Source organism: Amphiprion ocellaris, chromosome 5 (genome assembly GCF_022539595.1).
Source record: "Amphiprion ocellaris isolate individual 3 ecotype Okinawa chromosome 5, ASM2253959v1, whole genome shotgun sequence".
NCBI classification, from domain to species: domain Eukaryota; kingdom Metazoa; phylum Chordata; class Actinopteri; family Pomacentridae; genus Amphiprion; species Amphiprion ocellaris.
In genome coordinates, this window is record NC_072770.1 from 10,038,876 (window position 1) to 10,110,964 (window position 72,089).

A 72,089-nucleotide genomic window follows, 5' to 3' on the forward strand; every position below is an offset into this window, starting at 1 on the left:
CTTATCCACGATTTACAGGAATGTGAGGAGGAGGCAACAGCTGATTAACACTGACAGACACTGGAGAAGATTTAATCTGTGACCTTTTCATTTTATGAGCCTCAAAATAACTGATTAGGCCAACCCTGTCAATTATCAGCTGTCACTCTGACTTCAAGGCGAGGACAGAAAGACCGATTTCCTTTACAGTCATGAAGAAATTCAGCTTGACCTTTTGTGTGCTAGAATAAAAATACTGTTTTGAAAAATTGCACACAGCAGGATGTGCGGAGGAGGGCACCTCGCAAAACAACCTGGAGACAGAAAAACATCCTAAAAAATATATATATTACATCGTGTAAGATAAACATCTGCTGAACCACATGTTGGAAACAGTGAGGTTAAGGTTTCAGGCTCCTACAGAACAGCTTAAGAAAGTGTGTGTATACTGAATAACAAGTAAAGAGCATCCAAAAGGCCAGAGATCAGCAGCGGGGACATCGCCACAGGCACAAAAACCAAGTCAACTGTGGCAGAGAATCTATTTTCCAGCTCAGGTGGTCCAGTATATTGGATCATGGACCTGGGGACACAACTGACCTCCAAGTAATCACCAGTAGAGCCTTTTTTTATCCAGTCACGCTTACAGAGGAAGGCTCCGCTCAGAGGAAGAAATGCAGTCAAACAGGAGACAGGCTGCACACAGGAGTTAAAGGAGTGTAGCCAACCCAGTAAAACAGACAAGTTGTGGGCTCGCCAGTTTTATTTTGCTTTTTCTATGGGATCCTCTGTGGCTGATGAATGCCACATCGACATTTCAGCTTCCTTTTTTTTTTTTTTTTTTTTCTTTTTTACAGTTTTTCTCAATTGATAAGACACTAAATTCCATTCACCAACTGACTGCACACATTTCTCAAAAACAGGACTCTGCTGTCCAAATTTTGGACACTATTCATGGTTTGCACACAGTTTCCAAAACACTTGCACTCTTTTTGCAAAAGACTGAACACGTTTTTTGCTCATTTGAACACACTTTTTCACTCATAGCACACATTTTTCAAAAAGTGAACACTAGGAAGCAGAATTGGGACACTGTTCCAACACAGCTGTCACAATTAAGACACAACAGGTCAAAACTGAAAACACTTTTGCCAATGAACTGCACACTATAAAACCTGCTGGGAAACAGCATTAGCTGTTCAGAATGCAATCTGTTGTTGAGGTCAGCAGATGGTAAGGATGGTGCATAAAGTAAATAGTTTCAGGTTTATTGTGGTTTACTTTACATGGTATGTAAATGTTGTTTGTCACTTCAGTGACATGTCTGTACTGGAACAATACAAGCAGTCAGAAATGTTCTGAGAATACTGTAAAAAATCTAATGTATAATTCTGCTTCACAAGTGCTAGTAAAATTACAGAAAGTGTACATGACTGACTTTTTCTGTTTTGTGTGTGTTTGTTCCAGAGAGTTTTTCAGTTGGATTCTGATGATACACATGAATACATCTGGGACAATGTTAGTTTTCATAGAGGACTATTGATTCAGGAATAGTTCAATATGAATCCTCAAATTATTGTGGTTTTTCTGCCACCATATCCTCCCTTTCTGAATCCTATAGAAGAATTCTTCTCTACATGGAGGTGGAAGGTATATGAGCAGCAGCCACACTTTGGGAAAATCTCTTGCAATCACTGGTCTTGTCATGTGATGATGTTTCTGTTGATGCATGTCAGGGATGGATCAGACACATTAGGTCTTTCTTTCCAGAGAAAACATAGCTTGTGATGTTGATGAGGTCCTGTGGTCTGACCAGGCTGAAAGAATTGATGCAGACGTGGTGTAAATATTTGCATACTGTACTGTGTACAATACAGTGCTGTATTTTTTGTCTAACATTACTTTATTTTGTATTGTACAGTCAGGCACTGCAATGACCCCTCTGAGTCATTTATAGGATGCATTTGTGTTTAAGTTGTCATTTTTGAGGATTGTATCATTTTTTTACACTTCATGTGAAAACACAGTGAGAGAAGAGTGTTTTGTATTTAGCAGTGCAGTGTCCTAGTTTTGCTTCGTGTGTCTTAATTTTGAAAACAAAGTTCAGATTTTGACAGTAAAGTGCACTTTTGACACAAGTGTGCAGTGCTTTGTGAATTGTGTTCAAATAAAAAAAACAGTGTGCAGCGTGTTGGGAAATGTGTGCTATTTTTCAGGAACAGTGTCTTATCAATTGAGAAAAATTTTATTACAAAATCACAGAATCCCTCTGCTTTATTTATTGAGATGTTAATTGTGCAAACATCCGACTACAACATCGCCACAGTGCTGTTCAAGTACAGGATACTGGTATCCTTTTGTGCACAATATTCAGAACATATTGAGAATTACGATGTGGCGCTTGATTTAGATGTTTCTTTTAAATTATTACATGTGTTTTTGTCGCGTTGTATTACCTACTATGTAGCATTCATGTCCGCTTTGCTTTACTTTTAGAAATATTTAAATAGGTTCCACACTAGATTAGACTGAATTAGATTAGACTATATTAGACTAGATCGTTTTACATTAATTTAGAATTCTATCTTTCCTGAGTGAAAAAGTAAAAGTTAATCATGATCTCATGTTGTTTTTTTCCCATTTTCATCAGCTATTTGCAAGATTGTTGTTGCTTTCGTATACTAAAATTGGGCTATAACACTTAACGATTAGAAAAGATTAGACTAGACTAGACTATATTATATTGTATTAGCTTAGACTACATTAGATTAGATTTACTTAGAGTTCTGTCTTCCCTGAATGAAAAAGCAAAAGTATATCATGATCTCATGTTGTGTTTTCCCATTTTTTCCTAGAATTTTGAATATTTTTGTTGTTTTCATCAACTAAAGTTAGACTACAGCACTTCAGGATTCAATCTGATTCGATTCAACATGATTAGATTCGATTTGACTAGATTAGATTAAATTAGACTAGATAACATAACATTAATTTATAGTTCTATCCTTTCTAAGTGAAAAAGTATATCATGATCTCATGTTATGTTTTCCCATTTTTTCCTAGAATTTGGAATACTTTTGTTGTTTTCAGCTACTGAAAATAGGCTACAACACGTTAGGATTAGATTTGATTAGAATAAATTAGTCTAGATCACACTACATTGAGTGAAAAAGTAAAAGCAAATCATGATCTCATGTTGTTTCATCCCATTTTTATCTGTTATTAGCAAGATTGTTGTTGCTTTCGTCTACTAAAGTTTGGCTACAACACTTAATGATTAGATTAAATTAGATTAGACTAAGTTAGAGTTCTATCTTTCCTGAGTGAAAAAACAAAAGCAAATCATGATCTCATGTTGTGTTTTTCCCTTTTTTTTCTGGAATTTGGAATACTTTTGTTTTTTTCGTCTTGACTGCAACACTTTAGGATTCAATTTGATTTTATTTGACTAGATTGGATTAGACTAAATTAGCCTAGATCACATTACATTAATTTAGAGTTCTGTCTTTCCTGAGTGAAAAGGTGAAAGTAAATCAGGATCTCATGTTGTCTTTTCTCATGTTTGTCTGCTATTTGCAAGATTGTTGTTGCTTTTGTCTACTAAAATTGGGCTACAACACTTAAGGATTAGAAAAGATTAGATTAGATTACATTAATTAAGAATTCTATCTTTCCTGAGTGAAAAAGTGAAAGTAAATCATGAGCTCATGTTGTGTTTTCCCAATTTTTCCAAGAATTTGGAATACGTTTGTTGTTTTCGTATACTAAAATTTGGCTAAGATTAGATAAAGGTAAGAGAAACTTTATTGATTCTGTAATCTAATGTGTGTGAATTTCACACACATTAGATTACATTAACTTGAAGGTATACCTTTCCTGACTGAAACAGTAAAAGCAAATCATGATTTCATGTTGTGTTTTCCCATTTTTTCCCCTACCATTTGGAAGATTTATGTTTTGTTTTTGTTTTTTTGTCTACTAAAAATAGTTTCCACAGCCGAGGTGATGTCTCGCAGAGTTTAGCATTGAAAACAGAAATGATGTAACGTTTGCACTTGGCTGTTCGCTCCCTGTTGCTGCTGCAATCAACAATCAACAAGGATCCCCACCTCAGGCTGTGTTTGCACCGTGATCTAGGATTTGTTGTATTCCTGGTCGCCAGCAGGGAACACTGTGGGGATGGCGGTTCAAAAGCAATCCGTCTCATCTGAGCGAGGATAAAATACAACACAGTAGGATGTGTGAACAGATGTGTCGGGTAAAGGGGGTTCTTTCGAGGTCTTTGCATTAATGCTCGACATGTCCTGCTGTTCAGAGGAAAAGACACAACTCCTGATCTCTGCGAGGAGTGAGAACAGCCACAGTTTAAGTTGCGTGATGAAAGAATTCTACGTAGGAATCCACCGTCTGATTCGGCTCAACTTCGGCAGTGTAGCAGAAGATTGAACTTTTCTGCCGTAATCACTGGTGGGAAATCTCCACCTACGCACAGCGATGAATCACTTAAGAACTCAACACACCTCTTTATCCGAAAAAGAAGCAGGAGAGTGATATGTTTAGAAAAAAAACAAAACAAAACATCGTCATCTTCACTCAACCCACTACTGGCTGCAAATCAGAAATTTACAAGAGGGAGAGTCACAAATCCTATTTTCTGTATACTTTTCCTCATAATTTTGGTGTAATGATGCTTTTGAAAGCTATAAAGACTCGTCTGGTGCAAATTGAGGTTTTTAGTTTGTTAATGTGCCCGTATGGTTTTGTTTCTATGCTGAAAGACATCCAATGAGCAAAAATTTCTAAAGTAAAAAAAGCGACAGAACCAATCCTTTTTCTATGTCACTATTCTTAGTCTGAATTGCTTTCCGGCTCAAACATGTATGTCTGAATCATTTCAACATGACAGCCTGCCATTGTGTAGCTCAGACTACTTTAACAATGTTTTAGCTGAGTCTCAGGTGATTGATTGACTGTAATAGAAGGGTTATTCCATCTAAAATCACCAGATTTTTATAAAAGTTTCTCCTGTCATCTCTTACTTGCTTGATTTTTACAGCAAAAATATCAATATTTATTAAGATATTTGTGAAAAAACATAGCTTGAAATATCACACCCTTAACGGATTTTTCATCTTTTTTTTTTTTTAAATTGTGATGGGACTCTTTAAGATGGCTTAAATTGTTTTGTGTATATTTCAACTCACCCATAACCAGAGATTATTTGATCTCCTTAATCAATGACATGGTGAGAAATAACAGTGAAAAATCCAGGCTTTTATCTTTAACAGTTCCTGAGAGATTTTCATCCACAACATAGACTCAGATTTTAAACGAATGTGCTAAAAGTGGATCAACAGGCAATTAAAAAAAATCTCACAAAGTGCTTTAAATATCAGTCTAAAATTTCAAAGATACCATTATACAAATTCATAATTTATGATATTGCACCATTGTGCTATTGTTAACCTACCGCATGTGTATAAAGTGTCAATAATTTTGTATTTATTGCTCATCAACTGCATTTGCACCAAACTTTGGTTCACTGTACTTTCACAGTAAAACTTTGCTTAACTTCAGTTTCCTTCCATAACCGTTTGCCCTGGTTCAAATGAACATGTATTTTATTTTGTGTAAGTACACAAAAGTTTTAGAACACCCAAATTTCTCCAGTTTTTGAAATGAAATTCAAACAGTTCAAGTCCAATGATTAGCTTGAAATGGTGCAAGGTTTGACAGATCAAGTTGCAGAAAGCCATCGCTAAGATGTCAGAATAAGAAAAAGAGGCTTGACTGAACCATAAAACACCACCGATGGACTGCTGAAGACTGGAAGAAGGTATTATGGACTGATGGATCAAAATTTGAAATCTTTGCTTCATCATGCAGGATCTTTGTACGCTGTCGAGTAGGAGAAAGGATGATTCCTCAGTGTGTGACATCAACTGTCAAACATGTAGGAAGAAGACTGATGGTCTGGGTCTGTTTTCCTGGATCCAGGGTCAGTAACTTGTACAGAGTGAGAGGAACCCTGAACCAAAACTGCTACCACAGCATTCTGCAGCACCATGCAGTACCCTCTGGTATGTTCCTAGTTGGTCAGGGGTTCATCCTACAGCAAGAAAATGACCCAAAACATAAGTCCAAGCTATGCCAGAACTACCTTAGGAAAAAACAACACCATGGTAAGCTTGAAAACATGGAGTGGCAGCACAGTCTCCAGACTTAAACCCCATGGAACTGATTTGGGATGAAATGGACAGAAGAGTGAAAGCAAAGCAGCCTACATTTATGGGAACTTCTGCAACAGAGTTGGGAAGAACTTTCTGAAGAATATTTTATTTCCATTGTGGAAAGAATGCCATGAGTGTGTTCAGCTGTTATATCTGACAAGGGTGGCTACTTTGAGTCAAAAGTTTAGAATACAGTTTGGTTTCCAAACTGATTTTTTTTTTAATTTCATTTGTTTATTTATTCTCTGGTTTCATTTCAGAGTACAATGAGACATTAACATGCATAAGTTCCAATAAAATACTGTTGAAATTGGTTTGTTCTAAAACTTTTGACTGGTAGTGTACCTGGAGAGCAAACAAAACACTTCAAATTTTTTGTGTGTGTTAACATATTTGGCCAGTAAAATTGCTTCTGATTCTTCTAAAAAAATAAAAAAAAGTCTCAAGTCAAATTAGAGTTGGTTGAGCAGAAAGCCCTTGATGATATGACATGGAATAACCAGGAAAGAACTTTGGAATGAGCAACTTTGATACTCAGATATGGATTTTTAGGGGTCAGATCAGCTAAAAGCAACACTATGCAACTTTTACTAAGCAGTGACAGATTCTAATTGTAATTACAAGAAAGTGGCACATAAATTTTGGGGTGGATTTAACACTGAGTGGTAAAGAAACAGCCTAAAAACTGCTCACGCAACAACTTAAACTCACCATCTCAACAAAAAACAACAATTTTACTGTCCACAGCAGGAGGTACATAAAGTTAGTTCACTTTATACCATTTCAAAGTCGAGAATTTTGCATCCAAATATCAAACAAGTGCAACAAGGACAGCAAGCCTGCTAAAATCATTTATTAATCCAGCAGCCACCTTTTATTGTGCAAAGCTCCAGCTAACAGCTAAAGCCAGTGTGAGATTTATTCTCGTTTGACCTTCAGCTCAATCACACTCTCCGTTTCTCTTCTTAACTTCATCCCTTTTGGTCTCTTGGTGTTTGCCATGATTTCCATACTGAGAATCATTAGGCTAATGTGCGTACTGAGAATACTGAGCAAGTTTCTTCTCACAGCTCCCTGGAAAACCACAGTTGTGGTGCTGAGAAGTGTTACAGACTTCTTGCAGGAGATTGTGACTGATACTCAACTTACAAAGTGCCAAAACAGGTATTTGGTTCAATTAGTGGAAACGGAAGAGGAGCCATTCTCTCTATTACATCCCAGCGCACCATTAAAATAATACTAATCTCTTATTTGAAGGTAAAATGTTGCATCATGTTACTTTAACACCAGAATGAGGGCATATTCAAAGCCCATTGTTGCGAACGGTTCCTCAACTGAACATAAATATGAAGCCAGCTCTTGGCACCGTGCAGCTGCAGATACATCAAACATTCATGTGGCAGTGATATGATCATACATGACTGAGGAGTGTGATGAATAACAAGAGGCTGAGCAGGATGCTCATTTAGATAAATTGCAGAGCTTCGGCTGTCTGAATCGCGTGAGCCTCTTATCTAATGCACCCAGGGACGCGTCTGCTCTATTGATTTCTGCACCTCCTGCTAAGTGAGGAATCCTCCTCGTGGGAGTTTTCCACATGAGCCGTCTCAGCTTTATTTATTTTACCCAGGAAAAGTTTGCTGAGCACACCTTTCTCATTTCCAACAACGGAATCCTTCAGATTAATACGTTTTATCACTGTTAGAGCAGAGCAGCTCAGTTTAGAGCTCAGAAGCGACACTTCTTCAAGTTCACGGAAGCTACGCTAAATGCTAACTCCTGTTAAGTTGGCTTAAAACAATCTTCTGGTCTCTTTAACTTCAGAAAATAAGTCTGAAAAAAGTGAACATATTATAACAAAATGGAAACCTGCATCATGATTAAAATATAAATGTATTTTTTGTTATTTCTAAGGTGTTGAATAAACCTATATGGACTGAGAATATGAATGTGTTTGAGAGTCTAATATTAGAATAATACTTTATTTATATAGCAACCTTAAGAACAGCATTCACAAGGTGCTTTGAGGGTCAAAACATGCAACACAGAGAAAATCAAGCAAGACATAAGGAGACAAGGCAGAGTGATCAAATAAAATAAATAGTAAAATGATAGAAAGTTAAATGAATAATTAGCTTGATTAGGACACAAATCAGACAAAAGAATTAGGCAGTTTAAAAACTGAAGAATAAGACTGAAGATTAAAAGTTAGGACTTTAATTTTTTTTAAATGAGAGAATTAAATAATTATAGGCAAATATAAGATGACTGTGGGAGAATTACGCTACCTATATTGAAATGTCAAAGTTATAAAAAAGCTAGTACCAGCAAATAGCTAAAATTTCCTGAAAATAAATAATATAAATGCATGTAAATAAATGACATGTAAATAACATGTTTTAATTGTTAATATATTTTGTTAAAATTGGGTTTTTATTCCAACAGTCATTAAAGCACTTTTCTCAAAGAAAATGATTGCAGTTATTGGGTTTCTCTCTATAATGTTTACTGTGGCATCAGCACTATTTACTCTGGAGTTGCTGTTCATATTGATCATACTGTCTAAATTGTTTATACGGTTTACATTTTTTATGCTATTCATACTGTTCATACCACTATTTAGACCTGTACATTTAGCTGATCTCTATTTAAATAATCCAATATTTTAAGATTTTAAAATGACTGTAAAGTGCTCTGAGATGACGTTGTGCCTATTTAGTGCTATATAATGACAACTGAACTGAATCAATCTAATTGAATTTGGATTGTTTGCACTGTAGTTATTTTGGTTTTTTTTTTTAATAGAGAGCTGGTTCGTTGTCTCCAGTCTTTTTGTGAAGCTACGCTAGCTGTCTACTGGAGGCAGCTTTATATTTATTCATCAAATACACAATCAGTCAAAAGTTTGGACACACTTTCTCATTTAATGGTTTCTCTTCATTTTCATAACTATTTACATTGTAGATTCTCACTGAAGGCATCAACACTATGAATGAACACGTGGAATTATGCAGTAAACAAAAAAGTGTGAAATAAGTCACAACATGTTTTATATTTTAGATTCTTCAAAACAGCCACCCTTTGCTTTGATTACTGCTTTGCACACCCTTGGCATTCTCTCCATGAGCTTCATGAGGTAGTCACCTGAAATGGTTTTCCAACAGTCTTGAAGGAGTTCCCAGAGATGCCGAGCACTTCTTGGCCCTTTTGCCTTCACTCTGTGGTCCATCTCATCCCAAACCATCTCCACTGATTTAAGATCAGATGACTGTGGAGGTCAGGTCATCTGACGCTGCACTCCATCACTCTCCTTCTTGGTCAAGTAGCCCTTACACAGCCTGGAGGTGTGTTTGGGGTCACTGATCATGAAGTAATGATGGACTGTCGTTTCTCTGTATTTATCTGATTGGTTCTTGCCATAATATGGATTCTAACAGTTGTCAAATAGGGCTGTCAACTGTGTACCAACCTGACTTCTGTACAACACAACTGATGGTCCCAACCCCATTAAGAAGGCAAGAAATTCCACAAATTAACCTGGACAAGGCACACCTGTGAAGTGAAAACCATTTCAGGTGACTACCTCATGAAGCTCATGGAGAGAAGACCAAGGGTTTGCAAAGCAGTAATCAAAACAAAGGGTGGCTACTTTGAGGAATCCAAAATATAAAACATATTTAGAGTTATTTCACAATTGTTTGTTTGCAACATAATTCCATATATCTTGCTTCATAGTTTTGATGTCTTCAGTGAGAATGTACTATGTAGAAAGTAGTAAAAATGAAGGAAAAGGCGTGTGAAAACTTTTGACTAGTATTATATGACAGTTGGCCTTCTTACTAACCCTTAGCATGAATGCAAATTCAAGCAGAGAGGAAATTCAGATTAAACGGGAGCCATTGTTGGAGCAGTCATTTGGAAATTTATATAACTGTAATGTATCAATCAGGTCTTGGGGAAAAAAAGGAAAAATTGGATTTGAGGAAATGCTAAGCAGTGACTGGTAGATGTCAGAGAAATGCTGAACAGTGGAAACTGAGATGAGTGATGATTTGTGTTCGGCTGCAGCTTCCAGCCACATCCTCTGTTGCACAGTTTTCTCTCCACTGAGAATAAACATCCATCCAAGCACACACATGCACATTCAGTGTTTAATGACACATTTCTCACTTACGTGCACACGCACATGTCCAACACCTTTCACAGAGGCGACCGTACGGATCCACCGCTCACCTCACCTGCTCTTTCCACCTCATAAACACACTCTCCAAACACACACACAAACATACCACATACTGAGAGCAGTGGCCTCATTTATAATGAAAGTCAGTCAGCACACACAGTGAGGGAGAATTTAGTGGTCCCAACACCCTGCCCAGATTTGAAGATCAATCTTCGACACACATAACAACAACATACACACAACAAACTGGCCCAGAGCTCCACTGGCAACTAACCATGTATCTCATTCCCTCTCCATCTCACACACACCAACACATAAACATAAAAAGGAACTCATCCCCAAACTGTGTCCTACATGAAACATCACACACAGCAGACCTCTACTGCAGAGATGGCACTCAGGTACACTCCAGCATGTGGTGCACTAGAAACATAAAAATGACACACTGGAAGTGAAGAAATCAAGATGATTGAAGCCTTTTTGTCGCATTTAAAGGTAAGTAAAGGCATGTATGAAAGGACGAAACACACAGAGAGAGTCAAAGAACATTTTTTGTGATGTTTTTTTGCATTGAAAAGGCACATACCTCAGCAGGAAAACATTACATTGTAATGAGAAAGTGGTGCAGAGATGAGGCTCAGGTACTGTGGTGCAATAGAAATGCAGAACAACACACTGGAAGTATAAAAATCTAGATGACTGAAGCCTTTGTGAAGCCTTTAAAGGTAAATAGAGGCATGTATTGAATGACTGAAAGCATAAAATAGCATCGTGTATGCCTTTTTTGCATTGAAAAGTGATAGACATGAGCAGGAAAACTCTACATTGTAATGAGAAGATGATGCAGAGATGAGGCTCAGATACTGTGGTGCACTAGAAACACAGATGATACACTAAAAGTTTAGGAATCAAGATGATTGAAGCCTTTTTGGCGCATTAAAGGGTAAACAGAGGCAGGAATGAATGCATAGAATAGCATCATTTAAGCCTTTTTTGTATTGAAAAGGCCAAGACATGAGCAGGAAAACACTACATTGTAATGAGAAAGTGGTGCAGAGATGAAGCTCAAGTACTGTGGTGCACTAGAAACACAGAGATGACACTAGAGGTTTAGGAATCAAGACAACTAAAGCCTTTTTGAACCCTTCAAACGTAAATAGAGGCATGTATTAAATGACTGAGTGCACAGCATAGCATCATTTCTTCCTTTTTTGCATTGAAAAAGACATGAGCAGGAAAACACTACATTGTGAAAGTGGTGCAGAGATGTGGGCAACAACGCAGAAAGAGCTGGAGGAGAAGAAACTGCAGCAGAGTGTGGTGAACTTGACAAGAATGATTATTTTCTCGACTGACTAAGAAGCAACAGAACCTGGTTTATCTTGACCTAATAAGTTGTGCTGCTTGAATCTGAACAATAAGTGCCCTCAGAAATAGAACATGCGCTCTCTTTATTGGCTGCAGTGTGACTGGAAAGGTGCCGGTTCAAATCCTAAAAATGAGAAAACCTGAGCAGGAAATTCCGTTCTTTCTTAAGAATAGTTTGCAACAATAACTATTTAGCAAATGGAAGCTTTGGCTGTTGTCTGTCTGTATATTGAAGTCGTGTTTCATGCATTTATGTGTATGTAAGGTTTCTATAATACGCTATATTGCCAAAAGTATTCGCTCACCTGCCTTGACTCGCAAATGAACGTAAGTGACATCCCATTCCTAATCCATAGGGTTCAATATGACGTCTGTCCACCCTTTGCAGCTATAACAGCTTCAACTCTTCTGAGAAGGCTGTCCACAAGGTTTAGGAGTGTGTTTATGGGAATTTTTGACCATTCTTCCAGAAGCGCATTTGTGAGGTCACACACTGATGTTGGACCAGAAGGCCTGGCTCTCAGTCTCCACTCTAATTCATCCCAAAGGTGTTCTATCGGGTTGAGGTCAGGACTCTGTGCAGGCCAGTAAAGTTCATCCACACCAGACTCTGTCATCCATGTCTTTATGGACCTTGCTTTGTTCACTGGTGCACAGTCATGTTGGAAGAGGAAGGGGCCAGCTCCAAACTGTTCCCACAAAGTTGGGAGCATGGAATTGTCCAAAATGTCTTGGTATGCTGAAGCATTCAGAGTTCCTTTCACTGGAACAAAGGGGCCAAGCCCAGCTCTTGAAAAACAACCCCACACCATAATCCCCCTCCACCAGACTTTACACTTGGCACAATGCAGTCCGACAAGTATCGTTCTCCTGGCAACCACCAAACCCAGACTCATCCATCAGATTGCCAGATGGAGAAGCATGATTGGTCACTCCAGAGAACACATCTCCACTGCTCTAGAGTCCAGTGGCGGCGTGTTTTACACCACTGCATCTGACACTTTGCATTGCACTTGGTGATGTATGGCTTGGATGCAGCTGCTTGGCCATGGAAACCCATTCCATGAAGCTCTCTGCTGAAGCACTGTTCTTGAGCTAATCTGAAGACCACATGAAGTTTGAAGGTCTGTAGCGACTGACTGCAGAAAGTTGGCCACCTCTTGGCACTATGCACCTCAGCATCCGCTGACCCCGCTCCATCAGTTTACGTGGTCTACCACTTGGTGGCTGAGTTGCTGTCGTTCCCACACACTTCCACTTTCTGATAATACAGCTGACAGTTGACTGTGGAATATTTAGGAGTGAGGAAATGTCACGACTGGATTTGTTGCACAGGTGGCATCCTATCACAGTTCCACGCTTGAATTCACTGAGGTCCTGAGAGCGACCCATTCTTTCACAAATGTTTGTAAAAGCAGTCTGCATGCCTAAGTGCTTGATTTTATACACCTGTGGCCATGGAAGTGATTGGAACACCTGATTCTGATTATTTGGATGGGTGAGCAAATACTTTTGGCAATATAGTGTATGTTTTTCTTTTTTTTCTTGGTAACAGACTTTGGAGAAAAGTTGAAAAAGAAACGTACGCGTGCAACTTTACAAATTACAACCTTGTTTATCGTTGGAATAAAACAGGAGCTGTGAATTTTATATACAGCAATCATAAAAGTTTATGAACTGACACTCATCTAGTCTGAGCCGCCGTCTTCTTCTCTCTCTCGTTCTGTCTCTCTCACTCTAGCAGTCACCATTACGTCCATCACTTTCCATCATAAACTGTTAAGCTTGTCTCAGTGAGCAAGATGTGCACGATAACTGCTCATGATACAGCATTCTCATTCTTAAAAAAAAAAAAAAAAAAAAAAACAGAAACCATATGAAACCAAACATAATACAGATTAAAGTGGCAGTGTCGAAGATTTCAGTCCTCAGGGCGGCGAAACAAACTATCGAAGAAGCCAGGTAATAATTGGCCTTTTTTCCAACACGCTGGAAGCAACTGTGATGTGATTTTATGCCACACATGACGCGAGTCTGCAAACAGAAAGTTACCTTGCTGAGAAGTTGCAGGTGTGCGGGCTTGTCGCCTGCAGCTCTTCATCTAACACCCGACCGCATGGCTGCTCTTTGTTCTTCCATCAGTCACTGCAATATCTCAAACTGTTGAAAAGTGCCCTCAATATGACCCCCTGTCTGGTTTGGTAGCTGCGTTTTTGATGGACGGCTCATTACATTCGCCACTTTATAAGAAACGTCAACTCACATTTCGTCAGTTAAATGTTTTGAATGTGAAGCTGCAGCAGTGGCAAACTTAATGCAGCACTTTTCCTGGAAATGTCACCACAAACACCGAGCTGGCATTTGTGTAAATAGATAAATACTGTCATCAGCTATAGACTCAATCACCAGGCATTTATTTGAATGGAAATCTTCGAGAATGACACTTTAGCCAATGTGGCACAGTTAAAAAAAAGAGTCTAAGTTAAGGTCAACATTGTTATCAGAGATGTTAGTCAAGTTAAAACCAAAGATGAAAGGCTTAACAAGTCAGAAAATCTTCGACCAGGTTTGGGTTATCGCCTAATAAACCTGCATCGAAACACATCTCCACATCTTCACTTAACTGATTTAAGGTACTTTTCTGTCCCTTTTCCAGGGAAATGTAAGTTCAAAACATAACAAACACCGCTTTCTATTATTACATTTGTTCAAAATCAGTGCCTACACTTGATCCAAACTACTGTTTCCATACGATTTACATGAAGCTCACATTCCTGCCCAGAAACATATCATCCAACACACTTTGCTTACTCACATCCAGAAAAATCAAATCCACTTGCTGAGAGGAAAATGAATCTTTCAGTCTTAGTTTGTGTGGCTTCCCGTGGATGTGAAGCATTTAAAGCAACAGTAGTGAAGTGGAGGCTGAGAAAAGTGAAGACGGGGAAGAAGAAGGAGGACATTTGAGAAGGTAACAACACGAGGAGGAGGGCGGCATCATGCATCAGTTACACCTGAAGCACGTAAAACACACAAAAATCCACGGTGGAGTCGCGAAAAACTGTGCACACACTTCCATGTGACTGCATTAAACATCAAACACATGAAAGATATGATCAAACAAGCATCAAAAACCACTTTCACACACATAGCAGCATACAGTTGGCACCCAGAGCGCTCTCTAACAAACACACAAACACACACAAACACACATACTGTACCCTTGATTCGCCGTCTGATGACCCCTAAGCGGCACTTAAACGAAACGGAGAACATCCTCCCTCTCTCTCTTCTTTCTTTTTCTTCTTCTTCTTTGTCTCTTTATCTTCTTCCTGCTTTCTTCCTCTCCTTCCTCCTCCTCCTTCTTCTACTTCTTCCTCAGTCAGACATAGTGTGAGCCGAGCGAAGGGAAGGATGGAAAGAGGGAGAAAGTGAAAGAGAGCGGCGTTGGAGCTCTGGCCGGTCACATGGCGAAGAGTGAAAAGAGAGGAGAGAGCCAGCGAGTCCTCTTCCACTGATTACACAGTCCTCCCCTCTTCTCTCTCTCTGCATCTTTCACCTCTGTCTCTCACTCTTGTTGTCTCTCTCTCTCTTTCTGTGTGGGAAGTAGTGTGAAATTAAGCTGCCTCCTTCCCTCTCTCTCTCTCTCTCACTCATTTTCTCCCTCTGTGTTTGGATGTTAACTCCCATCCTCTTTCTCCTCCAGCGTGCTATCTCGTATTTCCTTCTGAACCTTCCCCTTTAAAACCACTTAGACTTTTATAGTCTCATCCGGTGTCTTGGAAGAACAATGCAACCTTTTTTTTTCTTTTTCTTTGGCTCTTCTTCGCTCGTTTAGTGCATCTCTGCCAACCACTTTTGCAATATCTCATCAAGCGCAACAAGATTTCGTGACACTTGCCCCAGTAACCCTCTGACATAACATCTAAAGTCCATTTTTCTTGCTTTTGGTAAAATATCTCTCCAACCATGAGATGAACTCTTAACATCTTGATTCACAGAAGCGAGCATGTTCCTTTTCTTCTCCTTGTTTCCACCTGCACTAAAATGAAATCAGTCTTTAGTATTAATAAAACATGATCCATCTCTATGTTTCTCGGCTCGCCTCCCAACCCTAATCTCCCCGGTCGCTCTTTCTGCAGTTTGTTTAACCTTTTATTGCTCCAAAATTCATCTCGTGCAGCCTCACATCCCTCTCATCCACCCTACACCATCATTGCTGCACTCCACGGAGGTCTCCCCTCCGTTCCCAGCGTCATGGTAACACAAGTTGAGGGGGTGGAGAGGGGTTGAAGGGTAAGCTATAGCAAAATGACAGAGAGATCAAAGCTGCAAACGCCTGGGCTCAGCAGAGAGAGAGAGAGAGCGAGGGAAAATAGATGAATGAGGAGAAGGATGAGGTGTTGAAAGAGGAGATGATGGAGTTGAGAAATGAAGGAGGAAGTCAGGAGAGCATCTGATGAGGTAGGACGTTCGAAAGAGAAAGAAAGACTGTGGACACGAGGTGGAAAAACAAGGAAGGAAGGATGAAAGAGAGGAGAGTAAAGCAGTTTAGTTGTGGCGTGTCATGCAAGGGGAGATGCAGATTACAGCCCTCAGAAGAGGGGAGGATGAAAAGGGGGAACAGATGAGAGGTGGAAAAGGAGACATGACAGGTAAAGACTAATGGCAGAGCGAAGAGGATGAATGGGGGAAAAAAATCAGAAGAGGTGAAGCATGTGAAGGGGTTGCCAGAGGGGGGGACGCCTTATTTAAGTCCTTTCCATTATGCTCTTTGCAAATAACGCTCAGAATTTCAACAAACCAATGAATCGATACATCCTCCGGAGCACTGTGTGGAAGCAGCAGAGGTTGGCCTGAAAATGCTGAAAAAGTTGAAAGAGTCGGCTGAGTCTTACAGTGAGTGGACTGACACCCACATAGCAACAGGCTATTTTAGGTACAGTATGTGTATTTCCCAATCGGGTAATTGTATATTTAGATATTAACTGCAAGACGGGAGAAAAATAACATTTTAGTTCCTTTTCATGCTTTGCTTTTATATTAGATCTGTATTTGAAGCCTTTTTTTAAAAATTAAGACTGCTGATTTTAGGCTCTGCGGTTCCTTTTGCTTTCATTGTAATTATTTGAAATCAGAGATTCTCGCCAGCAAAACATGATATTTAATCATTTGACTGATTAATGCACATTCTGCCAGGATTACATTGAGGCTATTCAGTTTGAAAGAACACATGCCTCTTCAAATCTTCTTCTTCTTCTTTTGAAAACCGACTATTTTCTTCTTCAATAGTGCTGTCCAAGGCAACAGCGAAGAGAATGAAGACATGCTGATTCAACTTTACCAGAATTTGCAGAGTGTAGCCCAAACACCCTTTGATATAAATGGGAAGAAAAAAAGAAACACTACACAATTCAACAGCACCATGAACTGTAGCCTTCAAACTGGCCATGAAGTTGAAGCAAAACCTCTCAAAAACAGTTTAAAGACAAGAAAGCGAGCGCAGTACTCTGTCAAGGGTGCTCAGTCACTGTATGATTTCCGACAGATAAGTCTGCAGTGGTGGATTTGTAGTAGGATCGCAATCATGTGATTGTCAGCAGGCAGCTGACGTAGTGTTCACTTGTCGTCAGTTACAGTGATACAGCTGTATCACAGATCTTGCAATGAATGATACAGAAATCTTTAATAAATCTGTGCATCCAGACTATAAGCCGCATCACTGCCAAAGCCTAATTACTTGATCCTTGTGTCATTTCTGACCTTCCCTGAAAATTTCATCCAAATCCGTTATTCCGTTTTTGATTAATATTGCGCACAGTCAGAAAGACAGATTAACTGACAAATGTACACTGATCATCACATAACTCCACCAAATTCCTTGGCAGAGTAAAAAGCTGAACATTGCAACCTTAATGAAACATAGTTACAGCTGGGTTTGCCTAATAAACTGGCACTAGAGTACATGTTGCAACTGTGCCTCCTCAAAAAAGTTTGGGGCAAGATGATCTTGTTTAGAAGCTTTATTTTTACTCCGCCAAGGAACACGGCAGAGTTATGTGACAATCAGCGGTGGTTTGTCTGTTTGCTTGTCTGTCTGTCTGTTAGACACATTACTCAAATATGGACTAACGAATCTGGATGAAATTTTCAGGGAAAGTCAAAACTGACACAAGGACCAAGTGATTAGATTTGGCAGTGATGCAGCTTATAGTCTGGATCCACAAATTTATTAAAGATTTCTATATCACTGCAAGTTAGTGTCACTGTAACTATGACAACAAGTGAACACTACGTCAGCTGCCTGCTGACGATCACATGATTGCGATCCTACTACAAATCGACCTCTGCGGACTTATCGGGACTTATTTGTCGGGTATGATACAAAGAACAATTGATGAAATTGTGGGGGTGTTTTCCCATTGCAAGATATAGTGGCCAACACAGAGTCCTTGTAACCATGACAACAAGTGAACGCTGTGTCAGTTCCCTGCTGAAGATCATGTGATCCTACTTCCAATTCACTGTTGCCGACTTATCAGAAGTTATACATGGAACAACTGATGAAACTGTGGGGGTGTTTCTGAGTCCCATCAATTCCCACCACCCGATACATGTTTAGGTCACGTGATTCAGTATCTATACATAATGTACACATGCATAACACACGTCTGTGCTCAGCGCAAGGTCATTTTTTTTGTGGGTATATCCATATTAAATGGCCACAATCTATGTTGCCGTGATTTCTGATCATCAGTAACTGCATTTCTAAATAAAAATGGCTGCATTTCTGACAACGCCATATGGGGGAATGAACAGCCTTGGTGGAGTTCTGCTCTCTGAGTGCTTCTCTTGTTTGTTCTAGTTGCAGGTTTGGTGGGTGGATAGTGTAAAAACCTCAAGACTTTGACCCCAGTGTCTCATTTAGGGTTGATTTTAGGCAACAAAATCCCTTTGTCAAGGTTGGGGGAAGATTATAATTTCAGCAAAATGTTATTCAACACATTCTGTCTTCATTTACAAGCCACCGTGGACTTTTCTTCTGTATTAAACTGAATCCTTTCTTAACCTTAACCGAGCACTGTGAGTGCTTACATATGTAACTCTCGTTTGGAATTTGGAGAGATCAAGAGAAAGTGGCCTACATAGTTTGGCTGCAGTCACGTGTGAGTGGAATTAAAAAGCTGCTTGGAAAGTTCTGTGTTAATTCTCAACGGGTTTGGCTCAAATCGAAATGAATCGAAATTCGCTTCTGTCATTTTAAAATGAAAAGAATATTTTAGTGCTGAGCAAACACTGGAGCATACAAACACGGAGAAATGGGGGAAATGCAGGCGTCGGTTTGTCAGATGTTGAGCTCAATCAGTCAGGAAGTGCACCAGGGAAGAATGGCATTTTGTTAAGTTGCGTGTTGTGATGCACTTTTGTGTGTCGTTAAATGCCGTGGAACACTACCGTTTAAATTATAAATGAGCCAAAACACACTTCACAGAGCTCCATCAAGGCTCATTAATGGAACAACTTAACAGCAAATTATTGGTCTGTTAAACAAACAGTCCGCAGTCAGTGAAAACACCTCAGCAAGTAAATGATCTATCATTCACACCAGCCACAAAATGACATTATACTACATATATCGAATTCATTATCAGATAGTATCTTATCTTAACACAGTAAAGTGTAATCTGTGATTAAGACCCAAGAGAAGCAAACCATATTTTTGTGAGTTCCTCTCAGGTACGCATCTTGCATCCATCAGTTGCACTACATCCCGACAGCCTTCCCCATTGGCTTCAACATTAGCTGCCCTAAAACCAACAATCCAAGTAAACAGAGTACGAAACAGAAGAGGAAAAACGTGACCTAAAGGAACTTGCTGCAGCACCCTGAGGGAGATTTTGGCATTTCCATCCATCATCAACAGAGAGGCTGATCAATATTTATGATCTTCCATCTCTCTCACATTCCTTGGGACCATCCTGCACCTAATTGTAATACATGCACACAGACTGTCTATGCATCTCTGTAATCACACGTGTATGCACACCCTACCTTCTTTATAAAAGTAAACCTTACACAGTAATCAAAGGGATAACAAATCCAAATCCTGCATTAAACTGACAAAAGGGAGAGTTCTGGACTGTCTTTTTCCTCGTCTTATTGACACACAAACAGATATTGTCTGCCAGTTGCGTGCACATCCTCAGAAAATTGCAGGCAAAGAATACACCCACACATCTGCCTACATAATAACAGCACACACGTTAAATATTACATTGGCTGAGGGGGACGAAGGGAGAAAAAAAAGAAAGTGAAAGGAAAAGTATCATAATGAATTACAGAGTCTAAAACAGAATGGGAAAAAGGGTGAAGTTGAAATGCTGCATTTATAGTTAAGGTTCAGTTATGTTGTTTTTAGGTAACTGAAACCACTTGGTTAAGATACGCTCGGATAAAATCTCACATCTCTGTGACTGCAGGAGCAATTTAAATTGGCACACACAATGTCGATGTGGAAAGCAGGAACCTACAGTCCAAAGCTTGTTTAATAAATCAACACAACAGCACAGTCCACAGAGTATAGCAAGGAGCCAATGTGGCTGCTCAGTGTGGAAATATAAATGTGTGCTGGGTTACACACAATTTAGCACATTTTAACAAATAAAGCCTACTTTTTGAAACTAATTTGGATACTTTGGCTGCTGCACCTGCAGTTCAAGGATACTGCTATGTTATACAGCATTTGAGCAAAACACTGTTCCTCATGGTTTATGGAGTCCTTTAGAAAACTGTGGTTGCAAAGAGCTCCTTCTGTAAAGTTCAGTCTAAGCATGTTCTGTTCACTCTATCAGACAAGCACAGAATAAAAAATAAACTTAAAAAAATCACTAAGTTAATGTGACCTGGAGTCCACAGCATGGTTTATGCAACAAGCGGAGAATAAAAATATTGATTTTTGCAGTGTTACGAATATCCTCCACTCAGCAGCCAAATCCTGGTTCTGGCAGTTATAATAAGAGGCAGCCTGGCAGCTAACCAGCAGAGGGTTCCTGTTCTATACTTAAAGCCACAGCTGGCTCGCAAATGTGCGTAACGTGTGATTTTTTAGAATCAAATGCTCAGCGGACAACAATTATGCCTGAAAGTGGAAATGAAAAGGCAACTTCCTGTGAAATTCAAAAGCTGGGTACAAAAGTAAAAATATGAAATAAATAGGAAATGGAACAAATAAATAATTTTTAAAAAGTGCTGCAATCAAAATGAAACCACTTTCTTCAACAAAACTGCTTCCCCTTTGACATTTTTAATCTGCTCACCGCAGGCTATTGGAATCTATTGTTATCCATTCATCCTCAATGGCCATGAGCTTAACAAAAAACCACAGAAACCATGCCCGAAACGAGGGACAGCAATCATAGTTAAATTCTAACAAAACAAAAAGAGGAGAAGAAAGCACAAAAAGATATAAAACAACCAAAATGCAAAGCAACCAAAAGTGATGTAAAACGACCAAAACAAGGCAAAAAAAGTGACCAAAATATAAAATTAAAAATGCACAAAATCATATAAAACCAAAACAAGATACAAATACATATACAACAACAAATACAAAAAAACCACAATAAGATGCAATACAATCAAAATGTAGGGCAACTAGAAAAACAAGTATAGCAACCAAAGCAAGACAAAACAACCAAATTCAAATGGAAACAACCAACAAGAGGTTTAATGGCCAAAAAACAACCAAAATGAGACAAAATAACCAAGATAAGATGTAATACAACCAAAATGTAAGGCAAAACACCTCACAAAATTAAACGCAAACGACAAAACGAGGCAAAAAAAGGGTCCAAATTGCAATGCAAAATAAGCACAAAATCACTGACCAAAATGAGACACAAAAGGACAACAAAAAGACATACAGCTATCAAAATGTGTCACAGAACAACCGAAAAAAAAAAAAAACATCACAGAAACATGTAAATCAACAATAGTGAGACGAAAAAATGCAACTAAACTTAAATGCAAATGACGAGTGCAGCACAGAGAAAGAACAGTAATTAGCTCAGCATGGACAGAAAGAAACTTTCAATCAAGGTGAAACCTCACAATAAACAAAAAGACACAATAGTAAAATTATTGAGTGTGTAATCACAAGTTTACATGCCGCATTTAGTTTATTGATTATCACGGGGTAATAATGTTCCCTTTACAATCTGTTGTGGTGGAGTTTAATTGAAGCTCTTCGCTCCCCTTAAAACTTAATGAGCATTTTTTTTCATCAGTCAACTAGTACGATTGCCCTCATTCCATTACAAACCCAGCACACACAACCACACACAGACACACACACACACAGACACAACCACACACACACACACACACACACACACACACACACACACACACACACACACACACACACACACACACACACACACACACACACACACACACACACACACACACACACACACACACACACACACAGAGAGAGAAGCAAACTATCGTGTGAGGTCTGTATAAGGCAACGGAGAATGAGCGCTATGGCTGGATTAGCTCTGCTCTGCCCTCATTAGCTTAATCTTCTGTGTGACATACGCACACACACACACAGAGCCAGTATACCCATATATGCACAAAACATGTACATCCTCATGTTTTTAATATGGTATATATATAGGAAGGTTGGGGTTTTGCATTATTCACATACACGCTAAAGTATACTGAATCATATTATGTACATGCATTTTAAAGGTCACGTATTGTGCAACTTTTCAGCAAATTATTTAAAGTCTCACATGTCCCCCTGAGTGCTTCTGTTAATTTTTCAGCTCATGATACTGCAAACATAGTTCATTTTACCATGACTGTATTGGTTCTAAACGGGCTGCTTCAGTGTCCGTGGCTTTAAATGCAAATGAGCTACTATTGTCCACGCCCCCTTCAAGAAGAAGACTCTCACTGCGTCTGTGATTGATAATGCAGTGCAAAAAACTGACCATGTGGCAACCGACAGTGATGCAAATGACTGTGAGACAAGAACCCTGTATTGTAAAAACTATCAAATTCATTGCACCGTTGTTCTATTTATTTCATGTGTTTGGTGAGTTTGTCAGACGTTGCTGTGGAGATGAATCCAGTATTTTAATGGAGCAGAGCAGCAGCTTGTAAATGGCTCTGAAGTGACTGCTGATTAACATGCTGCCTTAATTGGCTGTATTTCAGTCACTTTTTTCAGTCAGAAACATGAAAATATGTAAATGAGATCAGCTTTAGTGGGAATTTGGAAGCAATAAAATGCAGTAAATGTGAGCACAGAGAGCAGGGGAGAAGCAAACAGACGTTGACAGCAACTGAGTTTCGATCGCACTGAAGCACAACAGGCATGAAGACGGTCTTTGGTTATTGGTCTCAGATAGGTCTTGAAGTTGCCACCATCTTTGAATGTCCTGCAGCTTTACAGTTTCCACAGAGCTTTGACCTGTGGCTATACAATCAAAGCTAATGGTAATGCTAGCCACATAAGCCACACTAAGTGCTAACACGAAGGACTTTCCAAATAGCCAAGCCAGCCAATAGCAAAACATCCAGTGGGCTTTGTGTCTACATATTGTAAAAGCTTACACTTCATCCTGTTGTGGAAGTTTAGCAAAGTCGAGAGAAGATGCAGAGAGACACACTGGAGACTCAGATGAGTTAGGTTGCAAGTAAGGTTTACTGATATCAGGAGAAGTGACACAAACAGAGCAGCAGTACATGCAAGCAATGCCAGCATCAGTTCTGAGGATTCTCTCTGATCTTCAGGTATATATTGTAGTTGGGAGAGGGGTCAGATTTAGATTACAGACCAATATGGAGACAATCCCTCTTCTTAGTCACATCAGAATAAACAATATTTAACCTTGACCAGAGCAGAGAGTCCTGGCATATCTTCCTCCGACAACATCTGCCTGTTGCAACATAATTTGGGATGACGTCAGCTAACGGCTGCAAAGAAATACATTAGTAAGGGGAAAGAATCACTTTTGCTTCACACATCTCACCAAGTTTGATTCATGAAAAACACAATAAAATTGTATTTTTTTACCATACAGGACCTTTACAAGCATGTTTATTCCCAAATAGTCAATACACACTGTTAACAGTATCATTTTGGATTATGACTCTATATGATTTACTGTCTTTGCCTTATACACATGCTTCACCTCTGATTCTGTTTTTCTTATCTGACACTACGTTTTGATTAGCAATAACCCTCAATACGACACTGCAGAAACAACAGATGAGTGTTTACATCTGGGGTGGTATAAAGAGAAAAAGTCAATCACAAGTTTCACCAGGGGAGTGGGATTTTTGCAGAACCACTATTTTTATATGTCCTTGACTTATTGTTCAGTTTTTCTTTATTTTTATTTTCAGTTGCTGTTTGTTTAGGCTGAAGCCACTAAGCTGCTTGTTTATGAAAAGATCACAGTTTGAGTTAAAATAGACCCACATTCACATCTGTTTCTTTAAGTTTCACCTCCATTTTTTTGGTTACCAGGGTGATAAGTGCCAACAGTGATGACGCCAGCGCCCTTCTGAAAAGAGATTTTACAGGCGCCCATTCACACGTCTGCAAGAGGTTGTCTACGTAAACAGTGGTTGTTTTAACCCACTTAAACCGTATGACCTGTCATTGTACTGCTAAAGCTGAGTTGCAGAATAGAAATGGTTTCTGTTTTTCATCCCTCCCAGCTCCTCCTCCTCAGTTTGGGCAGAAATGGAAATCAGTGCTAAGTGTCAGAGTGCGTATTTTGGTGACTATCTGCTTACAGTCAGGGTGTATGCACTCACAGCTTTCCACCCACACTGTGTTTGTGTGGTTTTTCTTTTTGCTCTTGGTGGCTGTGTGTGTGCTCTCATACAGCAGCGAGAGCGTAGAGGTCCATACTTTTGTAGTGTTTGTGTTTATGTGAATGCTGGCCTTCTGTGCGTGTGGGCATCTGTAAGGTACAAGTTGTCTTGCATTTGAAACGTCTGTTTTCTTGTTATTTAATCTATGTGTACGTGCATGCAAGTGTGGTCCGTACTTGCGAGTGTATGTGAATGCGTGTGCATCTTGAATCTAGGCCACATCTTCAGATCTTGACACTAGCTCCACATTAGAGTTGCATATTTGGAATGTGAAAGCAGCTCAGCAGCCAATGGGGAGCGGTGATGACGAAATTAGCCCAACCTCATCCTGTGGCATCACCGCATCAGTCGAGGCAGGGCGGAAACTGGATTGGTAGCGAATGGAGAAACATGTCCAGCGATGCTTTGAAGTGAACAGAAATGATTTAAGCATAATGGAGGGATAATGGAAAGAAAAGGAAGAGTGATGAAAGAGAGTGGAAGAAGAGGAGGAAGAGGAGTGAGTGTGTGTGTGTGTGTGTGTGTGTGTGTGTGTGTGTGTGTGTGTGTGTGTGTGTAGGTGGATATGGAGGTGAGGGAATCCCAAAGCTGTTTAGCACTGCTCATCTCTAGATTGGAAAGTAAGGCAGGGGGAAGATGTGTGATTTTTCTCTCTCTCACACCCTCCAGTGGTTGTATCAAAACATCTTCTACAAACTCACATTCCAAAAGACACATAGAAGTGTTTTCTGAGTCCGTGCCATCAGAGTGGAATTTTTTTGTACCGACTTCAAAAACTCGTACACATGCGCTTCACACAAACAAAGAGTCTGATTTACCTCCAGTTTAATTAAGATTTGGGATTCATTTAGAGGCAAAACCTGCTTGGCTGTTTGTGGGAAGTGACTTTCTTGTCGACTGATGCGTGTCATCTACTAATTACAGGGCTGGTGGATCTATCCAAGAGTCCTGGATTAGACACTGAACCCCAGTTTGCCCCCTAAGGGCAGGTTGTAAGGCGCCTCAGCTGATCTCGCTGTGTATACTGTGAAGCCTGTTTTGTTCATTAAGGTAGAAAAAGTCAATACAAGCAAATCCAGGTGCTAATACTATATGTCTCGTTCCAGATACATGGCACACACGTGCACATCTTTCCATGTGTATTTCTTTACACTTAAGCCATCAAATACAAGTCAAGATGCCGCAATCTTAAAGCCTACACATTTTTATCTTAAAGCCCACACATTTACGCACATGCGGCCTTTAAATTCCCTATAAAACAATAAAATACAAAACTGTGATTGGGTCAAGCATTACGGAGCAATCCGTCTTCATTCTGTAACCTGACAAAGCAAAAGCAAAACAGCTCAGAGAAAAGCAGCAGGATTGAGTCACACAGGCTGAATAAACCAGAGCAAACACAGAGAGACAAACACTGCACAAAGTCATATGTGAGTTACACTGGTACACAAACATTTAGACAACGTGACTGGAACACAAACAGGCGGACGGGGGAAGTTTAGTAAGCCAAAATGCAAATATGAATGTGAACATGCCAAGAAAGAAAGAAAGAGATAGATAGATAGATAGATAGATAGATAGATAGATAGATAGATAGATAGATAGATAGATAGATAGATAGATAGATAGATAGATAGATAGATAGATAGATAGATAGATAGATAGAATTTCCTTAAGTCCCATGTAAGTCGAATCGCTTTCTTTCTCTTTCTCTAGACACTAAATTGATTTCTTTCTGTCTTTGTCCTCCATTATCTTCCTCTCTTTCAATCAATCCTTTCCTCTCATTGCTTCTTTACCTCTCTTGTCTGTCATGTAAATGTCAGACGTTTCTTCCAGCCGCCTCTTTTCTCCTCTGTGCCCTTGTCCTTGTTCCCCATTATCTCCTCATCTACTGTTTCTTCTTCTTTCTTCTGACACTGTCATTTTTTTGCCCTCTCTCTGCCCCATTATTCTCACTTCTTAGTCGTTTATCTGACATTCATTTTGCTCTCCTCCATCCCTATCCCTTCATCCATGTCACTGTGATATGCTTCAAACCTTCTCCTCGTACCTTCTTACTATATCTCCCTTAACTATTTTCCATTTTCCACCCCGTTATTTATTTCCGTCCTTTTTCGCTCCTTCCCTCCTTCCTGCCCACCCTCTATTCTCTAAACATTTCCTTGCTGTTTAAGCATCTGATGCAACTGAAAGCAACAGCACCCACTGCTGCCTCAGTGCTACAATGCAACACCCAACTCCCCTGGTTTGCAATGCCACAGAAAGAAGATGACAGCTGCTGTATTGTTCCCACTGTGACGGCTGCACAATAACACTAAATATCTGTTTAAACTTTCCTGCTGAGTCTGGGGCTGTTTTCCTCCAAGCGGAAATGTGTGTAAACAGAGTTCGGCTGAGACTGAAACTGCACCCATCCCCAGTGTACGGTCTTAATTTCAAATGTTATTATCCCGTAAGTGAGATTTGGCATGCAGACAGGCTTTGAAATAAAACCATGGAACACTAAATGTACATGACAAGACAGGACGGAATAATACCAACATCATTTATTTTGATTATGACAGCTGATTTAAATGGAGAGAGTTTTAAAATTGAAATGTTTGGAACACATAGAAGTCTTTTGCTTTGGGGATTTGGGGGCACATTCAGAGCATATCCATGTGCTCAGCTAAAGGCAGTCTAAATTATGGGACACATACTGGTCTTAAAGTTAAGGCCAGTAAACAGGGCCTGCAGTCGAATCACCCCTTTGTTCACACATTCACTACTCTCTATACACTCAACCCTCAGCGCTTTACTCAATAGTGAGCTGTAAGGAGAGATTTTAAGTTGCTGAATCACATAAGAGTCACCTAGATGACCATAAAACACAGCAGCAGGAAGTAATGCTCATGCCCTGGACAGTTTTTAAGATCGTGGGCACTATGTAATAACTACATTTATTCACAGATTTTGCACACTCAAGTAAGATGGCAAACAGTAAAAAGTAAAATTAGGAAGGATTTCAAGTACAGATCAAGATTTTTTTTTGTTCAAATGGCTTTCAACAACCACTGGTTGACTGATTAGCAACATGTAAAAAGTGTGCAAAACTAAACAATTTTTTTTTTTAAAGGGTTGAAGTTTAAGGATAAACTTATCAATTTGTGAGATCTGTCCAACACTCGGGAAGGTTTGTGCATATTGTAGCAGTTTCAATTAAGTTTAATGAGCCTGTAAACATTCCAAAATCCACCTACCAAATGCTTTTATGTGCACTCTATTTGCCATAATTGACTAAGGGATAGGGGAGAGCCAATCAAAGCTACACTGTCAGCGTTACTGACACTGGCACCTTATTTTACAGTAAGAGTTCCCATCACTTGAAATAACAGGTAATATCTAGTGACCATCAATAAAATCAGTTTTAAAATGTAAAAATAATGGATAAAAAACCTACCCGGTGGCATCATTGCAATATACAAAAAAAAAAAAAATACAATCTTATGAGTTTTGACAGTTTTGTACACTTGTGTTCTCTTAAATTAGTATTCAAATATATCAATAACCTTGCACCTGAACCACTTTGTCAATATATTCAAAGACAAAACAATAATAGAGTAATGAGAAGCACAGTGGAAGGAAACTGCAGGATTCAACGCTGCAGAACCACTTTTGGACAGTCTGCTTTTTCAATCAAAGATTGCAAACTTTGGAACATATTACCAACTGAAATAAAACCAATAACTAATATTAAAACCTTCACAGAAAAAGTTAAGGCATGGCTAAAAGCAAACCAGAGCTGTACTCATTTTTAAAGTGTTATAGTTTAAGTAGTTAAATTGGATTGATTTGTAAGATTTTACTTTTTCTTTTCCTTCTTGCTTTTGTTTTATAGATTTGTGAGGATTTTTAACTTAATTCTGTAAGTTATGGTTGTATTTGTTTAGGTTTTTTGTATGTTTTACTTTTAAAGGATTGTGATCTTGTATGTTTTGGTTGTTTTAAACTAGGGACAGGAGTTGAGAATTAGCTGTAGCTAAAACTCTACATGCAACACATCGGATTCATGAACTGTATTGAAGCTATGTTAATTGCATTGTCCCTATTAAATAAACAATTAAATTAAATTAAATTAAATTAAATTAAATTAAATTAAATTAAATTAAATTAAATTTAATTTAATTTAATTTAATTTAATTTAATTAAAGGGGTGATCCAATAACAAGAAGACAGCCAAGACATATCACTGTCCACACTTATGCCTATCTGTGTCTCCAGCTGAGCACTTGTGTACAAATTTTATTTTCTGCCTACCTTACCTCTGCCATAAGGTCAACCAGCCCAGAATATAATTATTATGGCAGTCTGTCACCAGATAAGTAGTGGGTTTGTCATTCACAGGCTACCTAAGGAAGCAGAAATGTTTCAAGAACTAATACAAGGTGTGATCAAAAAGTTGTGAGACTGTTCATGGTGCACATGCATGGCAAATCACATTACAGTCATATGCAATGAACATTTGCGAGCAGTCACTGTCGTGAGTCAGGATGTTGTGTAACATCACGCTTTCAACTGTGTTTTCTGCATTTTTGTGTGACCACTGGTTGATATACATTTGTGGATACAGAGATGTGTTGGGGCAGGAAGCACAACACATTCAGCAGCTATCGACGTTTATGTTGGGAATCATGAGAGGTGGGCTACGATTTCTAAGAATGGACAAGATGCACCAGGTCAAGGCATTGCTTTCTTCAACTTTCATGTGGTCGTGCGCTGGGGATTAGTTCACCACAGAGTTCTGTTGTAACTCTGCGGTGTAACGTCCTGAGGTGTCTGAAGAATGACAGTCATGGTGAAATGACATGTAGGGACACCAGTACACCGTGAACACACAGGTCTGGCCATAACACAATCTGTCATTCTCCACCATCCCCAGCTTGGTTGATTTGGCTCCACAGGACTTCTTCCTCTTCCCCAAACTGAAATTGGAGGTTTGCACTTCTGACACAGTTGAGGGATTCCATGTTCATCACAGATGGAGACCGACATGTTTACATATCAGGACTTCTAGGGAGGCTGCACAGTGGTGTAGTGGTTAGCACTTTTGCCTTGCAGCTTGAAGATCCCTGGTTTGTGTCCCAGCCTTCCTGAGATCTTTCTGCATGAAGTTTGCATGTTCTTTCCTGTGCATGCGTGGGTTTTCTCCAGGTACTCCGCCTTCCTCCGACAGTCCAAAAACATGCTGAGGATAACTGGTAACTCTAAATTCAAAAAGGTTTGAATGCAAGTGTGATTGTTTGTCTGTATATGTAGCCCTGCGACAGACTAATGACCTGTCCAGGGTGTCCTCTGCCTTTGCCCTAAGTCAGCTGGGATAGACTCCAGCGCCCCCAGGACCCTAATAAGGATTAAGCGGTGTGCAGATAATGGATGGACTTCTAAGGAGCATTTATAGAACTCCTGTGGGGGGTGTATCACTGCATGAGGAGACTTTTTTGATCACACTTTGTACATATGTTCGACCTATTCCATCCCGTTCAGCACTGATGACGTATTTTGCTGCTACGTTCTAATCAGGGATGCAGCAGGACACATTACTGTTTACAATTCAAAAAAATATACAGTGAGACGCAATCCAAAACACCTCTGCAAGCTGTTTGAGTGATTGAATCATAATGATGCTAAGTTTGTCCTTGTATTTAACACGTTCGAATTGCGATCCGATTGCCAAAGACATATTTTAAAAACCAAGTGTAAACAGGGTCACAATGTCCTCTCTGCTAAAATAAATTTAGAAATCAAAACCACAAGCAGAAATCAGGGCTGTGAAAGAGAGACTCCCAGTGGAGACACAGACTGTAACAACAGGCTTCCACATGAGAGGAACTGCCACAGGGCAATCTCCCTATATTTGACAGTACACATGGAGAGCTATTTGTGCCACCTTCTCTACATTCAAATCACTGATGGGAAAAAAAAGAAGAGATGAAGGGAAGGAACAACAGAGGATTTCTTTGCTGCCTTCCATCCACCCACATTCCTCCTATCCAGAAACAATCATCTGTTCTTCCCACTATTCTACTCTCCTCCCCTGCATCCTTTCCATTCTTCTTTTTACATCTCACTTTGTGTCAGTGCTGAATGTAAAACACTTTGTTTACAAAAATTATGTCCTCAGAATGATGGATGGTAACATATTTAATCAAGTAATAGTTTTAGGGACTGCCACTAAATCACGTACAGTTTCATGTTTTAAAAAATGATCTATAATGTACTTGAAGCAATTATAGTATTTTCTTTTTGCTGTTGAGTCAAATACTTCTACTGAAAAATCCAGAAGGTGTAAGTGGGTAAATTATCTAAAATCTAAATTGCCAACATCAAATGGAGACTATAATCATTACTAAGACTTTTAAGACCTAAAATATTACCTGCCTCATATGTCGTTGGTCCTTCAAAAGCAGCTTGGACCTGCCGAGGTTTGGACTCCACAGTGAAGGTGTTTTGTGGTATCCAACCCAAGACATCAGCAGCAGATACTTTAAGTTCTGGAAGTTGTCAGCTGGAGCCCCACAAATCAGACTTTTTTCTCAGATATCCCCTAATATTCTGTCACCAGGTCATGGTTTGCCCCTTCTCAGACCGTTGTGGTTACGTATACAACGGTCGACAGGAAACATCCCGAAAGTCTCTGAATTTCAAAGCACCTCCAACCCAGACCTCTGGCTGCAATGATTGTGCAAAGTCATTCAGATTTTTAAATGTGGCCATTAGTGATAAAGACCGACTTTACATTAACATGCCACCAATAAATCCTAGACCTTAATGTGCATCATTGTTATGAGAAGATTTGTCTGACTCACTGGATGTAGGTTGTGGGTATCTACTTTTTCATTTCTTTCACTTTCCCTGATCTACCACTTTCTTTGTGGCAGGAAACAACGGCCTCTGGGCAGCAGCCTACCATACTGAAAACTTCAATTCTGGATCAGCCCTGCTAGATTTTGTCGGTAGATTATCAATTTTAATGATAGTGCTCATCTCCCAGCATGCTAATATTTCACCACAACAATTCCATCCATCACTATTTTTAAGGAACAGCAATACACATTTTTCACATAGTCCTGCCCACCAAGACAGTGATTAGCATGAAGAAACAAAAACAAGCCAAGGTGTTTTTTTTTCCTCCTATAGCTGAATGACAGTGAGGTGCAGCCAGAATATCATAAGACAATCAGAGTTCATCAAATAATTATCCAATAATCTTCAATAATCTACATGACTTACTGAACCAAAACGGCACTACAATATTATTCCAAATGAAAAAAAGTTTAATCTTAGTTTGCCAAATTTCAAAATCAATCTCTAGCCCTCAAAGCAATACAGCACTGATGAGGTTGAAAATGGAAAATTACAGAAACTTATCAAGTCAGTTCTGTCAGTTCAGTCAGCAGTATTAGCTGTTTGGATTGAGATTCAAACTGGGGAAATGTAAGAATCTTGACTGAATAGTCCTTAAACCATACGTTGCCACAGTCATGAACAAGTACTGCATGAATAATATTATTTTACCAAAGCAGGAACTATGTGGGGACTTTGTTTGCAGGTGGGATGCAGGTAAGTAAACATTAGAAGCAGGTTTTATCTTATTTTAAACACATTCAACATAAATCATCATCACAGCACCTCTATAATAGTAACTGGATCTCCAGACAGTGTGAATTGATATGAGCACAACTCTTTAAACGTGATGCATTTAATTATGGAAATTAACACAAAAATTCACGAAAACTAGGACAAAGGAATTATTAGATTCTGAATATCACTAATACTCTAATTAGCTACACACTGTAACCTTTATAGGAAGTTTACATTTTGTTTACATGAGCCCAAGACAAGGACGGGCTGTTTGATATTTAGCTGGATTATCGAAGGGCAGGCACAAAGACACACAGAGGAATGTGTTAAACACAGTCACTTTATACACCTTTTTGTGTATTATTTAGTGTGGTTCTTCCAACATCTAACATGTGGTATAAAGTCAGACTGCTCATTATAAATTCATGCTGCAGTACTTATTCATATTACTCACTTTGATCACCAACTGGCAGTTTTTTCGCTTCTTCCACCAAAATAATCCTTTATGGGACAAAATAATAGGCTCACATGTGCAACACTTTTGAGAATTCTTTTCCTTCTCTCAGCTCTTGGCAAAATGTCACAGCAGTGTAAATTTCTTATGAGCAGTGTCCTCAACAATGTCATGTCTCTCCCAAAACTGTTGGCCTTATGTTTCACATATTAAACATTGATAAGCACTCCAAAGATAACTTTTCAAACAGTTGCATCTAAAATAAAACAGATAAATGAATGCAGTGAGGTTATAATGGTGGTTACGGCATCAGCGGTCACCTCATAAACAAGACACTGAAATAATTATGCAACTTGACAGAGTTTGTATTTTTATTTTTGTTTTTGCATACCCTCCATGAGACAGAAGTGCAACTCTTTCATGCATGACCTCAACAAAGTTACGTCATTCCACTACTTTTGGGAACTCCGTGCATCGATTTTCAGCTCATAAAAAATTAAAACCCTACAACTCAAGCCACATAAACTTTTACAAAAAAACACTCAACTCTAACCTGAACATTTCCCAGTAGCATAAACAGTTTGCCTACCAGGAAAAAGCAATCTTTTCTCTAAAGAATATGAGATCAAATCGGTCATTGTTATTTCCGTTATATAGGCTGCAGGTCAGAGATCACAGATTCATGCATGTATCTTGGATTTGATATCCTCTTATCAGTTGACATTTCATGTTAGTGTTATACTTTCTGCATCCTTATGTATGCATGAGAGTCTGACACTTTGTAATCTAAAAATGTAAATAAAGAAGACCCCAATTGCACATGCACTGGGAAATTGAAAATGGGCCACTTTGATTTGATTCACAGTGTTCATGCACAGAATACGTAAATGCCAATCCACTGCACATATAAGGAACATGTCCTCTGAGTTGACTCCCGGCAGACTGGAAAGTAGTATAATAAGAATAATTATGCATCTGTGGTCTCTGCAGCAGCCAGCTGTTGCAGCATCTGCAAGAGAGTGTAACCAGGCCTTTATACTGTAGAGCAAAGCAGAAATATCATGATTTCTACTCACCAATCTTCACAAAAGTGGCAAGAACATCATCCTTCCACTCCCAAAAAACACAGCCATAGTGCAACTTTTACAAAAAAAAAAACAAACAAAAAAAAAAAACATAACCTAAAAAAGTCATGAAATAATAAAATATAAATTCTAATCCGTACGAGGATGTCGAGAATAGAGGCAGAAGGCACAAGTTTTCTTGCCGATGACAGCACAGGGCAGACGTAAAGGCTCTAACAGAACACATGATGTTCCTCATACTCCAAATAGCATCAAGGAGAGCGAGACAGAGGGGAAGAGACTTTTTTTTCCTCCATATCAATGGTAGAAAACTCTTGAACGCTGTTCCTCCCCTGCCTCACCCACCAGTAGATCAAGGTTTGAGCAGAAAGGAGATGTTCCAGAGTCGGCCGTTTCGGTTCTGCTATGCCATCCTGCTGATATCTGTCTCTGACTTTGTGCACTTTATGTTTCAGCATTATGCTATGGAGGTGTGTGTGCATGTGAATGTGCACTTTAAGTGTGTAAGTGTGATTTTTTATTTTTTACATTTTTTTTTATCCTAAGCTAATTTTAAGGATAGGGCCTATGTGCATGTATTGGTGTACATCTCTAAGAGGGATGAAAAGAACGAACAGGAAGGTTAAACAAGAAAAGATAAAACTGATAGTGCCAGGCATTTCTGTCCACCTTGCTCTTCCATCCTCTACATCATTTCTCGATCTGTCAGGTTTCACCGTCAAGTATTCATGATCCTTCAGCGAGTTTGACAGCACTGCGGCTAAATGCTGTCTACAGTAGAGGCTTAATTATGTATGAAAGATTGAAAAGCACATTTCAAGTTGTAACATTAGCTGACTTTAGCATTGAAATGCTAAGAAAAAAGATACTGGTATGTGATATAACATCAGTCTCCAGCCTTGTTTGTTCATGACTAAATCCTTCAGTTGTCTGGCTTATCTTGTAAACCTTGCAGGGGTTAGAAAGCTCCAAGTCAGGATGGACAGCTCATCATGATGACTGAAAGGGTGTGAAAGGAGAACCTGACAAACTGAGATAAGGTGAAGGTAGAGCAGAGGTAGAAGTCTGTGACCCCAGGTGCAAAAGATCTCCACTGTGACAGGATTCTTCTTTTTTTGTTGTTGTTGTTGAGAATTTACATACAAAAGCTACAGTTGGCATTGTAGATGTTAGTTTGGTTTGTTTTAAATATAAAGCATGCTTGCCCTAAGCTTAAAAGCTTAAGGCAACTAAAATCTCTTAGTTTTGACCAACCATTACTGACATCTACAAAGACTTGTAGAAACACACACAAGTTTGCGTAATAATTGAACTATCAGAAAAGAAACTTGTTGCTTTGAACTGGTGCCTCATGAACCTTACTTCAGACTTCTGTCGGTTTGCCAAACTGAAATCCAACTTGCATAGTCGCCATTTTCAGACTGGTAACACCACAGCTATTGAGAAGTATCTTGAACTCATATTCTTTAGGGTTCTAGATGACATCATGTGATTTGTGATATTTGCATTTTTGTGACCACTGGCAGGTGTCCATTTGCAATTTCACTATGGACCTCAACTTGGAGGAGAACAAACATTTCATTGTGTCAGTAAAAAGCCAACCTTCAGGTCGAGGATCATTAGTTATGATGAGTGGTTGGTCTGCAGCTATGACCCAGAGACCAAACAGGAATCTTTACAGTGTAAAAGTGTGCAGTCTCCAACATTAGAGTCACATCAGGTTATAAGCGTACCACAAGTAAGTTTTTGTCTGACATTGTAAGGGTTGTATGTAAGATATGGCCCCCTGTGACTTCTACCTCTTTAGAAAATGACATTTAAGTTGAACGGTTGGGAACCCTAACCCAAGTTCTGCAACAAAGTTTCTGGGTCCAAGGAACAAGGAACAAGATTTCTAAACCTTGCAAACATACAGAAGAGAGTGAACTTTGCATGACTGAATAGACACTGAACCTTGGATGAACTGCTGAATAAACTACTGCTATAAAAGTCATAAAGATACGCTCATTAAATGCATAAATTGTCTGATTTTATCTCCTGATTGTCTTCACCAGCTGGAACAGCTACAGTACCAACTTGGTCTAATCAACTGTAGCAGCTACCTCCTAAACTATTACACATCTGAATGCTTAGGAATTCTCTTATGCGTATTAAGACCTGCTAAAAAAAATACTTAAATGTGATATAAGTGTGATGAATATAACTACCTCTGACACATCATGAACCAACAGAAGTACTGCTGCAGGGCCAGCTCACGGAACAGGCACAGAATTGATTAACCATCAAGAAGCTTCCAGGTCTTTCAGGTCTGATCTACGGCAGCACTCTTCCTCTCAGACGCCATCAGTAGCTCTGTATGGCTCGACTCCACCGGCCTCTGCACAGGAGGTGAAATGAATCGACCTCTGCAGGCCTATGGTTCAATTGAGCAGCAAATTGCCAATTTTGTTGGTAGATCAAACGAGAGAGGTCAGACTCTATTAAGAAGCACACATGGCAGATTTTTCATCTACCGAATAATGTGCTTTCCAGTGAAATGTGCTTTTTAAAAGCTCCCAAAATGTGATATTAAAACATTTGGATTGAATTACGGGCTTGAAACCACGTTCCAAATGTCTTCAGTAATATGATGGTCCTACGTATTGATACAAATAGATACAAATACCCAGGAGTCACTGGGTAGTGGCGCGTGGCCTGGTTATCTTCATTCTATCATGAGTGTCTGCCAGCCAATTGACCTCTTGACCCAGACGATACAGAGTGGAAGCAAATTGCCAATTTTGTTGTCAGAGCCTGCTGAGTTGGCTGGATAGCTGTCCTTTTTTTTGACATTTTTTTTTCTTTCTGTGAGCCGCCTACAGTCACGGCTCTGCCTCCACAGTGTGCATCAGCTCTGTCAAGTGCCCATCCAGACAAGTGGCCTTTCCATCAGACAGCAAGAGTTTATGGTGAGAGTGTAATCAAAGGAGAAATCCAAAGGAACAACATTCAGCATCGTGAAAAACAGGCGCTGGTGCTGCTGCTGCTTATATAACATCACGTTGAGATTCCAGTGCAGCTACTGTGAAGTTTGGTAGCAGAAGAAGTTTTGTGGTTTGCTGAAGTACACAGCAGAGTTACTGTTATGTTGGTATATTTTGTTGTAACTACCATTTTTTGTCTATACTATGCTTTCTATGGAGTGAATGCAGGTATTAAACAGAGATTTAAAAGTAACAAGAAAAGCAATCAGAGAGTGCAGAAATGCAGTATTTATTAGTTATTGATGATCAGAAATCACGGCAACATAGAATGAGGCCATTTAATATAGATGTACCCACAAACAAAATGACCTTGCGCTGAGCACAGGCGTGTGTTATGCATGTGTACGTTATGTACGGATACTGAATCGCGTGACCGAAATATGTAGCAGGTGGCGGGAACTGATGGGACCTGGAAACCCCCCCCACAATTGAGTCAATTGTTCCTTGTATCATTTCCGATGGATAAGTCCCGATAAGTCCACAGTGGACAATTTGTAGTAGGATTGCAATCATGTGACGTGGTGTTCATTTAGTAGTCATAGTCACAGTGACACTGTGACGCTATCTCTCAGTGATCCAGAAATCTTTAACAAATCTGCAGATCAAGACTATTCATTGCATCACTGCCAAAATGTAATCACTTGTAGTCACTCACTCATTTCTGACCTTCCCTGAAAATTTCATCTAAATCCGTTAGTTCGTTTTTGAGCAATGTTGCAAGCAGACAGACAGAAAGACAAACCAGCGCCGATCATCACATAACTGCCACGTTCCTTGGCGGAGTAATAAAGTTAAAGTGGGAGTCATATCTACACGAATCCTGTTAAATAAGGATTCATGTGGAAAACGTCACATTTGGCCACAAAAAATCATGTTGAAATAACAACATAGTTCTTCCAGCAATCTCTGGCTTCGTTGCACATTTGTGACAAACCAGACTTTATAAGTCAAAGTCACACAGAAATCAAAAGTAGTTTTTTTTGAAGTCTGAGTGTTGCCAAACTCTCTCCCATGAGATTAGAACTTTGTGACACAAGCGCACCTGTCTGTTACTCACACTAAGTATGATGGACTCTGACAGATGGACTCATGATTGATGCTGCAATTTACCTCTTCTGGTGTTCAGAGCAGATTCATTTCTCAGCCCAAATACTGAAGCAGCATTTCACCTTATGGCGAGTTTCTTGCAGTGAATCTGGCAAATATGAGAATTTGTCTTCATGCACAAAGCCTTTTACTGTAGTTAATTTACTTAATTGTCCAAATGCTACAGGCTAGTTCAATAGAATTTGGATGCATATCAAGTTTTAGCAAATAAAGCTTTACAGAAATACAAAAAACAACTTTCTGTCAGGCTAATCCACAGTTTACTATGGTTTTTTGAGGTCACAAGTTTGGTAAGGTAATGATATTGATTCATGCAGAGGAAGGTAACTAATATGAGACAAGCTGAAGTAAACTGCTTTAACGATCTCTCCAGAGGGCAGGAAGCTCGAATGTACCGTCTACAGAAAGCATTTCACAAACAGCTAGACCTCATTACATTTTAGGCATTTTTTTTCGATGCTCTTAAAGTATGACTTAACCTGAGTGCAAAGAAAATGAAATGAGCTTCCCTTCCTATATTCACCAAAAATGAGACGCAGTGAAAAAAAATGCACAGCGAGGACAGAAAATAGAGAGATGGGATTTTTGGAAGATCAATTACACTGAGTGGAGGAGATGGGAATGTGAGAATCAGTGGGGAGAGTAAAGTGTGAGGTACATCTTATTTAGATGAGTTTCCAACCTGTGACGGAAGATTAGGAGTTATACTGCTGTTATCTGGTGTTAGGGTGTTAGATAACTGTAACCAGTAAAAGAAGACAGATGGCTCAAATGGAGTGACTGCTAAAATACAACATTTTCCCCGACATTCCTGTGGACAGAATGGTTTTTCAGTGACTTTTAAGCCAATTGCAACCTAAACAAAAAAACAAACAAAAAAAAAAAAATTCCGGTTTCATCATGCTACTATGGTAAGCTGTGATTACAGTTTCGACCAAAATACCACTTGGTTGAGTTTAGTATAAGAGCTTGGCAATGGTCAATGTGATGTAAACAGTATTCTCCTGTATCAGTGCTTTGCTTGCCCTATCACACACCCCTACCTCCACAATAAAAGGCTTTGCTATGGTGACGACAGCATCTCACTCTTTCTGTCTTCGTGCCTCACAGATAACCGTGATTAATCACATGTAGAATTGCGCAGAGGCACTGAACCTGGATATATTGGTTTAAGAATAAAAACAACACAAAGCCGGAACCATTAAAGACAGGATCAAGAGGAAGTTTTATGGAAATGAAAAAGGTCTGTGGTATATACCTTCCAACCTGAAGATCCCTGTACTGGAACCACTCGATCCAATATTAAAACACAATTTGTCCACATGACAAATTAAGAAAAGTGATTGTCTGGTGTGACTATGATCTAAATGGATATAACATTGTGTTTCATTTATGTTACATGAAACACAGCAGTTGCAGTGGAAAATTTTGAGAATTGTTTCAATAGCACCAATGTCCAGTCATTAGCAATGCTAATTAACAGTTCTGATTAGGATTTTTTCAAATCTTACAAAGGGATTTGTTGTATTTTAATCTTCTATCAGGTGTCTCTATTTCATAGAACCTAGTGTGGTTCAAGTTCAGGTCACAAACTTGTGAATTTGTCACTACAAATTTTGTCTCATTCTAGTGCTTAAGGGGTTCCACACTTAGGAATATTTACTGGGTCTTTTCTATTCCTAAATTAGGAAGAAATCCATTAATTGCATTGTAAGATCAATAAAATTAATTAAGAATCGCCCAACAATAATTTAAAGGAGTCCAAAGATGTAGCAACGTTGCCTAATAGCAATAAACTGCTTGCTGAACGTAATTTAACACCACAAATAAGATGAAACCAACACATTAGACTGACAATGGTCCAACAATGATGTTTGTAGAAGCAGGTATAGTAGAGGATGCTTCACTATATCTGCTAGGTCATATGACTACTGAAAATATTTTGGATAAGGGAATAGGCCTTTATGTAAATTCAATCCAGGAATCTAAACATTTGAGGATTGGAGGACACATCATTGTACCAACAAGTTATTTCTGGAGCCAAACTGGAAGTGTCTAAGATGGTTGGCTGGTCTCATCTGCCTGGCAAGATAAGACATCTCCAAAAAAAATATGAATCAATTTCAAAATTGGCATTATTTTGATATCTGAACTCAAAATAACAACTTTCTTGCATGAAAACAACTTAATGAAGTAACACAACAGCAGTCCTCAGAGGCAAATTTTCACCTTTGAGCTCGGCTAAAAATCTCTCCCATCAAGTGTGTTTCATGAGATTTTGGCTTGGCCAAGAAATCACAGATCAGCTCCCAAAGGGTTTTCAATAAAAATGGGTGAAGCATGAGCACATATGTTCAGTCATGTGGAAAACACTTGGCTTGGAGACTTAGCGAGCTTTGATTTGGCATGGTACTTGGGTGGTTTTCAAGTGAAGTCTCAAACACCCACAAAAACACAAGTACAGACAAGATAAATGTCAAATGTCAATTAAACTGTAGCTGCTATAATATTGTGCCAGCAGGGGTTGCTATTAGCAACTGAATATTCAACTGAAACTAAGTGCTGGTGGCAGAATAAATGAATTTTAAGATAGATGTAGTTATACATGAATATTCAATCAAAAAAAGAGGAAAGTGAATTAATACATAACATAATGCTTTTCCACTTTTCAACCCCTAAAACATATGGTTTTGTAATTAATGCTGACTTGCTAATCTTCACAATGCAAATGAGAATCGCACGCATGGAAAAGCAAACAAAGACGAAACAAAGGAGTGGGATAAATTACACATGGACCTGCAGCCAGTGATAGAAGGCTGGAAGGTTGGAAGGAATGAAACATCCACCCACACATGGCTGGAGTATCACCCAGAGAGACAGAGGGAGAGATTGAGGGCAAAATATATGAGAGAGGGAGGGTGACAAAGAGAGCAAAGGGAGAAGAAGGGAGAGAGAAACCAAGGGGATGAGACAGAAAGAGGGCTGAGGGGAGAGAGATGAGAGAGCAAAAGAAAAGGAGGATTTAACACCTAAATTTAGCTGCTAAATGCGACACAGCAGCCATGACATCTGATATCTAGGGTGGAGGATTCCCTAATTCAAGACCTCTGGGACATTTATCAAATGTATACACATGATTTATCACTACTGTTGATTTGGTTGAACATCTACTCTAGAAAAACGTTTTGTTCACAGTCTGTCTTACCAACATGCCCGTATGTGCATTTAAAGGGCTGTTGGTTGCTGAAATTGTTCTTTTTGTGAAAGCTGGTGGCAAAGAAATCCCTTCTCAAAGTGTTCTTAGTTTAAGTGAAGAGACACATTTCATAGTTCTGTGCAAAAAAAAAAATGACTTCAGCTGAAGTAACATGAGGATTCAGTTGGATAGAGTTAGACAATTTCACTGCTTTTTTGGTGTGAAAGTCCTCTTACAGAGGGACAGGAGTGCAAAGCAAGATTTTGGTACTAAAAAGTAAAGAAGATGATCATTTGATGTGTCTGACTCAGCTTGCCAAGGAGACAGTAGTTTTATCTGAACATTAGAGGGCATTTTTGTGCAGAATAATGATAGCGGATCTGGTCGGGTGCATTGATTTCACCAGCAAGTCACTGCTGTGTCTTTGGACTAAGAAACGGGTGGGTTTTTTTTTTTTTTTTTTTTTTTTTTTAGAAACCATTGGTTATTATCAAGGGTCTTATTCATATCAACACCTGTAGTTAAAGACCTGCTGTTCTAACTCCCAACTTGTTGCATATCGTTGCTTTGTTGGACCACTTGGTGTCACATTTGAAAGTTCTTTGGTTTGGTGAGACAATGTTTTTGGTGCACACCAAATACTGTGAAGTATGGTAGTGACAGCATCATATGTGAAGCACGGTGGTGGCAGCATCATGATGTGAAGCACGGTGGTGGCAGCATCATGATGTGGAGCACGGTGGTGGCAGCATCATGATGTGGAGCACGGTGGTGGCACCATCATGATGTGAAGCACGGTGGTGGCAGCATCATGATGTGGAGCACGGTGGTGGCACCATCATGATGTGGAGCACGGTGGTGGCAGCATCATGATGTGGAGCACGGTGGTGGCAGCATCATGATGTGGAGCACGGTGGTGGCAGCACATTTAAAGTCAGTTTTCAACCTATAGTGCAATCCAATAGACAGATAAAGTCCTCTGAATTAAATGCCATGAGTTTCTAGCAAAATCTTCTGAATGTTGTGAATTTTAGGGAATACTTTAACCCAAACCATGACTTTTTTTTTTTTTCAAACTAACCAAGTAGTTTTAGTGCCAAAAGTTGCATCCCTGATCTCTAGTTAACAAGGGACACTGGATTTTTCTATCAAAGGACTCTATGATTCAGAGGACTTCAGTCGCCTGACAGATTAAACCACAGACTGCCCAGTGCTTTGTGGCAGTGTTCCCTGTATTAAAGGCTGATCTGCTTTATGTTAATATAATTGTGGGGATGGAAAATCTCTGAAACAATAGATCTCCATGTGAGCCAGTGAAGCCAGGGCTACTAACTGTGCTTTTAGGGTACCACTATTTATTCTCGGAAGCGTTAATAAAAAAGTAAATACAACCAACAGACTGTGCTTAATTCTAACAGTACAAAATTGGATCAAATCAGTTTAAGAGAATAGTTTTCATTGAAAACTTGATCCTAGCTGGTTATGTGCAGTCCCTTTGCTAAGACCACTGGGTCACATCTGAACAAACTCTATAATTTTTCAACGCATGGTATATTTACAGATCAATAAAAATCCAAGAATGTCAAAAATAGATGCCACGAGTCTGCAGATGCATTTCTCAGCTTTTGTAGCTTGTTTTCAGGCAACAAGAAGTTTCCCTTCTAACATCTGTTTTAACCTAAACAATGATTTTTTGGTAAACTATTTGTTTATACCCAAATTTAATTGTGAGTGGAAACAAGACTAAAATCCCAAAATTGTATGAAAGTAAATGAAGAAAATGGCCCAACACATGTGACTTATGCTGCCACTATCCCTCCAACATCCTCATGTCACTCTTTTGAAACCAAAAACATCTATTGCCATCAACTATTATGTAGCCTGTACTAGTGTCAAATAAAACTTTGTGCATATGTCTGAGATGGCAACACACATTCTTCTACAATTCCACAATTTCATTTCACTTTTATCCAAAGTGACGTACATCTGAGAGTAGATACAACAGTAGCAAGGATCTAGTCGGGAGAGAACAACTTGGATAAGAGCCACAAAACAAGTTCAAGTATGATAGGACCCTGGTGCTTACAGGCAGTGCAGGAGGTAATAGGAATTCTTTTCTTTTTGCAGTCTGTCAAGTGCAAAGGTGTTCAGTGAAGAGCCTTTTTTAGTCTTTTCTTAAAGACTGAGGGCAACTGCAGATCTAACAATGTTTGGTAACTCGTTCCACCACTAGGGAACCACAGAAGAGAAGAGTCGAATGAGAGATTTCAGGTAGGAGGGAGCTATTTTCATTATACTTTTCTATGCAAGTGTCAGAGTTTTGAATTTTATGCAGGCAGCAACTGGAAGCCAGTGAAGTGAACTGGCTGGATGAAATCAGTGGGGTGACGTGCTGTTTTTGGCTGACACTTTGATGAAGAGAATTTATGTTTACTCATATAAGGTTTTGGTGTGACATAAACAAATGTTTCCCAGTGCTTTAATATTTTAACCTGAAAGGCCCTGCATACATAAAATGCAATATGCACCATATCTCTGCACCGCAATGGGGGAAGTAATTAGACACTGATAGGTTCAATAAACACATAACGTAGGCAAAGGTTTTGATTTCAGTAGATTTAGTAGGTAAGATTATGCTTGGTTTTAATAGGTTGAGATGGGTTACAGTAGTTTACAGTAAATTGTGTCTGATCTCAGTAGGTTTGTTTGACATTCAATAAATCATAATGTGGAAAAGTGCCAATTCATTACTAACATATACACCACCATTCGAAAGTTTGGGGACACTTAGAAATGTCCTTATTTTTGAAAGAAAAGCGAAGATAACATTAAATTCATCAGAAATATAGTCTAGACATTGTTAATGTGGTAAAATACTATTCTAGCTGGAAACAGCTGATTTTTAATGGAATATCTCCATAGGGGTACAGAGGAACATTTCCAGCAACCATCACTCCTGTGTTCTAATGCTACATTCTGTTAGCTAATGGTGTTGAAAGGCTAATTGATGATTAGAAAACCCCTGTGCAATTACGTTAGCACATGAATAAAAATGTGAGTTTTCATGGAAAATGTGAAATTGTCTGGGTGACCCCAAATTTTTGAACGGTAGTGTACATTAACTTAGAAGAGACATAAATAATATCACGTCAATATCATAGCTGTAAAATATAACCAACATGTGTGCATCAAATATTTTAAATATTCCAATATATCACCAGTCAAACAAAATAAGTGCATAACACCATATTAGTTATGATTTTTCTCCGTCTAAGATGTCGCTTTGAGGTTTAAGCAAAGCGACATGTCTAAAGCTAGCAGTCACCTCGAACATAATAATGATGCTAAAAAGTGTATTATCACACGGGAGTAATGAAGTTGATTACACCTTTCTAACCGCTAGGATTACACATTGTAAGCTGCTCAGTCAAACTGTGCTGTTTCCTCTCTGCTAAGATGACATGATAACACCACTATCAGTCTTGTTACAGATGTAGCCAATAAGATAGCTTTGTTGATCCCTGAGGCAAAACTGGGTCACTTCAGCAGCAAATAAATAAATAAATAAAAAATAGCCCCTAAAGTAAGTACACTGAAATAGATTTAACACTAAAAAGACTCGGCCTCGTGGTCTCAATCATGCATGTTTCATGTTAATTAAATTTCATAGCGACAAACATCTGGAAGGAGGAAAGAGGATAATTTAAGCTAATCATATTTAATTCTCTTTGTCCAATTTGCGACACAAGGAATGCAGCTTTAGATGACATATTGATGGAAAGAGTAACATTTAATGACATTTAATATCACCAGGATCACAAACTGTTTGGGTCAAGGTCAAATATTTTGCTGATGAACTTCTGCTTTATTTCTTAGAGCAGATTTTGCTCTTTTCTTCATTAGTCAAACATTACCTCAATGACGAGATGACATTACATCTGTAATATTCAGCACAGCACAGATTTGGTTCTCCTGAATAATGTCCAACAGAACGTCAAAGTCAGATGGAGGATAAAACGGGTGAAAACAAACTTCTCTGCAGCCCCTGAGGATGTTTCTCTGAAAGTGTCTGCCTGTTGCGAAACCTGCCATAACTCCAATATTCTCATTTCTCCTTGACTTTCCCTCCTCAGTGCTTGCACATTAACAGCGTCCCACGCCAGTTTGTGTGTGCACCATGCTTTATTTGCACTTGTGTATTCATGCAGTGAAAAGACGCTCAGACATTATGACAAAGTCGGTTTTCTGAGCACAGGGTGAAATCTGCGTCTCCGTGGTGATTCTTGTTGAAAGGAAGAAAAATGTAAAGCTTTTCATTCCCCCTCTGCGGTGAGTTTTTAAAAATTAAATAATAACCAGGAGGTATCAATCTTTTTTTTTTCCACAGCGAATTTAAAAGTGCAGCTAAAAGTAATATGTGGGGGCAGAGGAAGAAACACAACTTTAATCTTACTTCCAAAATTTTCCAGCTGCCTTCAGTGTGTTCTCCAAAACAAGAAACTGCTGGATTGTGACTCTCCACTGTGTATGAATGTGAAATTTAATCCAGCCTTAATGAAAAAGTAGATTTTGAGCCAAGTATTGACCTTCTAACTCCTCTTGCAGTCAAGTTATTGTCGATTTAAGGCTAAAGCTGCCATATGTTTGTAAAAAGTCTTCATTTTTACTCGGCCTTTAAATAACTGGTTATTGATATGTGCTGGAATGCAGGAATACACATAAAACTTTCAATTGCACCCCCACAGAGGCAAAAAATGTGAGGCAGTGACTGAAAACCTGACATTTAGATGCAGAAATGGTTTTCACATTAGCAGGTTCCTAAAAGAAACAACTATTGGTTTTTAAAAGTGTAATATAATGAAGTTTAGATTAGCTGCACAGACACAGAGTATTAAAATGCAAATCTCTACCGTGACCTGGAGAAAAGCTCACAAAAAAGTGATTTTTTCTTATTGCATTTATTGTACAGATTTTTTTCTGTATTTTTGAAATTCATGAAATTATTATTAAAATTGCAAAAACTGACTGTGAAATTACGTCTGGTGCAAAATAACATTAAAACCACAAAACTCTGAACATCCATAAAATTTTGACTTATTTTTATAAAGAATATTTACTTCTTTTTTATGTATAAAAGAATGTCTGTGAAAATACATTTCTAAATTTATTGGAATTTCATAAATATTTTTGTTATATAAAATACATATATGACTATATAAAAAAGAAATTTTGACAACAAAAGTTTTATTCAACACTTTTATTGTCAGAACTACTCTAGTTAAACAAGACACCTCTCATTTAACAATCACATTTTCAAAAAAATTTACCACTATTACTTTTTTAATGTAGATTGTGGGTAATTTTATGTAACTTTAGAAACATATTTACAGTATCAAACTTCTATTTTACATTTTTTGAAATATATATTTATGTATGTTATTTTTATGTAAAAGACATATTTGTGAAATTCCAATAAATTTGCAAATGTATTTCCACAGTCATTATTGTTATTATTATTATTATTATTATTATTATTATTATTATTATTATTATTATTATTAATAATAATAATAATAATAATAATAATAATAATAATAATAATAATAATAATAATAATAATAATAATAATAAAGCATTATCATTATTATTTTATTTTTATGGTGTAAAATGATCCAGAAAACTTAGCTTTCCTGCTAGTAGTAATTAGTGAGTAATGCGTTACAGTAACAAATGTCAGTTATGAGATAATGATGAGAACAATACGCCATAAGTGGCAAAACATGACTTTGCAACTTTAGAGCCAAGAAACTGACTTAAGCACTGTTTTTAGAATAAAAAATAAATAAAAATAAAGAATAAGTTTGCGTCTATGCTACTGGTAGAAACTACTGACCAACAGTACATTTCAGTCATTTCATTTTTGAGAAACACACTGCAATGCTTCGTATTTCAAAAGTTATTTAGTCTAACGTTGAGCATAACATTTTACAACTTCTGCCCTTTACTGCCTTCATTCAGTCTCAGATGGTAAACATTTATGACGGTGAAAAAACTGGAACTTAAAACAATAACTAATCATCTTAATATCCCAGTATACTGGAACATGAGGAGAAGATATTCAACAGAACTCATATCTCGACTGTTAAATGACACTTCACAGTAGGCCACAGCACCACACACAGTAGAAAAAAGATTATCACCGTTTCTATTTGCTTCACTTGGTGTGAAGTTGTGACTATTATCATGATGCTATTTACCCAGTTGGAACAGGTTTCTAATGTCACATTTCATTACCTGCCCCGCTTGCTGCTGTCCCTGTCTGCTGTGATCTTTTATTTAAATATTTACCGTTTTATTTATTTATCACCTCCCATCTCTGTTTGATGCCGTTGTAGCCGTTTAGCTGGTTCCGGATGCCGCTCAGCCTCTTCAGCCTCTTCAGCCTTTGTGACCTGTTTTTAACACACGATTTAAATTTGTTTTCTGCATCTGCAGCGCTTATGATGTGAATGCACTCATTGTTTAATTTTTTCCCCCAGTTAGTGGGCCTTTCACCCACTTCAGTTATTGTAAACAAGCCAGGGAAGTCATTTCTTTTGTCCACGATAACAGCCAGAGCAAATTCATCCTCAAATCAACCTGGCAGGTTCATTATATTTTTTTTTAACAAACAATGAGATGGTTAGAATGGAAATGGACCACCAACGTGCCAAAACTAAATATACCCTGTCTTGCAGTTAATAATAATTTGGCATTGTAAGTTGGCTCCTGGTGTTTCTGAGAGGTATTTAAACCGGCCGAGCCTTTAGAATTTAATGAAAAATAAATAAAAAATGCAAAAACTGACACCTCTGTCTGCACCACAAACAGTTTAAATGGAGGGAGGACAACTTGGAAAGCAGCATAAAGTACTGAAGCTGTTTTTAGGAAGTAGTGAGTTAATTTCAAACATCCTTATGCTACATTTATGTTTCTCTTTGCATCATAACTGATTCTTGTTAATCAATTGTGCAACACTTAAATTAGCTTTCAAACCATGTTTAACAGTATTTTCCCTGTTATATTCCCAGTAGTTGGGTAATTTTTTCCACTGAATTGTACAGCCACACAGACAAAAGCTTCTTTAAAACATTTTCTATTTGCTTAGAAACAAAGCTGCTCTTCTGCCATGAACATAAACATACAAGATGCATGCAGGGAAACAAAAACTTCATTTAGTGCACTAATTGTGTAAAGTAACGCCATTATATTCATTTGTCAGTGACAGTCTCTGACAGTGTGCTCTCTCATCCATATGGTCTCGGATTAATTAGCCAAGCTGTGTTTTATGTAAAACAGCTTAAATGTGATCAGCTTCCTAAGTTTTCTCTAACTTGTTTAAAATATTTTAAATCTATTTATTTCTCTGTTTGTAAACCATTTATATGTGAAGTATATATGTACATTAACATTCGAAAGTTTGGGGTCACTTAGAAGTGTCCTTATTTTTGAAAGAAAAGCATTTTTTCAATGAAGATAACATTAAATTCATCAGAAATCCAGTCTAGACATTGTTAATGTGGTAAATGACTATTCTAGCTGGAAACAACTGATTTTTAATGGAATGTCTCCATAGAGGTACAGAGGAACATTTCCAACAACCATCACTCCTGTGTTCTAATGCTACATTGTGTTAGCTGATGGTATTGAAAGGCTAATTGATGATTAGTAAACCCTTGAGCAATTATGTTAGCAGATTAATGAAAGTGTGAGTTTTCATGGAAAACATGAAATTGTCTGGATGACGATCGTCTGTCTGCAACACTACTCAAAAACAGACTTTTTGATTTGGATGAAATTTTCAGGGAAGGTCAGAAATGACACAAGGACCAAGTGATTAGGTTTTGGCAGTGATGCAGCTTATAGTCTAGATCCATGGATTTGTCAAAAAATTTCTATATCTTCGGAGATAGCGGCACAGAGTCACTGTAACTATGACAACATGTGAACGCTACGTCCAACTGCCTGCTGATGATCACATGACTGCGATCCTACTACAAACCACCGCTGCGGACTTATACGGACTTATCTCTTGTAAATGATACAACTTCTGAGCAGCCTTGGTGGAGTACTGCACTCTCTGAGTTTCTTCTTGTGGTTTGCCATTGCCATGTTTAAACTGATTAGGTTTAAACACTAAAACTAGTTGCATAAAGTTAAATGGAAATGTTTAACGCAAACAATGATCACTGGACTTCTGCACTAAGAAAAAACATCATGTGCAAAGTATAGATTAACTCATCTGATCAGTGAAGGAAACCACTGTGACGAAACACAGAAAAAAGTAAAAATGAGTCCAGAAGAGTGTACTATAAAGTAAGCTTCAACATAACCAGGCTTAAAACACCTGACAGACATGTGATTGCACCAATAACATGCATCCTTCTTTAGTTAAAAGCAACAGTTTGTCATAATAGAGAACTATGAAAAAACTTAAACTAAAACTATATCAAGGCAAAGAGCACTATACTGCTGCAAATGATTCAAGTGAAGGAAAACTGTTCATCGTGTATATTAATATATTTATTTTACCACACAGTGCTGCTTGTGGTGCTCATTTCCAACGTTTGCTCCATTAGTGTCATTACCATCCGTGCGAAATTGACTTAGCAGCAAATTATGACCAAACATAAAAACATAATTAAGCATTTTCTGCATCGCTATCCAAGCACATGTAGGTTACCGTGGCAACGCAGTGCATACAGTTAGCGCTGCTGTACCTGCAGGGCTTCACTCAGACGAATTATTAACAACAAGTTGCACATATAACCTCATATAACCCTTCAGTTGAGAATCTCATAGAGAATTTATCCAGGAAATAAACTGGCGAAATAACGGTGCTTCTTACACTTAATTTAAATTCACAACTCTGCACAGAACCTCCTCCGGAAAACATCAAACTTGCTAATTTAAAGTTAGTCTATGTTGTCTTGAGAGACAAAACTTTGGGAAAAGTACGAGCAACTTCCGCCAATGGGAGCTTCAGTAATTTTGTTTATGCTCCGTCTGTCACTCTCGATATGCTGCAGGATGAAAAGGTCACAGAGCATCAGATAAATGCCTTTATCGCAGCGAACGAACACGCCTGAGCTCTGAAATCTATCGTAGTGTTTGTTTATCTGCAGTTCCGGTGAAGCTGAAGGTTCGACTGTTGCGGGCTGCCAGCTGACGGTAATTTTTATTCCTCAGCCCTGATCACACATCTAGTTTGCATTATCTGTCAGCTGCTGCACAAGTTCAGCTGGAGTTTTGCCGTCGAACAGCTAATTTCAGCGCATCAGGCACAATTAGGAGATGCAGATTTGAGGTGAAAATTGGCTCTCGTGAAAATAACGCAGAGGCTCAGCAGTTCGGCATTATATTTAGATTCCAGAACACGTGGACAAAGCAAGTCTGAAAGGGTTTTTACAACAAATTCACCATCTGGGAGGACAGTCTCTTTTGCTTAGACACATCTGATCCTTATAAAGTATCCTCACTGCTTGTACCTTGTAGATAAAAGCATTTTGCTTTGTTTTGTTCAAATTTGCAGGACTGATAATTATTAACTAATAAATTAATAAAAAAATCTTATTACTTACGAACATGTATTACTTAATTACAGTATGGCGCCTTTTTAAAAAATGTTTTTCTATTGTGGTGGAGGTCACTTTACTCTTTCTGCTTTCTACTGTAACAACAGATATTCCCCTTGGGGCTCAAAAAAGTGTTTTATTCTTTTCTGTTCTATTTTATTATTCTATTCTATTCGAGTCAGACACGTTTCCAGTGGGTGTTGGACTCCACCAGGGCTGCCCCTTGTCTATGATCCTGTTTGTGGTGTTCATGGTAAGGATCTCAAGGTGCATCCGGGGTGAGGAGGGTGTCCGGTTTGGGGACCTCAGCATCGTGTCTCTGTTTTTTGCAGATGATGTGGTTCTGTTGGCTTCCTCAGAATGTGACCTTCAGAACGCACTGGAGCAGTTTGCAGTTTCCAAATGTGAAGCGGCAGGGATGCGGATCAGCACCTCCAAGTCCGAGGTCATGGTTCTCTGCTGGAAACCAGTGAATTGCTCCCTCCAGGTTCAGGGGGAGTTGCTTCCCCAAGCGAAGGAGTTCAAGTATCTCGGGGTCTTGTTCACAAGTGATGGGAAAATGAAGTGAGAGATGGACAGGTGAATCGGTGCTGTGTCAGCAGGAATGCGGGCGTTGTACCAAACCGTCGTGGTGAAGAGGGAGCTGGGCCGCAAAGTGAAGCCTTGATTTACCAGTCCATCTACGTTCCAACCCTCACCCTGTAGTCATGAGCTCGGGGTTGTGACCGAAAGAACAGGATCGTGGGTACAAGTGACCCAAATGTCGCATGGTGGCTGGGCTCAGCCTTAGAGATGGGGTGAGAAGCTCAGACAACCAGAGGCAGCTCGGAGTAGAGCTGCTGCTCCTTTCCGTTCAAAGGATCCAATTGAGAGGGTTTGGACATCTGACGTCTCCGGGGAGACTTCCCTTGGAGGTTTTCTGAGCATGTCCACCTGGGAGGAGACCCAGAACCTGCTGGAGGGATTATGTATCTTGTCTGGCCTGGGAATGCCTCGGAATCCTCCAGGAAGAGCTGGAAAGCGTTGCTGGGCGGAGGGATGTCTGGAATGACCTGCTTCGCCTGCTGCCTCCATGACCCGGCCCCAGATAAGAGGAAGAAAATGGATGGATGGATGGATGGATGGATTCTGTTCTATTGCATTTTATTTTATTCTATTCTAAATACACTATGAGATGTCTAATTTGTAGTCCATGGCTATACACAAAATGTTTTTATTCCGGCAGGTGTAAAAACTCATCTCCATAGACCATGTCTTGAATGCCCTTTTTCAATTATCAGAAAACTTCCTTTACATTAGAAGAGGCATCTGTTCTGCAGCTTGTAAACATGTTTCTGCACTTGAGCACATTGCTATTCATGCGCATGTCACCCAGATTGCCTCACTGAGGTGAGTTTCCTGCGATTGCATGCACAGCTTGCTTTCTACCTGTGACTTACTCTCAGCTTTCAAGCAACTTGCCAGAGGTTAATTTGAATTTTTTTCTGCTGCAGGGCACATCCACGGCGCTCATTCAAATTTTGAATAAAAGGACGGGTGGCAGTGTTATTGCTATTACTCACCTGTGGCACTGAGCCATCATGTTTTGAGACAGATATGATTGTCCGACCTTGTTTCGGAGCAGTTTTTCATCCTTTTCTAGCAATTCCTTGTATTATTCACTAGTAATTCCCCTCTTAATTCCTCACCTAACATCCATACATTCTTAACACTGGCATGCATGTACAGAGAGATCCAAGCTTTTCTCAGATTACAGTAAGTTGTTTTTATCGCCATCTGTCAGTTGCAGCACTTAGCTGAGGAGAATAAGTGCCCTATGATCTATAGTTAACAAGGAACATTGAGTTTTTCTGTCAAAGAACTCTTTGATTCAGGGTACTTCTCTCGGCTGACAGATTGCGCCACAGATTGCCCAGTGCTTTGTGACGGTATCCTCTGTATTAAAGGCTCATCTGTTTGAAACCTCTAAAACAATAGATCTCTATGGGATGTCATAGAAGCCACAGTTACTGATGGCACTTTGAGACTGCAGTTTTTCATTCTAGGAGATATTCTAGGTAATATGAATCAAGAAACTGTACTCAGTCTAACTGTAGATGGACTGGTTCAGGTTCAGCTGCGGTACAAGCAGAGAATATAATACATCATTTCATTTCCAGATAGGTGTCCCAATCAAGGAGTCTCATACCATCGCTTTTTCAGAACCGCCTTTGAACAAACTGTGTACATTTTAGCATCACTTTACAACACAGAGAGTAGTTTATTAGACCTTTAAAATATGTAAATGTCAGTGAGTCCATTGAAATTGTTCTCAGCTGGTATCATCACTGTTGTTTCTTTTCAGGCAATGAAAAGTTTGCCTTGTAAAATGTATTTTAACCACAACCATAGTCTGGCATATGATTTCAGTCTCTTCAGTAAAAGTCCTATGACTTATGCCACCACCATCCCTCCAATATTCTTAACAAAGCTCTCTGAAAGCGGAAAACCTCCAATATGTCTTTCTGTGTTGAATATTTATACTGACAATGTCTGCATATCCCGGAGACACCGGTAGCTTTTATACAATGGGTTGGACATATTTAAGTAAAGAATTAATGAGATTTTTCGCATCTTTTTTAGCCTTTAAGTAAAACCATAAGCAGTGTCTCACAAAATGGTCTGCCAGCAGCTCATCTGGTTTACAAGAGGGAGTGAAAAAGTGCTCAGTTTTGGGGTTTTTTGGACCAAGTTCTATAAGTGGAATGTGGTTTGAAGAACAATTACAAGTGTGGAAGCAAACCAGTGACCCTACAGAGAAAGGGGGATAGTTGAACTCTGCATTCATGATCAGTAAACTTGGCTAACAAGACTCCATTTCTCACTCTTAAAAACACTCCCCACACCAACAAACAAACACATGCACACACTGCCATCTGCAAACCAATTAAAATAGTCTTCCAAATAACATACCATTAAACAAACCAAATAACATACGCATCCTAAAATACAAGCAGACACTCATATGCCATGTTGTTATCTTATAAAACCAATGGGGAGTGCATGTCTTGTTAACAGAAAAGGAGGGCTTGTTCTTCACTTATTTGCAGTTCCTAATCACCATTGTACTTTCTTAAGTACTATTATTATATCTCTTACTCCCAGGTCACTATTTTCACATTTTCTCAGTAAAAATGGCTTGCGACCAGTCAACCTGGTTTAGGAGTGGTAAAACTGCTGCACTTTTTTTTTTTTTGGATGAATACTATGAGTGGACCGTGGATCAAAGATCAATTACCAGTCTGAAAGTAAACCAGCGGCCTTAAAGGGAAAAGCAGATTATTTGAACTCTGGTTGAGATATATGACTCATTTTTCTCCCTGACTGCAGCTGTAATCACCTCATACATATCAGAAAGGAGATGATTCACACTGATATGCATCATTAACATAAGACAAATATCACTACGAGTTATTTGTGAAGCAATCTATCAGACAAATGCTTGTGCTTTTACACCAGGGATGAATAAAAGCATCTAAAAAAAAAAAGGAAAACAAAAGAGAAAAAATAAATCTTGTGTCGGCGCGAACGGAGGCGGATGTTGAGATGTTTGACTCAATATGCCAAAGTTCCCTCTTGTTTTCAAAGTGACCTTTCCCCGCCTGGAGTTTAATGTTTGGTTCTCTGATGGCTGTTTGATGCTGTTTGAAGTCTGGCTGGTGCAGTTTCTGCTGATTAGAAAGATTGTTTGATGAAGGGACGTATGGGAGGGAGGGGGGAGGAAAATAGGCACACTCACACTTCCCTCCCTCCTTCACACATTTACTGTACTGTGTACACTTCCTTCTATACGTTCCCTTCCACACTAACCCTCTTCATCTCTTCTCACTGGGCCGATCGTGTACGATCAAAGCAAGTTAAAAAATAAACCGGTAAAAAAATTCTGAACTCTCTGCTTAACACTTTCCAAAAGTCTTTGAAGAACATGAGGCACCTAACAAACTGTAGCAACAACACTAACCAGCTCAGAGCTAATTAAATGGTAACACCAACTACATAATTAAGTCAACTGTGCAGCAATGCAGCAAACACTGGAAAACAGACAACCGAAGAGTTTCACAGAAAAAAAAAAAAAACTGAGCCAAACTTTTCTGTCCCTGCAGAAGAAAAATGCCTCAGCGGTGCCAGTTTCTTCGGGTCTCCAGAAAATTTAATGTGCAACGCATTTGCATTAGCAATTACATTTTAGATCAGCGTAGTACAAAGACAAGTTTAATTTTCAAATGTGGTTCAGAGGTGTTGGAGATTTATGTGCTCGACTCCAAAAGGTGCTCAGTTAATATTGAAATATCCTGCTACCGAGACTAACTTTAAACTACATTACAGTCCGGCAAGGAGGGAACAAAGACAAATTAAAGCTGCAAGCAGCGTTGTTCAGGTCCTCACATCTTTGATGGTCAGCGAACCCTAGCATGTCCATCAGGTGGCACTGCAACTGAGAGTGTATTTCGGCCTTTGGTCTGTTTGATGGCGTTATCATTGTGAATGTAGATGGATGTGATGAGGTCCAGACTCTGATCACACATGTAAAGTTTCAGACAGATTGGAACATGTACAGGCTAGTTACAGAGCATTTCCTGTTTAATGGCGAGCCATCAAAAATGTCCACTCAGTGGCGCTATGACTGAACCTATATCAGTGTGAGAATGTTATCAGGCCTGGAGTCTGACAGGAATCTGGTCCAAAATCATCCAAAACATGACACATAGTTCAAAATGTCAGACCTCCTGTTGTGTTTTGGGCATGGTTGCAAATGATTTGTTTGTGCGTCTTGACGTGTTATATATGTGTACCAAATTTCATGGCTGTAGGTGACATGTAGTGGCTGTAGTAAATGTATGAATTTTTGAAATTTGGCGTCATTGTACACACCTATGCAGTTTCTCTAAAATCTAAAATTTTTCGCCAGTCCTGATGTGTGTGCCAATTTTAACCCATTTTCAAGTATTTTTAGGCCTTCAAATTTGATAATAGAGATTTATTAATAATAATAATAATAATAATAATAATAATAATAATAATAAACGCATGGGTTTCAGTAGGGTCTGGGCACCATTTGGTGCTTGGACCCTAATAAATCTGCAGCTATACTGAAACCACTTATCCATACCTGAAAGACAATGTTTGTGCATTTTACATATAAACCCTGAAATGCATATTCCATCATCTATGGGTGACATTATGTCCAATTTTTGCTACATAAGATTTCCTTGTCTATTTAAGAAAGCTCCTGTATTAAAACAATGTTTTGAAGCTCGAATAAGAGTACCAAAATGACCAGAAAGCTGACTTCTTTTTCAACATTTTCTCAAATTAATGGGAATAAAAAAGTAATTTGTGAGTACTGTGGTAGCATGAAAGTTTCCAGTAGGTCTTGGAGATACAGCTAAAATCAAGACAAAATGTTTAATTATTGTTTGATAATTATTGATCATCGGGGTTCTCAGTCTTTCCCTGAAATTATTTTCCAGGACTTTTCCAGGACATTTTCAGCCAGTACAGACATGTTATCACGTCATACACTAATACATTCTTTGGAAGTGTTCTTTACTACAGTTGTAACTTGCATTTACCCAGATTGTTTCTATATTTATTACTCAGACATTTGATGTGCAGTCTATGGCTATGATTTATCTATGAAAAATAATTATGACAAATGTATCAAAGAATAATGCAAACACACCCACAGATTACAGCGTAGCACTTCACTAGCATGACAAACTGGAGTTACAGTGTTCAATTGGGTAATTCCCAACTCAGTTTTCTCTTCTCTCTTACTTTCTCTGGTGCAATTCATTTAAAAATATTTGTATATTTTCAATAAATCACTGAAAAACAATTTCCTTTGTTTCATGTCAGTTTACTGCACAACTCAGATTTTTTACACATCTAGCACCTGCATTTCTCAAACATAATTAAAATCAAAATCACTGCCAAAATACCCAAGCAAATCATAAATTGTCATAAATATAACTGAAATGTCAAAATAAAACTTTATCCTGCAGTGCAGTAAGGTCAATATAAAACAAAGCAATGCCATTCTAATAAAAATGCTCCTCAGAAAAATTGCTGAGTTATATTAGCTTCTTAACCCATGCTAGCGCTTCAAATGAACATGTCATAGTTCCAGTCTTCTCCTCTTCCCTGTGGTCTCTGTGCACATCTCACTCTGCTGACAACTACTTTTATTGGAAATTAACGAGATTAAGTCGACATGAAAAGTCGTTCATCTCTCTATCTGTGCACACAGTAATACAACAGAATTCCTAATGTTGTTTTCATTCACTTATTTTTGTCAGACAATAAAACAAGTGTGAACTACTGAGTGAAACGTGGTGGCAGAGAAGCACTATTATTTTTATTTTTATATATATATATATATATATATATATATATATATATATATATATATATATATATATATATATATATATATATATATTTTTCCAGGATAAGTTAACCGTTTCCGGGACATTTGACCTTTTTTTTCTCATTTTCCATATGTTTTCAAGGACTGGAAAATTGGTCAATCATTTTCCAGGTTTTCCAGGACGCGTGGGAACCCTGATCATTTTAATGACATACTGTATTTGTAGTAAAGATCAGCAGGAAAAAAGTTTCTTTTGAATTTAACCATGTTTCTTTGAGTTTATTCATTTTAGCCTAACGCACATTTATTTATCAGCTAACATAGTCAATATTTTTAACGTTAACAATAATAAAAGACATAAATGAATGCACACATAAATAATGACAAAGGAATGATTTCCCCTTCATATCTAATAATTACAGAAAGCATGTAAAACTCCAAGGCAAACGGAGGGCAAGCAGGGCGCAGCTGCTACTTTGTGCTCAGAATAAGTTTCCTTGTGGCTGGCTTGCACTTGATGTCACCTGACAAAAACCCACACCAGGCTCAGCTGTTAAGTTTTACAGGCATAAGACCACCAGGCCACCAGGAGTGTATCACTCCCCTCTACAATCTGGTAACAAGACACTGCAGACTATCATGCCTCAGGAGACCTGCACAGTAGCCACGGGGATGGCAATGGAGGATGGAGGGGCTCCATTATCAAGGTGTGATGGGCTGTTTAAGAACCAGGATGGGAGCGTGCTTGGACCTAGATCATGCAAATTAATTTTGTATTTTTGTGGAACATTTTGCTGTCGTTTTATCCCCCAAGTTTTCTAGTCTGTCAGCTATGTTCAAGCAACCTAAAAATGCATACTCAAAGTTGGAAGAAAAGCAATCGTATTGGTGAAAACAACACTGGCATTTGTTGTGTGTTGCACTGTACTGGAAAAAGTCTTATTGCATCCAATCATGCCTTTCTGCAGAGGATCAAAACGTTACGCCGCTTCCAGCAAAGCCAGTTATCTTAACATGGCTGACTAATCAACCACTGCTGCCATTCGTTACCAGGAAGAGTCATGATTCACATGCGTGCAAGCAGTCACTGACTGCTTTGAGTAATTTGGCCAAAGAAATCAATCTTGTCTGATAAAATTGACACATATACTGAATGTATGCTCTCCAGCGTACAGCAAACTTATTTAGCATGACTTCATTGTTCACTCAGAAGTGCAAGCATCAAAAAACTCCTAAACACACACATATTGCTGCCTGCAAACCAACTTAACAATCTTGCAGTATGTAAAGTATACAAAACCTGAAAAGCATGCAATCACACATGCCTTACAATACAAGTGAGCGCAATGCATGTCCCCAATACAAAAAGGTTTGTTTTTTGTGTGAATCCGTGTCCAAATCAAAGCAGACATCCCTGAAACACACACACACACCCTGGCAGTGTCACTCATCAACACCCTACTTCACACATGCACACAAATACACAAACACGTGGAGCTGCAGCGTCTCACCGCTGATGCAGAGGCTGAAACGACAGAGTTCATCACACAGGGTGTCTGGGCTCTCCAGCTCTCCTGGTCCTCCTCCTCCCCGCCCTCCTCCTCCCTCTCTCCTCTTCTTCCTCGGCGACATCCTCTTCACCATCTTCATCACTCGCTCCACTTTGTCCATCCTGGAAAAATCAAGCTTCACCTGGCAGCTGCAGATGTGGTCTCGCCTCGCTCTTTTTTGCTTTTTTTTCTTCTTCCCACTCTTCTTTTCCAACTGTTTATTCAAAGAATGCTGGTAAGTTTCACGCCTCTGTCTACTCGTCTCTTGCCTCTCTTGTCTTTCCTACTCAATCGTTCCTTTTGCTTTCCCAAAAATTTCTCCTCTTCTTCCTCCTTTTCCACGGTCCTGCCTCCTTTGCCTCCAATTGATTTTTCTCTCTTTTCCAGTGCACCACTTAATTGCTTAGGTTTAGTTTTACAAACACCATCTCCTTTCTCCTCTTCTTTCTTCTTCTCTCTTTTTTTTTTGCTCCCCCGTTCTTTCAGCTCCACGGAAATCTGATGAACGAAACGAGGAGAGAAGTGAGACACTGAGGGAAAAGGGAGGAGAGGGAGAAAAGGGAGAGGCTGCACATTTATTCCCTCCCCACCTCCCCCTTTCTTGCTCTATCTCCCTCTCTCTCCCTCTTTATACACCCCAGTCCTGCCTCTCCACCCCCACATTCAACACTCAAAACTCCCAGCTGGTGTTTTGCTTTGCCTGACTTTTCCCAAAAGGGGTGGGGGACCAAAAGATGCTCAGCGTGATGCTATTTTTTTGTTTTGTTTTTTGGTCTCTCTGCCGTTCTATGCTTCATTATCTCTCTCTGCTCACACACACTTTTCCATTCTGCCAGTTAGGCGCGCACACACACACACGCGCACACACGCACACGCACACACACAGCAGCCACAGCTAACTTCTTCAGTCAATCCATGTCTTCCTGCCTCTGCGTTTTCTCCTTTGTACCTTCTCATCTCTTCCCTCTCCTCCCCCCTTTGTTTATCGTTATATTCATCCTTCGTTTCCATTTCACCTCACAGGGGTTCTTCAAAAAAGTCTTGGCCTCACCTGGAGACAAGCGGTATAACTCCCACTTTTTTGCCTCGTATCACTGTCCACCAAAACTCAAAGGAGAGGAAAGTTTTGAACCAGCTGCTGTTGCTCCAGGACAATGTTTCCATCCACTCGGCACAGGTGGCAGAAGCAGCCAAATGTAGCACTGAACTGTTGCTCCGTGAACCTTACTCTCCCAAACTGCCATCATTTGACTTCTGTCTGTTTCCCAAAGTGAAATTCGCAATTTTCAGTGTGATGATGAGGTTGTCAAAGTGATGATGAGGTCGTGCAATGCTGTTGATGAGTATCTGGAGGCTCAAGATGTCATTTTCTTCTTCAACAGAAAACTGAAGCTTCAATACTGATCGACTAAGTGCATTAAAGTTAAAAGAAGCTACGTTGAAAAATGTCGCAACAACAGAGATCTAGAATTTTTTGAAATAGCCTTGCATCTTATCTTTCTTCCATCTTTCCCCATCTGAGCTGTTGCACTGGTTATCACTGCCAGACTTGTGTTCATGCTACTAATTATTAAAAATAAAATAACACAAACTCAAAATAATTTAATGGTAGAATACAATTTTATTAGAAACTGTAAAACTCAAAAAGACTGACACAAACTTGTGGGTTTTTTTTGGTTGTTTGTCTGTTTTTCAATCTAAAACATTAGATTTTGAGTGCATGTTGTATTATTTTTATTGACTGAGGCCTAATTCGTATTAGTGACAATGACAAAGAAGACATCAAACTGTTTTTGACCAATGTTTTAAATGTTATGTAGTTATTTATTATAGTTATTATGAAAAGTCTTGTTATACTTGCAAACCATTAGAAACACCAGAAGAACCAGCTTAAATTCAACTTATGCAACAAAACACCAGAGAATCTGGCCCTTTCCATTTATCAGACAGGCAGGTAAATGTTCAACTATGGCTGAATGATCAACATCTACATTTTTAAACTTCCCTGAATTTGTAAAGCACAAGGCTAAGCTACACATTAGCCACGCGATTATTTCTTTCCACTTTCCAAAACCAGAAATCGGCTAAGCCTGACGCAGCATGCAGCAAAATTAGACAATTTACCCACTTTAATCTGCATACAAACTGCATATTGTGTTTGTCTCGAGTATGTGGTAGGCGGTTTTGAATGCAGCTTTTGTCCTCCTATCCATCCATTCCTCCCACTCCACCTTTCTCCTTGAACTCCCTCCTTCCTGCTATTCTCCTCTCAGCTCCTCTCTCTAAACATTTCTGTCTTTCTCTTTGTCCACCTCCTTGCAATTACTTTGTCTTCTTCCTCATCCCTCTGCCTGTTCTCATCTGCTCTTTAATCTCTGTTTCGTGCTCCTCCATAATAAGCTCATCATCTCCTCTGGACGGGAGGTCACACACACTAACGGCATGTACACACTCTGGTGTACTATTTAGCTGGTAAGGAAACACACTGTGGACACTGCACACACAAAACTGCACAAAAAGTATACACCTTCTATTATACACAGTCAGCCTTTTTTTTGTGGTCGCTCACACTCAGACACGCTGCAGGGCTGAGATTCTGAACCCCAGGTAGTTTTAATGAATAATCACCCCCAGGGCTTTTGGACATGCTTTTTAATCACCGACCCGAGATGATCCATGTTACGATCCAGCGGCAAAGTTTTCACTCTTTGGAAACTGTGACACCTGACAAAATTGATTACTGGCAGGAAATTAAAACTCGTCCCATGAAGATTATTGAGGGTTCTGAGTGTCTTGAGCAGCTGCTTCTGAGAGAATTGTACTTAGAGGAAGGTAATTCAGAGCTTTACTATTTATCAAAGGACATCGATGGCATGAGGTCAATGAGGAAATAAATGCTGCTACGGGAGTAAATTTGCATTGATAAACTGAAGGCTGTTGTTTGGCAGGTTATAAAACTTGCTGAGGAAGGTTTTGTTCACAGGTGGAAAACCACTAAATCTGAGGTCTGTTTTGCAACTCTGTGTGCCCTCATTATAAACTTGCATCTACATTTGACCCTATGAAATACAGGCAGTTAAAAGATCGATTTTTTCGTTCATTTGAGTTGTGTTCCACTTGTTTTTCAGAGGCCTGAGGATACACAGCAGTAGTAGTTTTGTGTTCTTTCCCATTTTTTCATACCCCAGTACTCATCTGTCAACCCATTAAATTCATCTGTTAACCCCTTAGGGGGAATTTTAACCACACGTTGGCAGAGCCCTCCATGTTGGTTGCATACTCAGACATATAATAATAATAATAATAATAATGTTTGTCCATGTTAATGCTGAACAGCTGATTCAGCTGAAATTGAAATCAGGATGTGAAACAAACTGCAAACGCTACAGTTTAAAATACATGTTACACAGCCTGTGTGACCCAGGGTTTAAACTGTTATGTCAATGGTCTTATATATTTATACCACCCTGCTTGTGTCAGCCACACTTTGATGATACCTCATGGGGTTATGCTTTAAATTTATTACTTAGTGAATATTAAACTGCTTGACTTCAAAATGAAATTTCAGCCAAAATGTCTAAAAAAAAAAAAAACAACAACACAGCAATTAGACATTTTCCCCAAATCTCTCCGTCATAGCTCATATGTATTAAATTTTAAAATCCAATTGTCTGCCAGATTGTAATGGTCATATAAACAATGGCTGACATCTAACAGAAGTAAAGACAGAGGAATGGAGCAGTTTGGTCACAGCAAAACCTCAACAGGAGAAGATCGTCAATGAGATGTATGTCGGTATGTATACCCATTACATCTGGGTTTAACAGATCCAATACAACAACCTTTGGTGGCATTAAGGCAAACATTTATCTATTTTTTTAGCTTTGAAACATGTCCATATGAGGTGCCAATTCCCCAGTTATAATCAAAGTGGTTCTCCCAAGAACTCTGGCCATGGTAACTTATGACGTGGTATAACTGACCATTTGAATATGGTAAATGGGTATATACTATGAATGGATGGGTCTCGAGAGTGAACTTGTAGCTAGTTTCCACTGGTTGGTTTGCTTTGAGTTCCATTCTATCAGTCAGTACTCGCTTGAAGTCTCTATATCAGCCCAACTTTATAATTTCCCAACAAGGACTGCACACAAACTGAACTGAGAGTTTTAAAAAGGAGGTCAGCAGCAGACTGGCAGACATCCTGAACAGTAGAAGGACAGTCCTCACAGCTCACTGTAATAACTTTCAAAAGTATTACAGACTCTGCAGGAGTCAGAGAGACAGAAATAGACCTATTCCAGCGTTTTGGCTTTGTCAGCAGTTTCCCAGACCCAAAACCAGTTGTTTCTTTCTGACTACAGCAGTATGTTAAGGGGGGAATTAAACCAGAGCTGAGACATATTGCCTGCTCAGTGAGGCAGTAGCATTTCTTGTAGTTGTGCTGTTGTCTGTTTGGCTGTTCTTTGTCGGTTATATTTCATGCAATCCCTCGAGAGCTGACAAATACAGACTCCTTCTAACGTGTCACATTACTCTATAATCATCACAAGTAAGAAGAAGAGCATTACTCTTCATATTATCATCTGTTTATCACTAAGAGGTCTCCACAACCCCAAACATCCACTTATAAATCAATACATCTTGCTTTGTATTTGTAGTTTAACATTGAGATGAGCAGCCAGTCCTCACAGTGGAGTAAAAAAAAAAAAAAAAAAAAAGATCATTAATGGCCTTTAACTCCGAAAATGCTTTGTCCTGAGCACCTACCTTGACACAAATTGGCTTAATTTGCACTTCAAACCCAAAAAATAGAGCGTATTCTTGGATACCAGTAGGTAGCCTGGCTGTGAACAAGACAAACTGTTTTGAATTCTCTTTTATCTCCATTCTCTGCAGGAGGGTGACAAGTCCTGGACAAGTCTACTTCTTGGAGACAGTTGTGCCGCTGTGACATGTGGATAGACTTAATTTTGATGCAGTTCTTGCTCGAGGGTTATTGTACACTTTGTAATAAGCTTAAAGTCACCAGTAAAGATCCATTCAATGGTCAATTATAGATTTTTTTTACATTGTTAAAGTCTGATCATTGTAGTATAACTTGATTTTTTGCACATTTTTGCATAAAACTTGCAAGACAAAACTGTCTAATACAAACTGTGATGTGTACAATATGACTTTGTTAGCAGTGAACATGCTAGCAGAATTCCTTGCTCAGCTACCATTTGACCCTCCTTTCACCTCCCTTACGCCACTTTTTATTGGCACTGAAGAAACATAATGAGCCCAACTCATGCTGTTTGCCATCAGAAAACATTAAAATACAATTTCATTGGCGCATGGTATTTACATTGCATTGCATTTTGGCTCATTTCATGAAAACCACAGATAAGATTAAAACATTTGCGCTCGTCCAAACCATTTGGAATTCTGGCTGAACAAAGAGCGCATATGTTTGAGCACATGGTGATTTTTGTCTGCTTTTACATAGCCATCTGTCTGCACCATTGAGGAACGAAAAAGGCTAATGAGCAAAAATACAGGAGTAATTACTCGCACGCAGAATAGCGCAGAGACTCTGTGACATTAAATTAGGCTCAGACCGTCATCGAAATGACTGATGATGCACTTGAGGTACATTTTCTCAATCGTCTATTTTAGTAGATCCTTACGAGGAAAGAAAGAGACACAAAAAAAGCCCCAACAACCCACCTAACACTCAAACACACACTCACACGAGCTGTACAAACTTGGCTTTCTTTCATTAATTTACTACGGGGGTTTAGAGGAATCCATTTGTGATGCCAGGAGGGTGTTGAAAGTTGAATAACAAGATATATACAGTTTTTGGGTGAGCATGTGTCACTGGCACTCTTCATGAACTGGTTGAAACTGTCTCGCCATATGTGGGTGTGAATTAATCAGTGCAGTTCAACTTCAGATCACTTACACATTGCACACGCACACAACCTATGTGAGACACTTGTGACTCATTGAGACCTAATTAAAGGATATTATGAGAAGCTGTTAAAGATTGGGAGGTACTATCATCCCAAAGGGGCGCAGCATGTCAGTGGTGGTAAAAGGCTTCCCTCTTTTAAGAAATATCTGCTGCTGGGTTCTCCAGCAATGCATTAAAGATCCAGCTGATCCATTTAAGATGGTAGTGGTCCAATAACAAAGGTTTGGCTACACTGGAAGGCTTCCAGATGAAATTATGTCAAACTGTGCCAGCAGTGCCAGAGAGAAGTGATGATGAAGAAAGAGCTTAGTCGGGGTTTTCTTGAAGAGGCAACCATTAAATATAGCTAACAATTACACATAAAAAGCAGACAGTAATGATGATAAAGTGAAAATGCATTGAAGAGATGGAAAAAATGGACACAAGAACACAAAGATGCAGTGAAATGTCTTTTTTTTTCTAGAAATGCAGTTTTGTGTACTTGACCAAGAAAAGAAAAAAAAAACATGTAGCACTTTTAATTCCAGTTAATTTAATGTTTGAGGTTTGTCTTTCAAACAATACATTGCTATGCAACTAAATGCATTTACAATTATATCTAGAGGAAGGTGTATTTTCTCATGGATTTAGTTTGTGATGTATTGCAAATAGATTTCCAATTAACGTATCTTTACAGTTATCGCATTGCTTTCCAAGTATCGCTCCTGTTTAAACCTCACCAAGCTTCTAGCATATAGTTAACCTTGTCAAAGGGTGAATTTCATCCAAAAGTACCATATTTTCCTAAACACAACCATGTAGTTTTGGCACCGTGACCTAATTATGTTTTCAAATTGTAGTTGATCTTGTTAAATGGGAAATTTTAACACAGACAATATTATTTTCCTAAACCTAACCAAGTAATTTTGGTGCCCAACCCTAACTAAACAACAAATGAAAAAGAAACTTAAGTCTAAAAGCGATTCTCCCAGAAAGAAGCCCGGTGTCCTGGGTGAAATTTGTGGATCAGATTTGGAAAAATCTACTAATTTATAATATCAAATGTTTTATTGTTCCGACTTTTTAATGTTTTATCGCTTCTATTTAATAATTTAATATTGTTCTTTCTGGTAAAGCAACTTGTAACTCCAGTTTTGAAAGAGCTATTGATATAAGAGTAGCGCAAGTCTTGCAGAATGACCATTGTTTACTCCTGGTGTCACAAAGAGCGTGGATATAAATCATTGATTTTAGTACCAAACGTCAAAACTACAGGTGGTCTTCATTGAAAATTATTAAAATCCATTGTAACCACAGAAACAGATGTTTAACAGCCATCTCCTATCTCATAGGGTGAGTATTTAATATTCTTAAAGCAATTCTGGCACGCTGACACTATTTGTGCACCATCTAAATACCATTTACACAGTGTATATTTACTGTCATTCATGTATGAATGTATTGACAAATGTAAGCAGATAAAGTATCAAAGTGATGTCAAAACATTTGCTTCAAAGAGAGAAAAAAAAAGTCCAATCATCTGAATCAAAAAACTGCTAGGATTCATTCAAAATCCTGCCATTGAGCAAGATATAATCATAACAGAAAGTGGGCATTTTTTTCTCTTCTAATGTCACTGTTCCCATTACTAGTAGTAAAAAGTATGAGGGCAAATGAATAAAAAGGGGGCAGAATATGAGGTTCACAGCAAGAACTGTGGTGAACTAGTTGTGTCATCGACTATAAAGCCCAAAGGAGCTAATTTCTATACAACCCAAGTGTTTATGGGACACAAATCTGCCATTAATGCTTGTTGTTTCCACTGTTCCACCTAATCAGGCAATTAGGGCATGAATGTTTTCCAATCCCTGCCTTACACACACACATAGAGGCAAACACACTTCATACACATGCAGAGATATGATGCAGAGAAAAAAAATTAGAGAATTCAAGAACACATCATTTGAGGCACAGATGCACATTAAACAGAAGTAAAGAAAAGGCAATCTCAGCCCGATTAAAACACCAAGATAAACTCTAGAGATGACTTTTGAAGGTTGCAGTCTTTAAACTGATCGCTTTAACTTAACTTTGGAAAGTCAGGCCCCAGATGTAGGATGATAGACGGGTATTTTTTTCCAGCTTTTTAAATATATCTCTACCCTCTGTCACTCCCGGTGTCTGTAAATGTCTGTATGACTGAGCACATGATAATCAGAATCATGATAATATTAATAATAAAGTATTCACAAATATATAGATTTTTTTTTTGTGTGAAATGCAGCCAATGGGGCACCTTCTGATTAACTTTAAATCCGAACGTTCCCTATTTTTTGATTGCGTATTCACTTTGCATTTGGTGCAAAGCACTTGGGTGCGACACCCAGGGAACCAGGCTCATCAAAACAGCCTTGTGTCATGTTGGCAAACCAGACGAAACAAGCTCATGACCCATTTTTTTGGTGCGACTCTGCTCTAAATTCACTCAAACTTTTTTCTTTCCTTGCCTTGGATGGTGGGCTGACTGGCTGGATGATTGCACGCTGGTATGTCATTCGGCCTCGCTGAGAACAACACCAATTTGCCAACTTGTGACAGGGCATGAAGATATCTGAAAATGCAGATATTTGTCAAATTAGGACCTAAAATACGGGGGTATAAAGAGATGAAGGAGGGCATCTAACGGCCAGAAGCGTCTCATGTTTAGACAGCTAAGCAGAGGAGGTGCATGTTGGGATGAAGTGAATTTCATCCTCATAAATGTGCTGAGGAGTAGATTTTGGTAATCCCTCAAACTATAATGAAATATTCAAGCTATTAATCAAAATACGAGTGAAAAAATGTAAGAAACTAGAATACCAATGGAACAAATATTAAGAGCTCTACTGGCGAAATAAGTAAGATAGCGGGATGACTTTCTGTGCTAACATAATAATTGTTATCCGTGTGATGCTTATTTAACACTTTTCCATTGAGTAGTCATAATGGTCAATGAGATGCAGTTTTGGTCATCAGTACAGATGTGAGAAACTGAACATTTATGATGCAAGAATAGAATAGAATAGAATAGACATTTCATTCTCATTCATAACATACACTAGTTGGTGTACAATTGAATGAAATTTCAGTACATTAGCTAGCCACTGGACTGCTAAAAAAAATATATATCCCAAAATATATGTATAAAATATCACAATATATACAATGTAAAAATTTAAAGTAATATAATATGTACATAATGTATGTTACACGTGATACATACTACCTCAAGCTTCCATATTTACATACATAAACAATATATATATATATATATATATATATATATATATATATATATATATATATATATATATATATATATATATATATATATATAAAAATATATATATAATGTCCCACCACTAATATAAATACATACCTACACATACATGCCTGTACATATGTATATCGCAGTGCAGCAGCAGTTAAAAACAGTAGAGCAGACTCTGGCACTATGTATTTGTAAAATCCTGTACTTGCAAACACCCAGTGCAAACTGGCGTAGCTAAGCTAAAACAGCTAAAACATCAGACACTTAGTGCTAAACACTATTTTCAGTATTGCTTGTAATATAACTTCTCAATAGTTTGTGTGATACCAGTTTCCGTATCATGGGCAGCATTTCATTTCATGTGCAACATGCAATGTGAAGTAATTCATATTTTCATTTCTCGTGTGCAATAGTTCAGCTTCATTTGTAACATTTGGATGATTAAATGTGCAATATTTCACCATCATGTACAATATAGCTGATGCGATGTGCAATACTTGATTTTTCAGGTGCCATATTTTATGTAATTATTCCGTTATCACGTGTGTTATTACTTATTACCTTGGTATAATTGCCAGCATTACTTTTTAGCCTTGTTTTAGCTTATTTATTTAATTTCAGTAATTTGTCATACGTACATCTTTTTGCTTTCTACTTTTAGCTGCTGCATTTCTTATGTTATATCATTTGTTTTTCCTGACCAATATAAGGTAGAAGAATGTCCTTCGGGAAAAATAAAGTTTGATCTTATCTACTGTAAATAATCAGAACATTGCATTCATTTCCTGGCACCAACTTTTTTCTCTCAAATCTCTGATTGGAAGTGTTTGTACATCTATCATAATGCATAATTGCCTTCTGATGTGTTAGCTCTTTTTATTAGGTAAACATTTCAATTGTTGTCATAATCCAATAAGACATTTTTACATAAGGTTCAACAAAAGGCTTGCTTTTTCTCATAGGTTTCATTGTATCCAAACTATTGTCCTTTCCCTCCCTTGTCCATCAATCTCTCCCACTCCTTAGCTTTTGTACAAAAGTGCAAAATTACAATGCGCAGCAAAATGGATGGAAGCGATGAAGTGACAGGCTAACGTGTTGCTTGACACCTTGGATAAAAAAAAAAGTGCACACCGTTTCCCGAGGCAGCTTCAGACAATGATACAAAAAGGCAAATTGTGTGGAGCTAATTAATGTCAAACAGCTTACTTTCAGTTTACGTCTTGGCACCAGCTTTGTGAATGTGACTGAATGGGCTGGTTAAGACTTTCTCAAACTGAGCTCTGTTCACAGACGGAGGCATAAATGTCAGAGATGGATATTTTAAAACCTGGACAAGAAGAAGGAAGTGGCAGAGAGAGCTTTTTGTTCTTGTGTAAACCGATTTTTGGTTGTGTTAACTTGGTGTTAACATGAAGTCTTGATGTGTCACCTGGATAATAACTGTTGGTAATATTTCATCAGCCCACATTATGCTCAGATTCCAACATGGAGATTAAGTGACTGGTAGATTTGTTCTTTAAAAAAGTGTCCCAGGTGAATGGAAGTGATTTTACTGCTTGTACTCTCCGTCTCACTTTGCTAGATTTACCTGAAGGAGGAGGGACAGATTTATTTCTTCTTGCCAAACTTTACACATTGTATTTACACCCTACTGCAAGAAAATCCATCTTAAACTGGGAAAATCGATAAATGCATCTTTTTTTCTCACCAATTCAACCACTACCCAGACAAAAACCATGTTTTCTTATTCCCAAAAGCTGCAACTTCTCTACCAAGGTCATAAATGCTGTAAGTTTGTCAAGGTGCTAGCTAATCAGAAGCTAATGATATGGGCATACTCTGTTGCGGGTTGACAATTTATTCCTAAGATTGAGAATCTTATTAGTTCAACTTTAATGATTTCTCCAGTCGGCAAAACCTCCATTTCTTCTTACATGCTCAGTAAACTACGATTGGGCCGATGATGTATGTCTCATTTTATAGTGCGAAGTTCTTCATCTACTGCTGCAACTTTTGAACGTACTGTGTTCTTGTCTTAGCTGTTGGATATTTGAAGGGAACTCATTAGTACAAAGACATTCAATTTGATACCAATTCTAGAGTAAATAAAGAAAACAAGACTTCCTGCAGAGCCACTGAAGAGATTCTTGACACATGCATGTAGGTGTGATTCTACACGTGGCTGTAAAAGAGCATTTGAAGCACTGATGAGTCAAATCAGAGCTGAGGTGACTTTTGCAAGAGTCTACACTGCATCACTAAAAAAGTGGCACAACCATTCACACACAGACATGCATGCACACACATCCCAGTATAGTTTTTTTTTTTTTTTTTTTTTTGGAGGCTGAAAGAGAGATGGTGGGAACAGAGGATGAGATGGAAGGAACGGGTCGGAGGACAAATTATCATGAGAACTGCCGAGCAGACACTTTCTCTCCACTGCGCTTTTAATTCTTCCGAGTTCCATACACAAACACACAAAGCATGTATTTCCTGAGAATGTTTCTGGAGATTTTTCTGGCTCCTTCTGCTAGTCACATGGAAGAAAATTCAGGAGAATACACGCACACATATACGCTGTAAGTATAAACCCATGACGACATACACTGCTGTCCAAAAACAAAGTCGCACGCTCTAACAGACTGCCTTTAGCTTTGAGTATAGCACGCATTCACTGTGGCATCGTTTCAACAAGCTTCTGCAATGTCACAGCATTTGTTTTTGTCCAGAGTTGCATTAATTTTCTACCAAGATCTTATATTGATGATGGAAGAGTCAGACCACTGCACAAAGTCTTCTCCAGAACATCCCAAAGATTCTCAATGGGGCTGAGGTCTGGACTCTGTGGAGGACAATCCATGTGTGAAAATGACGTCTCATGCTGCCTGATCCACTCATTCTCAATGTGAGCCCCATGAATCCTGGCATCATCATCTTGGAATATGCCCGCGACATCAGGGAAGAAAAACTCCATTGATGGAAAGACCTGGTCATTCAGTATATTCAGGTAGTCAGCTGACCTCATTCTTTGGGAACATAATGTTGCTGAATCTAGAGGTGACCAACTGCAGCAACTCCAGATCATAACACTGCACCACGGCATGATGAGTGCATCACTTCATCCGCTTCTCTTCTTACCTTGATGCGCCCATCACTTTGGACTCATCAGACAACATGACCTTCTTCCATTGTTCCAGAGTCCAATCTTTATGTTACCTGGCAAATTGAAGCCTATTTTTTCCCATTTTGCTTCACTGATCAGTGGTTTTCTTAGAGCTATGCATCTCTTTAGTCCCAACCCTTTGAGTTCCTTCCACATTTTGCATCTGGAAATGCTCTTACTTTCACTATTAAACATAGTTGTGAGTTCTACTGTTGATTTCTTATGATACAATTTCACCAAACGTTTACGTGATCTCCAGTCACAATTATTCATGAGTTTGTTCTGACTGCATTTCTTCCTAGAAGATGATGGTTCATCACTATCCTTCCAGGTTTTAATAATGCGTTGGACAGTTCTCAACCTGATTTTAGTAGTTTCAGAAATCTCCTTAGTTGTTCTTTGCTTGATCCAGGCCAATAATTTTACCCTTCTGACACAGATTAACATCCTTTCCATGACCACAGAATATGTCTTCCAACATGGTTGTTTAAGAAATGAGAAGCTCCTCACTGCATCAGCTAGGGTTAAAGAAGTTGTTACCAGCTGAAACATTCATTACTGCAGTGATTATCAATGGAAGGCTCTTAACTATTCGCTTTGTTAAATCCAGGTGGCGACTCTTTTTTTCTTTTTGGACAGCCAGAGTAAAAATCAACCTGGGTTCCGGAAATTTTCAGTTTGACTGAAAAAACTCAGAATAACAAGTTGTAAAGATGGAGACGACTATAAAGACAGAAAAGACACTGACAGAAATAAAGACGGAAGATGGAAGAAGAGAAGCAGGCTGGGGAGAAATACATTTTCTTATGCATTTTTGATATGACCTGCAGCTTTCCCACTATATGGAAACAATATGAGAAACAAATGGAAATCACTACCTCTACCAAAATAACAATACGAGTCAGCCGGAGCCAAACTGTATCTTTTCTATCTTTCAGTCAACACGTTTTG